General features: G+C 34.2%; 2 protein-coding genes across 2 annotated transcripts; one reads left to right on the top strand and one right to left on the bottom strand.

The window, feature by feature from the left end:
- The first annotated feature begins 38,861 nt into the window (after positions 1 to 38,861).
- LOC131624188 (elongator complex protein 6-like) lies at positions 38,862 to 43,099 on the top strand. Its single transcript, XM_058895153.1, has 5 exons — positions 38,862 to 39,250; positions 39,343 to 39,415; positions 42,020 to 42,219; positions 42,303 to 42,449; positions 42,781 to 43,099. Exons 1-5 carry the CDS (start codon positions 39,023 to 39,025, stop codon positions 42,889 to 42,891), a joined length of 759 nt encoding a protein of 252 aa, XP_058751136.1. The 5' UTR covers positions 38,862 to 39,022; the 3' UTR covers positions 42,892 to 43,099.
- Positions 43,100 to 45,986: 2,887 nt separating this feature from the next.
- Positions 45,987 to 49,708, bottom strand: LOC131624187 (acetylornithine aminotransferase, mitochondrial-like). Its single transcript, XM_058895152.1, has 3 exons — positions 49,181 to 49,708; positions 46,939 to 47,373; positions 45,987 to 46,703 (listed from the first exon to the last, which is right to left on the bottom strand). Exons 1-3 carry the CDS (start codon positions 49,604 to 49,606, stop codon positions 46,164 to 46,166), a joined length of 1,401 nt encoding a protein of 466 aa, XP_058751135.1. The 5' UTR covers positions 49,607 to 49,708; the 3' UTR covers positions 45,987 to 46,163.
- Between the last annotated feature and the right edge of the window lie 22,381 nt (positions 49,709 to 72,089).

The following is a 72,089-nucleotide window of genomic DNA, read 5'->3' as shown; positions in this document are numbered from 1 at the left end:
GTTTGTCGAGTCACATTTCATATGCATACTCTGTGACGACCTGGATTGGCAAACTAGTGACGAAGGCTTATGCCTTGTGCCTCTGAATTGGGCAATTGGTAACGGGGGCTGAAGCTCTGATTGGTACCACATGCATATGCACAGTTGAGTCGCATTTGAGTCGTTGTCCGTTGTTGTTGGTTAAAGTTGTTGATTATGCATTGCGATGCTTATATGATGATATAGATGCTTATATGTTGACTTGTTGAAAATGCTTGTATATTGATAATGACGCTTATATGTTGACTTGTTAAAGATGCTTATATGTTGACTTGTTGAAGATGTCTATGTGTTGACTTGTTGACGATGCTTATATGATGACTTGTTGAATATGTTTATATGTGGATATCATGACTATTCATTGATGATGTTCTTTGTGCTGTTTATGTTGATGTTGTGTGAGGCGATGATTCATTTATATTCTTTACCTAATATATGATTTATCATGATCCTATTTATATAGTTTGATATCTCACCCTTGCTGCTGATGTTTCCCCTACCATGGGAAATGGGCAGGTACTCAAGTATAGCTGTGGAAGTTTGTTGCTTCATCGAGTCCAGTTAGTGTGTCGCTCTAATACGTAGCACTCGGGGGGTTGCTTATATCATTATTTCTAGGTTGTTGATGTTTTAGTTGTTGTTATTATAACCGTTGATTCAAAGTTGAATAATATATGAAGTACTTATTATACCTCAAAGTAGTTTGAGTTGAGATAAGCTGATAGTTGACCGTTAATTCGAATGTTATGTATCATTGTTGAATGAAATACAAGTTGAAGTTTTAAGTTGATATGTGATACTCCAATGTGTTGTTTGAAGTTTTTAAATACTCTGATATTTTCCGCATTATTATTTTCGGGTAGAATTTGGGGTGTTACAGTACTCCTATTTATACTACTTCGACCCTAACGGTCTCTACATAGATCTTTGCCACGTTCAATATTTCAAACACTCACTTTGTTTCAGATGTTCCCACGCGTCCGCTAAGCAAAACCGTTCCATTTGAAATTCAAATCTTCCCGCTTTGGCATTTCGATCATGTTAGCGCTTTCGTCGAAGGACACTTGTAAATATGACGAAAACTACTCTTGGTCGAATAATACTTCTTCCAAGGAGAAAAATCCTTAACTAGCTCTATGAGAACTATTTCTTCATCATAACCCAACACTTCAAGGTATCACGATCTGCTAGTCAAAATCTTCAACTAACAAATTGCCCCCAATAAATGATTATTTCGAATTCATGCAGAAATAGGCATTTCTTGTAACTCTAGATTTCAATTGCTCTTCAGTTCCACAGTAGTAACTGTCAATCAATCGTGGTTTACTTTTTGAAAACGTCTCATCGAGACGTGCGTGCAGTTATTATTCATCATAACTTCCCACTCACGAGAAATTTAAACAGTAAGTTCACAGCTGTCTTTTAAAACGGCTGGCACGTGACCCAAGACTTCTGACAAATGTAACCTACTCTTCGTAAGCTGACTCTATAAAGACCCATCATTACCTCAAATTTCTCTTTTCCATGCAACTCTATCTTCAACCTTCCCTCTTTCTCACAATCTCTGTAACTCTTTTCCAGAAACCCACTTTTCATATCAAAACCTAAAAATCACAATGCCTTCTGATAAGCAATCAAAGAAATTAAAGCAAACCACAAACATTGGATCTTCCAAGAGTTCCGGCCTTCACACTACTCGAACAAGCAAGATCGTAACTACTGGAAATCGGGAAAACATCACACCCCTAAAACTTATGAAAGAGCAAAGAATTATCATGGCTTCTCAGGTAATGATTCCATCTCTTCTCTCTGAAAGTACATTAGGGTTCTTTGAACCGTTAGCCCCAGAAGGTCATTTGGAAAAATGCGTAAAATTTTTCCCAAGTCATTCTGACACAAAACCCATAGTGAACAAAACCATTCCTTCTAAGAAAAAGGGTTCAACTCAGCAATCTGCTGATTCCACCAAGGAAACGATAGAAGCTTTCCAACTGGATTATATCACAAATAACTTTAGGCCATTTCGCTCTTGTCCATCCTTAGACAAATCGTGTTTATCTTGGCTAGATAAAGTTGAAACCCAAAAAGCTTCGCTTTAGAAAGAATTAGGTATCTTCGACCTTATTCAAATGTCAAGATTAGGATTTAGTTATTGCTAACCTCTGTTGTTATCTAGTGAGTACAATTGGGATATCACATATAATACTTTCCACCTCCCATGTGGAATGATAACTCCCACACTTTTCGACATAGCTGCTATTTCTGGACTTCCCCCAACAGGAGAAACTTTCGACCCTTATCAAGATAGCGAAAACTTAATCGGATTTACTGTCAAGAATGTTGCTTTCAGTTCCTACATCAGTCTATACCATACTCAAGAAGAAATTGTCTCTAATACAGAACATATAGCATTCTTAGGTCTATGGTTATCTAAGTTCATCGTTTATTGTAAATCCTTGCAAGTTGCAAAGAGGTTTCCGACACTTTCTAATCAATTGCATGTTGGTCGAAAAATATGTTTAAGTGAACTTCTCTTATCAGGCTTATATGAGAGTTTAGGGTCTGCGAGTGATAAATTACAAAACTATAAACCTGGCATCAACTTGCTTCTATCTGGACCTTACTGGCTTCTTCAACTGTGGCTTAATGCTACTTTCGAACTTTCTTTGTCAACACATAGACAAGTTAATGAAAACAGCCCAGATATAAAAAATAGAACAATCGAAGGTACCAGACTCCTTCGGTTAACTCCTGCCGACGAGGATACAAATTTGCAAGCCTCTCTCACCCAATACACCTTAATGTTTTCGTCGTGTCACACCTTTACTCCTTCGATGGCTCCATTCTCCAATCGAATTCATGGTCCATCTTAGCTTACTGCTTCGCTTGAAGATGTCGTCGAAGAAATTGACACCACAATTGAAAATATATGGTGTGCATTCTTGTTTCCTCGATTGCTGGTCTTTAGAATCCTGCCAGTAAAAAGCCATGTATGCTTATTAGCCTATCAACCTAACTTCGTCTCCAAACAATTTGGGCTATGCCAACTTATCCCTGTTTCCCTTTTTCAAAGAAAATGTGATTTATGTGTTGCGAGCACTATTTGGGCAGCTCGAGACATTGCAGCACACCAACAACGTTATGCAGATTTTGTTGACTTCCAATTGATAGCGTGCCAGCCAGCATTCTATTCCACAATAGGGTTCGACCAATGATGGACGAACTTCTATTTTCGGAATATGTTCACCACAGAAGAAATTGAAGCCAATCTAACGAAAGCTTTTTCATCTTTGCAGGACCAATCTTGCAAAGGTAAAATCACACATTGCGAAGAAATCCAAGCATTCCAGAAGTACTTTGAAACCATCTAGCCAGTAGTGGTATACAACACATAAGAGTTCCTCGTTTTTTTATAGTACGAGTGTGTAAAGAATGTAGTATGTCTCCCAGCAAAGTAGGTACCGGATTGCGGGTTAAGAAAATGTTGATAACGTGTACACTTATGAACTGGTCAGGATTAGGGAATAAAACCAACCCATAGAGCCACAACTTCTTCAAAATCTAGGTAACTTCTGTTTTTTAGTAGCAATCGAGCTTTTTCCATTAAGAACTTAGCGAGCAAACCCTTGACTCCATTCTTTGTTTCCCAATTAGACTCGATTTTTGACTTTCGTAAATGTAAGGCAGCAGCAATGATTTCAGGTTTTGGAATCTTTTCTAAACCAGTGAAAGGTAATTGATCTCGAACAGGTAACCCAATCAGCTCAGAGAACTCTTCCAAAGTGGGTACTAGCTGGTAATCAGGAAATGTAAAACAATGATGTTCGGGATCAAAGAATTGGAGCAGGACCCGTATCATGTCTTCTTCAAATTTTGAGGTAACCAAATGGAGTAGGTGACCGTGATTTTTGGTGAATTGAGCATTTCTGGGAAATTCTGATATTAAGTCCTTAAGTTCAGATGGTACTGTTGAGATGTTAATCCGGATATAATCTCTGGTAGCGGGAGCCATTACCTGTAACAACAAAACAAAGGTAAACTCTTTGATCCTTGAAATGATTAGTGAGAAAATGATATGTTTATGATGCTTATGATGTCATGATGTCAAACATGTGGCACACACAAACAAATCAAACAATAGCCTTAGGTTTAAAAGCTAGTCACTTAATACGGCACTCGGACGGCCGATCAGCACATTCCTCGAGGATAACTAACTTCGATCAATTTCAAAGCTAGTCACTTAATAGGCCACAAGTCAAGTTCAACTAAAGGTTCTAAGACAAATTAGTGTTTAATGACATTTCGGAATCCTAACATACTCCTTGATCGTTTTCAAGGGATATCAGTATAAACCAAAGTGTCGCACTAACGGTGACTACCAGATCAACCATATCGGTACATGTCGTACAGTTTCCTTGGTCTATTGTCACATACTTAAGGTATCTCGAGATTCGGGTTAGAATCTTTCACACAAGTAAATACCCAAACAAACCTTTGAAAAATAGAACAATCAAGACAAGCAATTGAAAACATCGAAGTGATCTAAACTCTAAGGTAACCCCTTTTGAAAACATTTTGTTTTTGAATTCCCCAGCAGAGTCGCCAGTTCTGTCGCCCTCGGTTTTTTATATCTCGTGAGATACGAACTGACTCTTCTTTTATTTTTGAGTTTTGAAAATCAGAGAGTCGCCACCGACTTTTATTTTATCCAATTAAGGAAAGGTTTATAAAAGAAACAGAAAAAGACCTTTAAGAGATTTTGGGTTCGGGGGTAGGTTATACAAAGGGAAGGTATTAGCACCCCTTTGTATCCATGGTTATCCATGGGCTCTTAATTGCTTAGCTCACTTTGTTTGAATCATTTGTCTTGCCTTGAAATGCTTGTATGTGGTTTTAAAATACCTTCGTAAATTAACTTTGTAATGATCCTTGTGCGGGTGTATACAAAGTATTTTATCTTTCGAAAGATGTTTAAAAAAAATCTTTAACTTCGTAATGATCCTTGTTTGGATATATACCAAGTGTTGTCTTTTTTGAAAGTTTTGTTTTGAAAAGCAATGAATATGTGAGACATTTGTTGTTTTGATTTGAGCAAGCAATTTAGGAGATCTACCCTAAGTTTATAAGGTCCTTTCCTATTTCTTTTAGAAAATTCTCCTTTGACCGGATGTAAACAAAAGTTTGGATTTGCATTTGAAACAGTAGAATTTGATTTTTTGAAAAAAAGTAACAGAGGGATTACCCTAAGAGGTGCAAGTGTGATTGTGTTATAATCTTCAGGTATTTTTGTCTTTTGAATTTAGTGATCTAACGCTTCAGTTATTATCTTTGACATACACGCAGTTTTATATGTACAGAATTTAAAGTGCGGGAATGTAAAATGCGGAAAGTAAATCTACGCTATTACATCGATTGTGCGAGAAATGTAAACTACGCTATTTACATGATTTTTGACAACCTATACACTTATCTAGGAATTTAAATTGCAATAAGATAAAGGAAATATTTTTGGATTTTTTAGATGGTTGATTTTAATTAGAATTAATGCATAATTAATTTAATTAAAATGAGAAAAAGGTAGAAATAAAATTTAAACCTAAAAAATTAAGTCTAAAATATGTTCATATTGCTTGTTAATTAATTTTAAAATAAAACTAATTTTTTTGGATTTTTGAAGTTGTTTTGGAAGTTATTAAGCTAATTAACATATAATTATAGAACAATATAATAAAATGCGGAATTTAAAGTTAATTGTTAGTATGTTAGCACGTGAATCATCTTGAAGCTAGTCAAGTATATTCACGATGTTAGTGAAGATCGATGGTGAGTGAATGATGATCTCGGATTTAAAATTAATGAAAATTTATCAGAAGCTTGATAGAATCATAGCGACTACACGATAAATTTCCAAAAGTCTTAAAACAACTGCATACAATCTCTGCCATATTTGATCTTTTATTCTGATTCGGGACAAAGGAAAAAGATAAGAAACAATATCAAATAATATACAAAAATAAATATAAAACAAATTAAACTTAATTCATTCTTTTTGTGATTTTTTTGGAATTGATTTTAAGTTAATTAACAAGCTAATTAAACAAATAATTATACAAATAATTAAACTTAACAAGAAAAATATTATTTTATATGTCAAAAATTAGATTATAAAAAATATAAACCTAAATCTAAAAGGAAAATATTTTTGGAGTTTTTTGATTGGTTAAAAATAATTAAAAAGCAATATTTACATAATTACTAATTAATTAAGCAATATAAATTAATTATGAAAAGAAATAAAATATTTTTATGGTAAAAATTAAATAAACATTTTATCAACTTAAAATTAAAATTAAAACATTTTTTTTGAGAAATTGAAAATATGCATAAATATGGAGTTTTTAATTCATGAACTCCTAACACTACTACATATTAAAAATTACATTGTACTTACTCTATGATGTTCCAAGAGTGGAAAAGAGTGATTGAAATTGATTGAAAGTGGCTATTTGAATGAGCCTTGATTTTTACAAGTTTATTGAAACTTTTGGAAAATATAAAACTTATGCTATGGCTTTGGTGTTTGTTGTTGTGCTCTCCTCTTGTTTCTCCCTTTTTTTCCTCCCCTTGAATGAAGAAAATGAAGTTCTATTTATAGGCAAAGAGTTTGATCTTGGAAGCCTTGCAAGTGGAAATTGTCATGATTGATTTTGTGGAAAAAATATGATAATGGAATATTTTCAATGAGTGTATTTCTTAACCATGGTTAAAACACTCAAGTATTATTCTCTTCAATCTTGCAATAATATATTTAAGCATCTTGAATTGGTCTTGATTGGCAACCATAAGCATCTTTGATAATATCTTTGAATTATCTCACTTTAATTAAACTTTAAATGAATAAAATTTAATTAAAATGAAATAAAAATGTCATGAATCATGGATGGGTCGTGGATGCCCTTTAAACATATGAGAATCAAAATTGAATCACAAAAGAATTGGCCTTTTTGGAAAAAAAATCAAATTTTGGTCATTACTTGTTTCATGCATTTTTCCAAAAAAGGTCAACTTCATCAAGGCATATCTCCCTCAATTTTGATCCTATGAAAGTGTTCTTTAAATTTTTGGAAAGCCCAAGATGTCCTCTACAAGCCACTTTGGAAGCGTTTTTGCATTTGGAGAAGTTATCTTGATGATATGGGCTTTGACAAAAAACTGCTTTTTGTTGACTTTGAAAATGACCTGTAATGTTTTGGCTTATATCTCTTAGGCGGAAGCATTTCTTGACCTTGGTCCCAACATCAAAGTTGTAGAGAATTGAATTTCCTTGAGAATGAGCTTTGGTTGGAATTTTTCTGATAAATTATGAGAGAGTTATGGTCGGTCAAAGTTCAGTTGACTTTTAGCTAAAAAACTCTAATTTTGCAATTTTGAGTTTTGTCGATTTCTGAACTTTTCTTGATGAATTATGATCAACCATTGATCACATGATGAATCTTTTGACAAAATATGGATGTTGACCAAAAATTGCATTTTTTACTGTCTGTTGACTTTTTGGTCAAACTGGTCGTCTGTTGACTGTTTGAGCTGTTGACTGTGCGTCCGAGCGAATCGAAGTTTGAAAATTTTCCTGGTGGTGCTTTGAGATATATGGAGATCCATGAAATCCATTTGAGGTCTCAAAAACTCATTCTCCTGAAAAAGAAACAAAAACCCTAGTTAGGGACTGTTTGTGTAGGAGACAGTTAGGCGTACCTGATTTTTATGCAGTGTTGAGTCTCTGTTGATCACGTGATTATCAGAAGACTTCTAGAACAAAAATCTTGGAAATTTGAAGTGCGAAAAATTGATTTGACTGATGGTACAAACACGAAGAATTGCGCTGATAGCGGGTTTGACTGTAACTGGCTGTCCGGGTATTAATGTAACAGTTAAAGTGAAAATTCAACAGTTAAAGTTAATTTTTTTCTTTTTGTTTTTTTTTTGTGTTAATGGTGAAAAATTTATTTACCTCAGCTGTTAGAAAAACACAAACATAATAAATAAATAAAATATACTGTACGCGAACGAAAATACCGATAATAACCTTGAAAAAAATATTTAATGCACAGAAAAATAAATATTTAACACACATAATATTATCTTGATAATTAAACTACGGTACAACAGATAGTACAACATTTAATACTAACAGTACAAATATTACATAATATAATGAACAGTACGACAAATAAAATAAACGATACACTATTTGAAAGCGACAAATACAACAAACTTTAAAAATGACGATTAATAATCCATGCTATGAACAACAGAAAATAGATGATCGGAAGTGTAACCATCGCAGGTCCGCATTTTTCAGGACTATGCAGACAGAAGAAGGACATGATCACCGTAAAAATAGTGATGACTATAAGAAAAAGTGTATCCATCCACTTTGCCATTTTTGCCGAGGAAGAAGAGAAAATAATTATGAGATAGAAGTTTGAGAAATTTGGGAGATGAGTGAAATTTGATGTGAGAGTTTATGGAAAAAATGAGGAGTATTTGTAGAGTGAAAAGAGAGAGATAGAGACGTTGGGAGTGGAGTGTACCGTTTGAATAGTAGTAGGATTTGAAAAAAAAAGTATGGTAGGTTTTGAAAAGAAAAAGGGTATAGAATAAAGCTAGGATTTGATTTTGAAAAAAAAGATTTGAAAAGAAAGAAAGAGATTTTAAAAAAAAAATAATATAGTATAAAAATAAAAATTAGTGGGAAATAAAACCAAGAATAATTTAATTGTTACCAGTATAATCTGAAACCCGGACTCCGCGCCTGCAAATTTTAATTCTGCACGAACTGCGTCAGCATTATTTATCTGAAAATAAATCTCAAATAAACAGTGTATGAAGTGATAAACAGTATTTGGCGTTTATGAAAGGATAAATTTAACAGCGAACCAAAATACTGTATAAAAAAAATTCTAAAAATTGAGTATTCATAAAATCAGGATATTTATGAAATAAAAATCCAAGATTGTATAAAAATCCAAATTTTTAGACAGAAGTCTGTTGACTTCTTTTTTTGAAAAAAGAACGAGGGCGAATTTTGGGGTATAACAATAATGATCATAACACTTAGAAAATGATGGGATCTCAGAGGTCAAAAATTGGGGTGCAACAGATGCCCCTATTTAAGTTTCTTCTATCCGGAGACACGATGATTGTAAATCTTCGTTTTAACGTGATGGAAGAGACTTAAATATATAAAAAAACACAATTTTTGAACCTGAGATGCAATGTAATGCTTATGATTATGAATTCACATGATTTCTACGAGATGGAAACAGGACACCAATGGGGAGAAGTAAACAGACTCCGCTAGGGAAAAGGTATACGTCATCTAGGAATAGAATCAGACTTCACACAAGAAAGAAACAGTTGACAAAAGCTTTCAAGATAAAACATGATTGAACTTTGAGAAGAGAATATCTGAGGCATACATGAATGTGGCTACATAAAATGAATATCAAGGTAAAACATGATTGGACAACATCAAATGACAATCAAGGTAAAACATGATTGGGCAACATCGAATGACAATCAAGGTAAAACATGATTGGGTAATCATCAACGGACAATCAAGGTAAAACATGATTGGGCAACATCGAATGACAATCAAGGTAAAACATGATTGGGTAATCATCAACGGACAATCAAGGTAAAACATGATCACAGGTCCATCAAGGTAAAACATGATTGGATGTCATTAAGGATAATCAAGGTAAAACATGATTGGATAATCATCAACGGACAATCAAGGTAAAACATGATTAGATAATCGTCACAGATCCATCAAGGTAAAACATGATTGGATGTCATTAAGGGATAATCAAGGTAAAACATGATTGGATAACATCAAATGACAATCAAGGTAAAACATGATTGAAAAATACCAAATGACAATCAAGGTAAAACATGATTAGAGAACACCAAGGTCAATCAAGGTAAAACATGATTTGAACTTTAAGAAGAAAATATCAAAAGCGTTTTAAGATAAACCATGAATGAAGCAGCATCAAATGACAATCAAGATAAAACATGATTGAACTCAGAGATATTCAAGAGTGACTTTGAATGAGGTAATAACACTTTACTGGGAATTGGGACATCCATAGAAGCTTTGAATAAAAGGTGACAAAGTTCTGAAAAATTGTCAGAACAAACAAGACATATCATGAAGAATATCAGATAGATACAGACAAAACGAATCAAAAGGATAAATTTGTTTTGGTAGGTGCCAATAAGTTGGACTTTGATCTCAAGGTAAGATGTTGACAACAACAGGACCTTGGAAGAATGTTAATGAGCATGATTTTGTTTCTATGCATGATGTTAAAGTTTTCTATGCATGATGAATGCTCAATGCAATGTAGTTATTCATGACGACTGGGATTGACTCTTTTGTGAGGCAAGATTGGAGCTTTGATTCCTCAACACAGGAACTCTGAAAACTCTGCTTGGAAAGAAGATGCTTGAACAAACTTCTTGCAACACTGATAACTGTATCAAGCAAATGATCCTTTGAGAATAACTGATAAACTAGGCTTGAGTATTGCTGAAGAAGATTGCCCCTGATTGAATAATTGTTGCAAGTTAACTGATCATGGCTTCATTTGAACTATGTTGGGGATAAACTGATCACGGATTCAACTCTTGAAATGAATGTTGGGAAGACTTGCCATAGTATACATCTTGAAGAGGATATTCTTATTAACAAATCTTGATTAAACATCTGAACAACAGGATCTTGAAGTAATGGCCCCTGACAGGATCACTGATCAAGTTTCTCGACTGTTTGAACTTCCTAAAAGATGAGTGTTTACTTGCAAATAAAATGTTCATTCAAGAATGGTAATTTTAATGCAATGCTCAAAACATATTTTTGAAATCAAAGTCACTTTGTAAAGAAAATGGAATCACTGGTCAAAACATAAAGGTTAAGAAAATCAACGTGAAAGATAAAGCAAAGATATGGTATCAACATAAATGATTGGTAAATCTCTTGGGAGTCAGCTTACGCAACCTTGTTGTAGTATGCTTTCAAAATAAACCTTGCTTCAATTAGGGCTTTTGAAGGTTGTAACGTGATCAGGTTCACGGTTTAAAAAACAAAAGGTATAAGGCTCAAATTTTTTGTAACCCACCCCATCTTCGTGATGATCTTCAGTCCTAAACTCAGTTAATTCAAAATATGCATTCAGGTTCCAAGAGACTTCTGGAATTTTACCTGTTGTAATGATGAAAGTTCACAAGCCAAGAAAACTTAGAGATGGCAGTCACTTTCTCCTTTTGATAGTCACAACATTTTGTGGTTCAAAAAATTTATTGACTTATCTCTTCTTTTTTTCTTCTTTTGATATCCCTAACTTTTGCCCGAACTGTTTATTTTGAACTTACAGTCAGCGGGATGCCTTAATTTTTGCCTAAGTAATTTTTTGATTTTGACTTAGCAGGCTTTTCTTTGATCTTCTTTTTCGATACTTTTTTTGAAAGATAGTGACTATCCTGCTTAATGATTATAATGAACCATTATCAGCTTTTGATTGGCATCTCCAGCACTTCTTTGATGTACGCGGAGGAAAGCTTGTGATTAAAACACTTGTTGAAAGGTGTATTGAATGATTCTCTTAAAATAGAATGCACAAACAAATTAACTAGGAACTACCCTGCCCCAGGTTAAAATGTGGGTTATTTCGTACAGAAAGAAACACCAACTTCCAGGCTCAAAGAGGTGAACGAGGGATTATCATCCTTATATCTCCAGTGTTTGGGAATTGAAACAATGCCTGTACATCGTCAGCAAAGTTTTATTTGAAAGCATACAATTCAACAACCTGGGTATTTCGTTGTCATCATCCTCCATCCAATCTTTGCATAAAACATAAGTTTGATAGAGAAAGCAAAATAGGAGAAAGGTTTTGTAAAAGAAGAATGAACATAGACATAGTAGATGAAAATTAATTCAAACATACGATGCTCATTTCATTAAAATTAACATTCAGGAATGAAAAAAAAGTTTAAAAGCAAACAATACAATTGAGGAAATGCAAACAGTAGGGAAACATCTTTCTAAATCATGGTCTGCTGCCCCTTGATGGAAAGGACAATGAAAATCAGACCTAAAACCTTCTGGAAGGGGATTCCGAGGTGGAAGAATCAGCTCGATGGTAGACAGACAACTTCGAAGACGGAGATATACAAGGATAAGTTTCATGGATAAGCTGGATGTATGTATGCAAATGATGCATTTGTTGACGGAACCACACATATATCAAGAATAGCATGAAATAACAAGTATGTACAAAATAACCAAGTATAAACAAATATTAAAGAGATCTAGAACTCTAAGGTAACCCCTCTTTAAAAAAGATTTTTCAAATCCCCAGCAGAGTCGCCAGTTCTGTAAACTCGGTTTTTTTTTTTTGCGAACTGACTCCTTGCTCTTTTTTTTCTTTTATTATTTTTTTTATTTTTTTTGCAAGAGTCGCCACCGACTTTTATTTTATCCAACATTTAGGAAAGGCATAAAAGAACAGGAAAGACCTTTTGACAGATTTTGGGTTCGGGGGGTTGGTTATACAAAGGGAAGGTTTTAAGCACCCTTTGTATCCATGGTTATCCATGGGCTCTTAGTTTTGCTTAGATCACTTTTTCTCTTGTTTGATTTTTTAAAATAAGCTCGGCAAGACATTAAGCCTTGTGCCTACATACCTCCTCGGTGCAATGGAGAAGTCAGAGCTAATGTAGTTCCGCTTTTAAAAAACGTTTGAAAAAAAACATAAACACGTTTACCATCGTCGGAGCGAATACTCAGCCATTGATCTTGATCATGAGAACAAATAGATTCTTTGCATCACAAATGAAAGAAGGGCTCCAACTCGGATGAAAATCAACGAGTATGACACTATCTCTTTCACGTGGAAAAGATTCCATTATATCAATCAATCTCAAAATCGTGGGGTATCTCAACTCACTACAACACTTAACCGTGTCTAAACTTTGAAAGAAAAGCCACTAAGGGCAAAAGGTATTTTATAAGAAAAGATTTTTAAAAGAGGTTTTACAAACATAAGAAGATTTTGGAAAAAGGGAGAAGATTTTGAAAATTTAAGAAGTGGGAGGAGATGAAGAGGCTATCCTAGTGCTTAAAATAAAAGTTTAAGGAGAGAATGATCTAACCAAAATAAGAAACCAACAGTTGGCCGACGCATTACCACTTGGGGATCCAGATGAACTTATTATCTTTAGCACCACTTTGCATTAAGCACATTAAAATTCTGATGAAAATCGGGCAGAGTAACGGCTGTTTTCGGGTAAAATTCTTATCTCAATGCCTTGGAATTAACCATCAAGGACTTTCAAGGAAATACCTGCATACACAAACAGACAACAATCCAATGCCAGACAGACAGAACAACCATAGAGTAATAACAGAATAGGGGTCCAGAGGCACTAAGTCCATAAGTCCAAATCTCCAAAATGCTAGGGATAGTAACCAGTAGTCCAAGAGAGAACCTTAAGCGTTTTTTAGATTTTTGTTGTTTATTAGTGTTTTAGCATAAAAGTAAAGTATGGTCCAAGTGGACAAAAAGAAAATAACGGAAACATAAACATAGCGTCCAAATGGACAAAGAGAAAATAGCGGAATATAAACGTCCAAATGGACAAAGAGAAAATAGCGGAATATAAACGTCCAAATGGACAAAGAGAAAATAGCGGAATATAAACGTCCAAATGGACAAAGAAAAAATAGCAGAAATATAAATAATATGTCCAAATGGACAAAGAAAAAATAGCAGAAATATAAATAATATGTCCAAATGAACAAAGAAAAAATAACAGAAACATAAATAATATGTCCAAATGGACAAAGAAAAAATAACAGAAACATAAATAATATGTCCAAATGGACAAAGAGAAAATAACATAAACATAAATATGATGAATGATAAAATAAAGTATAAAGCAAGAAATATAAAGAACAATATAATAAAATGCGGAATTTAAAGTTAATTGTTAGTATGTTAGCACGTGAATCATCTTGAAGCTAGTCAAGTATATTCACGATGTTAGTGAAGATCGATGGTGAGTGAATGATGATCTCGGATTTAAAATTAATGAAAATTTATCAGAAGCTTGATAGAATCATAGCGACTACACGATAAATTTCCAAAAGTCTTAAAACAACTGCATACAATCTCTGCCATATTTGATCTTTTATTCTGATTCGGGACAAAGGAAAAAGATAAGAAACAATATCAAATAATATACAAAAATAAATATAAAACAAATTAAACTTAATTCATTCTTTTTGTGATTTTTTTGGAATTGATTTTAAGTTAATTAACAAGCTAATTAAACAAATAATTATACAAATAATTAAACTTAACAAGAAAAATATTATTTTATATGTCAAAAATTAGATTATAAAAAATATAAACCTAAATCTAAAAGGAAAATATTTTTGGAGTTTTTTGATTGGTTAAAAATAATTAAAAAGCAATATTTACATAATTACTAATTAATTAAGCAATATAAATTAATTATGAAAAGAAATAAAATATTTTTATGGTAAAAATTAAATAAACATTTTATCAACTTAAAATTAAAATTAAAACATTTTTTTTGAGAAATTGAAAATATGCATAAATATGGAGTTTTTAATTCATGAACTCCTAACACTACTACATATTAAAAATTACATTGTACTTACTCTATGATGTTCCAAGAGTGGAAAAGAGTGATTGAAATTGATTGAAAGTGGCTATTTGAATGAGCCTTGATTTTTACAAGTTTATTGAAACTTTTGGAAAATATAAAACTTATGCTATGGCTTTGGTGTTTGTTGTTGTGCTCTCCTCTTGTTTCTCCCTTTTTTTCCTCCCCTTGAATGAAGAAAATGAAGTTCTATTTATAGGCAAAGAGTTTGATCTTGGAAGCCTTGCAAGTGGAAATTGTCATGATTGATTTTGTGGAAAAAATATGATAATGGAATATTTTCAATGAGTGTATTTCTTAACCATGGTTAAAACACTCAAGTATTATTCTCTTCAATCTTGCAATAATATATTTAAGCATCTTGAATTGGTCTTGATTGGCAACCATAAGCATCTTTGATAATATCTTTGAATTATCTCACTTTAATTAAACTTTAAATGAATAAAATTTAATTAAAATGAAATAAAAATGTCATGAATCATGGATGGGTCGTGGATGCCCTTTAAACATATGAGAATCAAAATTGAATCACAAAAGAATTGGCCTTTTTGGAAAAAAAATCAAATTTTGGTCATTACTTGTTTCATGCATTTTTCCAAAAAAGGTCAACTTCATCAAGGCATATCTCCCTCAATTTTGATCCTATGAAAGTGTTCTTTAAATTTTTGGAAAGCCCAAGATGTCCTCTACAAGCCACTTTGGAAGCGTTTTTGCATTTGGAGAAGTTATCTTGATGATATGGGCTTTGACAAAAAACTGCTTTTTGTTGACTTTGAAAATGACCTGTAATGTTTTGGCTTATATCTCTTAGGCGGAAGCATTTCTTGACCTTGGTCCCAACATCAAAGTTGTAGAGAATTGAATTTCCTTGAGAATGAGCTTTGGTTGGAATTTTTCTGATAAATTATGAGAGAGTTATGGTCGGTCAAAGTTCAGTTGACTTTTAGCTAAAAAACTCTAATTTTGCAATTTTGAGTTTTGTCGATTTCTGAACTTTTCTTGATGAATTATGATCAACCATTGATCACATGATGAATCTTTTGACAAAATATGGATGTTGACCAAAAATTGCATTTTTTACTGTCTGTTGACTTTTTGGTCAAACTGGTCGTCTGTTGACTGTTTGAGCTGTTGACTGTGCGTCCGAGCGAATCGAAGTTTGAAAATTTTCCTGGTGGTGCTTTGAGATATATGGAGATCCATGAAATCCATTTGAGGTCTCAAAAACTCATTCTCCTGAAAAAGAAACAAAAACCCTAGTTAGGGACTGTTTGTGTAGGAGACAGTTAGGCGTACCTGATTTTTATGCAGTGTTGAGTCTCTGTTGATCACGTGATTATCAGAAGACTTCTAGAACAAAAATCTTGGAAATTTGAAGTGCGAAAAATTGATTTGACTGATGGTACAAACACGAAGAATTGCGCTGATAGCGGGTTTGACTGTAACTGGCTGTCCGGGTATTAATGTAACAGTTAAAGTGAAAATTCAACAGTTAAAGTTAATTTTTTTCTTTTTGTTTTTTTTTTGTGTTAATGGTGAAAAATTTATTTACCTGAGCTGTTAGAAAAACACAAACATAATAAATAAATAAAATATACTGTACGCGAACGAAAATACCGATAATAACCTTGAAAAAAATATTTAATGCACAGAAAAATAAATATTTAACACACATAATATTATCTTGATAATTAAACTACGGTACAACAGATAGTACAACATTTAATACTAACAGTACAAATATTACATAATATAATGAACAGTACGACAAATAAAATAAACGATACACTATTTGAAAGCGACAAATACAACAAACTTTAAAAATGACGATTAATAATCCATGCTATGAACAACAGAAAATAGATGATCGGAAGTGTAACCATCGCAGGTCCGCATTTTTCAGGACTATGCAGACAGAAGAAGGACATGATCACCGTAAAAATAGTGATGACTATAAGAAAAAGTGTATCCATCCACTTTGCCATTTTTGCCGAGGAAGAAGAGAAAATAATTATGAGATAGAAGTTTGAGAAATTTGGGAGATGAGTGAAATTTGATGTGAGAGTTTATGGAAAAAATGAGGAGTATTTGTAGAGTGAAAAGAGAGAGATAGAGACGTTGGGAGTGGAGTGTACCGTTTGAATAGTAGTAGGATTTGAAAAAAAAAGTATGGTAGGTTTTGAAAAGAAAAAGGGTATAGAATAAAGCTAGGATTTGATTTTGAAAAAAAAGATTTGAAAAGAAAGAAAGAGATTTTAAAAAAAAAATAATATAGTATAAAAATAAAAATTAGTGGGAAATAAAACCAAGAATAATTTAATTGTTACCAGTATAATCTGAAACCCGGACTCCGCGCCTGCAAATTTTAATTCTGCACGAACTGCGTCAGCATTATTTATCTGAAAATAAATCTCAAATAAACAGTGTATGAAGTGATAAACAGTATTTGGCGTTTATGAAAGGATAAATTTAACAGCGAACCAAAATACTGTATAAAAAAAATTCTAAAAATTGAGTATTCATAAAATCAGGATATTTATGAAATAAAAATCCAAGATTGTATAAAAATCCAAATTTTTAGACAGAAGTCTGTTGACTTCTTTTTTTGAAAAAAGAACGAGGGCGAATTTTGGGGTATAACAATAATGATCATAACACTTAGAAAATGATGGGATCTCAGAGGTCAAAAATTGGGGTGCAACAGATGCCCCTATTTAAGTTTCTTCTATCCGGAGACACGATGATTGTAAATCTTCGTTTTAACGTGATGGAAGAGACTTAAATATATAAAAAAACACAATTTTTGAACCTGAGATGCAATGTAATGCTTATGATTATGAATTCACATGATTTCTACGAGATGGAAACAGGACACCAATGGGGAGAAGTAAACAGACTCCGCTAGGGAAAAGGTATACGTCATCTAGGAATAGAATCAGACTTCACACAAGAAAGAAACAGTTGACAAAAGCTTTCAAGATAAAACATGATTGAACTTTGAGAAGAGAATATCTGAGGCATACATGAATGTGGCTACATAAAATGAATATCAAGGTAAAACATGATTGGACAACATCAAATGACAATCAAGGTAAAACATGATTGGGCAACATCGAATGACAATCAAGGTAAAACATGATTGGGTAATCATCAACGGACAATCAAGGTAAAACATGATTGGGCAACATCGAATGACAATCAAGGTAAAACATGATTGGGTAATCATCAACGGACAATCAAGGTAAAACATGATCACAGGTCCATCAAGGTAAAACATGATTGGATGTCATTAAGGATAATCAAGGTAAAACATGATTGGATAATCATCAACGGACAATCAAGGTAAAACATGATTAGATAATCGTCACAGATCCATCAAGGTAAAACATGATTGGATGTCATTAAGGGATAATCAAGGTAAAACATGATTGGATAACATCAAATGACAATCAAGGTAAAACATGATTGAAAAATACCAAATGACAATCAAGGTAAAACATGATTAGAGAACACCAAGGTCAATCAAGGTAAAACATGATTTGAACTTTAAGAAGAAAATATCAAAAGCGTTTTAAGATAAACCATGAATGAAGCAGCATCAAATGACAATCAAGATAAAACATGATTGAACTCAGAGATATTCAAGAGTGACTTTGAATGAGGTAATAACACTTTACTGGGAATTGGGACATCCATAGAAGCTTTGAATAAAAGGTGACAAAGTTCTGAAAAATTGTCAGAACAAACAAGACATATCATGAAGAATATCAGATAGATACAGACAAAACGAATCAAAAGGATAAATTTGTTTTGGTAGGTGCCAATAAGTTGGACTTTGATCTCAAGGTAAGATGTTGACAACAACAGGACCTTGGAAGAATGTTAATGAGCATGATTTTGTTTCTATGCATGATGTTAAAGTTTTCTATGCATGATGAATGCTCAATGCAATGTAGTTATTCATGACGACTGGGATTGACTCTTTTGTGAGGCAAGATTGGAGCTTTGATTCCTCAACACAGGAACTCTGAAAACTCTGCTTGGAAAGAAGATGCTTGAACAAACTTCTTGCAACACTGATAACTGTATCAAGCAAATGATCCTTTGAGAATAACTGATAAACTAGGCTTGAGTATTGCTGAAGAAGATTGCCCCTGATTGAATAATTGTTGCAAGTTAACTGATCATGGCTTCATTTGAACTATGTTGGGGATAAACTGATCACGGATTCAACTCTTGAAATGAATGTTGGGAAGACTTGCCATAGTATACATCTTGAAGAGGATATTCTTATTAACAAATCTTGATTAAACATCTGAACAACAGGATCTTGAAGTAATGGCCCCTGACAGGATCACTGATCAAGTTTCTCGACTGTTTGAACTTCCTAAAAGATGAGTGTTTACTTGCAAATAAAATGTTCATTCAAGAATGGTAATTTTAATGCAATGCTCAAAACATATTTTTGAAATCAAAGTCACTTTGTAAAGAAAATGGAATCACTGGTCAAAACATAAAGGTTAAGAAAATCAACGTGAAAGATAAAGCAAAGATATGGTATCAACATAAATGATTGGTAAATCTCTTGGGAGTCAGCTTACGCAACCTTGTTGTAGTATGCTTTCAAAATAAACCTTGCTTCAATTAGGGCTTTTGAAGGTTGTAACGTGATCAGGTTCACGGTTTAAAAAACAAAAGGTATAAGGCTCAAATTTTTTGTAACCCACCCCATCTTCGTGATGATCTTCAGTCCTAAACTCAGTTAATTCAAAATATGCATTCAGGTTCCAAGAGACTTCTGGAATTTTACCTGTTGTAATGATGAAAGTTCACAAGCCAAGAAAACTTAGAGATGGCAGTCACTTTCTCCTTTTGATAGTCACAACATTTTGTGGTTCAAAAAATTTATTGACTTATCTCTTCTTTTTTTCTTCTTTTGATATCCCTAACTTTTGCCCGAACTGTTTATTTTGAACTTACAGTCAGCGGGATGCCTTAATTTTTGCCTAAGTAATTTTTTGATTTTGACTTAGCAGGCTTTTCTTTGATCTTCTTTTTCGATACTTTTTTTGAAAGATAGTGACTATCCTGCTTAATGATTATAATGAACCATTATCAGCTTTTGATTGGCATCTCCAGCACTTCTTTGATGTACGCGGAGGAAAGCTTGTGATTAAAACACTTGTTGAAAGGTGTATTGAATGATTCTCTTAAAATAGAATGCACAAACAAATTAACTAGGAACTACCCTGCCCCAGGTTAAAATGTGGGTTATTTCGTACAGAAAGAAACACCAACTTCCAGGCTCAAAGAGGTGAACGAGGGATTATCATCCTTATATCTCCAGTGTTTGGGAATTGAAACAATGCCTGTACATCGTCAGCAAAGTTTTATTTGAAAGCATACAATTCAACAACCTGGGTATTTCGTTGTCATCATCCTCCATCCAATCTTTGCATAAAACATAAGTTTGATAGAGAAAGCAAAATAGGAGAAAGGTTTTGTAAAAGAAGAATGAACATAGACATAGTAGATGAAAATTAATTCAAACATACGATGCTCATTTCATTAAAATTAACATTCAGGAATGAAAAAAAAGTTTAAAAGCAAACAATACAATTGAGGAAATGCAAACAGTAGGGAAACATCTTTCTAAATCATGGTCTGCTGCCCCTTGATGGAAAGGACAATGAAAATCAGACCTAAAACCTTCTGGAAGGGGATTCCGAGGTGGAAGAATCAGCTCGATGGTAGACAGACAACTTCGAAGACGGAGATATACAAGGATAAGTTTCATGGATAAGCTGGATGTATGTATGCAAATGATGCATTTGTTGACGGAACCACACATATATCAAGAATAGCATGAAATAACAAGTATGTACAAAATAACCAAGTATAAACAAATATTAAAGAGATCTAGAACTCTAAGGTAACCCCTCTTTAAAAAAGATTTTTCAAATCCCCAGCAGAGTCGCCAGTTCTGTAAACTCGGTTTTTTTTTTTTGCGAACTGACTCCTTGCTCTTTTTTTTCTTTTATTATTTTTTTTATTTTTTTTGCAAGAGTCGCCACCGACTTTTATTTTATCCAACATTTAGGAAAGGCATAAAAGAACAGGAAAGACCTTTTGACAGATTTTGGGTTCGGGGGGTTGGTTATACAAAGGGAAGGTTTTAAGCACCCTTTGTATCCATGGTTATCCATGGGCTCTTAGTTTTGCTTAGATCACTTTTTCTCTTGTTTGATTTTTTAAAATAAGCTCGGCAAGACATTAAGCCTTGTGCCTACATACCTCCTCGGTGCAATGGAGAAGTCAGAGCTAATGTAGTTCCGCTTTTAAAAAACGTTTGAAAAAAAACATAAACACGTTTACCATCGTCGGAGCGAATACTCAGCCATTGATCTTGATCATGAGAACAAATAGATTCTTTGCATCACAAATGAAAGAAGGGCTCCAACTCGGATGAAAATCAACGAGTATGACACTATCTCTTTCACGTGGAAAAGATTCCATTATATCAATCAATCTCAAAATCGTGGGGTATCTCAACTCACTACAACACTTAACCGTGTCTAAACTTTGAAAGAAAAGCCACTAAGGGCAAAAGGTATTTTATAAGAAAAGATTTTTAAAAGAGGTTTTACAAACATAAGAAGATTTTGGAAAAAGGGAGAAGATTTTGAAAATTTAAGAAGTGGGAGGAGATGAAGAGGCTATCCTAGTGCTTAAAATAAAAGTTTAAGGAGAGAATGATCTAACCAAAATAAGAAACCAACAGTTGGCCGACGCATTACCACTTGGGGATCCAGATGAACTTATTATCTTTAGCACCACTTTGCATTAAGCACATTAAAATTCTGATGAAAATCGGGCAGAGTAACGGCTGTTTTCGGGTAAAATTCTTATCTCAATGCCTTGGAATTAACCATCAAGGACTTTCAAGGAAATACCTGCATACACAAACAGACAACAATCCAATGCCAGACAGACAGAACAACCATAGAGTAATAACAGAATAGGGGTCCAGAGGCACTAAGTCCATAAGTCCAAATCTCCAAAATGCTAGGGATAGTAACCAGTAGTCCAAGAGAGAACCTTAAGCGTTTTTTAGATTTTTGTTGTTTATTAGTGTTTTAGCATAAAAGTAAAGTATGGTCCAAGTGGACAAAAAGAAAATAACGGAAACATAAACATAGCGTCCAAATGGACAAAGAGAAAATAGCGGAATATAAACGTCCAAATGGACAAAGAGAAAATAGCGGAATATAAACGTCCAAATGGACAAAGAGAAAATAGCGGAATATAAACGTCCAAATGGACAAAGAAAAAATAGCAGAAATATAAATAATATGTCCAAATGGACAAAGAAAAAATAGCAGAAATATAAATAATATGTCCAAATGAACAAAGAAAAAATAACAGAAACATAAATAATATGTCCAAATGGACAAAGAAAAAATAACAGAAACATAAATAATATGTCCAAATGGACAAAGAGAAAATAACATAAACATAAATATGATGAATGATAAAATAAAGTATAAAGCAAGAAATATAAAGAACAATATAATAAAATGCGGAATTTAAAGTTAATTGTTAGTATGTTAGCACGTGAATCATCTTGAAGCTAGTCAAGTATATTCACGATGTTAGTGAAGATCGATGGTGAGTGAATGATGATCTCGGATTTAAAATTAATGAAAATTTATCAGAAGCTTGATAGAATCATAGCGACTACACGATAAATTTCCAAAAGTCTTAAAACAACTGCATACAATCTCTGCCATATTTGATCTTTTATTCTGATTCGGGACAAAGGAAAAAGATAAGAAACAATATCAAATAATATACAAAAATAAATATAAAACAAATTAAACTTAATTCATTCTTTTTGTGATTTTTTTGGAATTGATTTTAAGTTAATTAACAAGCTAATTAAACAAATAATTATACAAATAATTAAACTTAACAAGAAAAATATTATTTTATATGTCAAAAATTAGATTATAAAAAATATAAACCTAAATCTAAAAGGAAAATATTTTTGGAGTTTTTTGATTGGTTAAAAATAATTAAAAAGCAATATTTACATAATTACTAATTAATTAAGCAATATAAATTAATTATGAAAAGAAATAAAATATTTTTATGGTAAAAATTAAATAAACATTTTATCAACTTAAAATTAAAATTAAAACATTTTTTTTGAGAAATTGAAAATATGCATAAATATGGAGTTTTTAATTCATGAACTCCTAACACTACTACATATTAAAAATTACATTGTACTTACTCTATGATGTTCCAAGAGTGGAAAAGAGTGATTGAAATTGATTGAAAGTGGCTATTTGAATGAGCCTTGATTTTTACAAGTTTATTGAAACTTTTGGAAAATATAAAACTTATGCTATGGCTTTGGTGTTTGTTGTTGTGCTCTCCTCTTGTTTCTCCCTTTTTTTCCTCCCCTTGAATGAAGAAAATGAAGTTCTATTTATAGGCAAAGAGTTTGATCTTGGAAGCCTTGCAAGTGGAAATTGTCATGATTGATTTTGTGGAAAAAATATGATAATGGAATATTTTCAATGAGTGTATTTCTTAACCATGGTTAAAACACTCAAGTATTATTCTCTTCAATCTTGCAATAATATATTTAAGCATCTTGAATTGGTCTTGATTGGCAACCATAAGCATCTTTGATAATATCTTTGAATTATCTCACTTTAATTAAACTTTAAATGAATAAAATTTAATTAAAATGAAATAAAAATGTCATGAATCATGGATGGGTCGTGGATGCCCTTTAAACATATGAGAATCAAAATTGAATCACAAAAGAATTGGCCTTTTTGGAAAAAAAATCAAATTTTGGTCATTACTTGTTTCATGCATTTTTCCAAAAAAGGTCAACTTCATCAAGGCATATCTCCCTCAATTTTGATCCTATGAAAGTGTTCTTTAAATTTTTGGAAAGCCCAAGATGTCCTCTACAAGCCACTTTGGAAGCGTTTTTGCATTTGGAGAAGTTATCTTGATGATATGGGCTTTGACAAAAAACTGCTTTTTGTTGACTTTGAAAATGACCTGTAATGTTTTGGCTTATATCTCTTAGGCGGAAGCATTTCTTGACCTTGGTCCCAACATCAAAGTTGTAGAGAATTGAATTTCCTTGAGAATGAGCTTTGGTTGGAATTTTTCTGATAAATTATGAGAGAGTTATGGTCGGTCAAAGTTCAGTTGACTTTTAGCTAAAAAACTCTAATTTTGCAATTTTGAGTTTTGTCGATTTCTGAACTTTTCTTGATGAATTATGATCAACCATTGATCACATGATGAATCTTTTGACAAAATATGGATGTTGACCAAAAATTGCATTTTTTACTGTCTGTTGACTTTTTGGTCAAACTGGTCGTCTGTTGACTGTTTGAGCTGTTGACTGTGCGTCCGAGCGAATCGAAGTTTGAAAATTTTCCTGGTGGTGCTTTGAGATATATGGAGATCCATGAAATCCATTTGAGGTCTCAAAAACTCATTCTCCTGAAAAAGAAACAAAAACCCTAGTTAGGGACTGTTTGTGTAGGAGACAGTTAGGCGTACCTGATTTTTATGCAGTGTTGAGTCTCTGTTGATCACGTGATTATCAGAAGACTTCTAGAACAAAAATCTTGGAAATTTGAAGTGCGAAAAATTGATTTGACTGATGGTACAAACACGAAGAATTGCGCTGATAGCGGGTTTGACTGTAACTGGCTGTCCGGGTATTAATGTAACAGTTAAAGTGAAAATTCAACAGTTAAAGTTAATTTTTTTCTTTTTGTTTTTTTTTTGTGTTAATGGTGAAAAATTTATTTACCTGAGCTGTTAGAAAAACACAAACATAATAAATAAATAAAATATACTGTACGCGAACGAAAATACCGATAATAACCTTGAAAAAAATATTTAATGCACAGAAAAATAAATATTTAACACACATAATATTATCTTGATAATTAAACTACGGTACAACAGATAGTACAACATTTAATACTAACAGTACAAATATTACATAATATAATGAACAGTACGACAAATAAAATAAACGGTACACTATTTGAAAGCGACAAATACAACAAACTTTAAAAATGACGATTAATAATCCATGCTATGAACAACAGAAAATAGATGATCGGAAGTGTAACCATCGCAGGTCCGCATTTTTCAGGACTATGCAGACAGAAGAAGGACATGATCACCGTAAAAATAGTGATGACTATAAGAAAAAGTGTATCCATCCACTTTGCCATTTTTGCCGAGGAAGAAGAGAAAATAATTATGAGATAGAAGTTTGAGAAATTTGGGAGATGAGTGAAATTTGATGTGAGAATTTATGGAAAAAATGAGGAGTATTTGTAGAGTGAAAAGAGAGAGATAGAGACGTTGGGAGTGGAGTGTACCGTTTGAATAGTAGTAGGATTTGAAAAAAAAAGTATGGTAGGTTTTGAAAAGAAAAAGGGTATAGAATAAAGCTAGGATTTGATTTTGAAAAAAAAGATTTGAAAAGAAAGAAAGAGATTTTAAAAAAAAAAATAATATAGTATAAAAATAAAAATTAGTGGGAAATAAAACCAAGAATAATTTAATTGTTACCAGTATAATCTGAAACCCGGACTCCGCGCCTGCAAATTTTAATTCTGCACGAACTGCGTCAGCATTATTTATCTGAAAATAAATCTCAAATAAACAGTGTATGAAGTGATAAACAGTATTTGGCGTTTATGAAAGGATAAATTTAACAGCGAACCAAAATACTGTATAAAAAAAATTCTAAAAATTGAGTATTCATAAAATCAGGATATTTATGAAATAAAAATCCAAGATTGTATAAAAATCCAAATTTTTAGACAGAAGTCTGTTGACTTCTTTTTTTGAAAAAAGAACGAGGGCGAATTTTGGGGTATAACAATAATGATCATAACACTTAGAAAATGATGGGATCTCAGAGGTCAAAAATTGGGGTGCAACAGTGCTCTGGTTGTATGTTGTGTGTTTGTTTTTTCTGCTGCAAAGAATCTCTGAAAATGTGGTGACAGATTGTTTTAGTAAAAAATTTGCCAAAGGGGGAGATTGTAGATGCGTTTAAATTGACTGCATTTTATGGTAAAACATTCATGTGTGTGTGTGATATCTTGACTAATGTCATGTTACACTGTGTGTGGAATTGTGCAGGATTGTATGGTTGAGCTAATATAGGTTTTCGTTGGATGTCATGCTCGATGTCATGACATCAGTGTCTGACAGCAGTAGCTGTTACTTTTTAGTTGTTATGTTTCCTTATTTATCTCAGGCTACTATTTAGGAAACTATATATTTTTTGATGTATGATTTGTGCTAAAATATCTCATACTACAGCATATGTAAACACCCTGATGATGTGGACATTAGGTTAACTTGGTTAACCCTAATTTATGTTTGGAAGGCCCAAGTCCTTTTGCCTGCTGCCTATAAGAAGATTGCAAGTCCTACTTTCAGAGGCAGAGTTTTTGAGCGTGAAGATTATTGTACTCTCTGTGTTTCCATCGGGTGTTCGTGTTTTAGTGTTACTTGTGATCCAAGCAATTATTACATTGATGATTGTATTGGATTAAGGTGTTTTTGAGTTGTTTGTTTTGTCACTCTAAACTTTTAAGCATGAGTGTTGTGTCCCTTGATTGAAGCTTGTAAGCAAGATCAAGATTTGTTTGAAGTGTGTCTTCATCTCCTTTTTATTCTTATTGTTGTTATCACTACTGTGATTGAGGGAGAGTGAGTGGGAACTCAGGTCTAGCACTAGATTGAAATTACATTGGGTAGGTCTTAAGTGAAGAGTTGTAAATGGGGGAGTTTAGCTCTGAATTAATACTGCTTATAGTGGATTTCCTCCTTGGCTTGGTAGCCCCCAGAGTAGGTGTTGTTGTACACCGAACTGGGTAAACAGTCATCTGTGTTCTTTACTATTTCATGCTTTTCTGTCTTAAAGTATTATTCTGTGTTATTGAGGATGTCATAACATTCAGTGAGATATTGACCGTGTGTTACTAGAATTTTCACACATTTTTTATGATTTCAGAATCCGTTTGGTATGACAAATATCATCCATTTATGTGGACTAACAAAACCTCTTCGATTATGCATGTGTTTCTTCAAGAGCTGGAATTGCTTCTATTTTATTCTTTAATCATCAACACTGCAAGTTGGGATTGTTTTTGCATGGTTCCCTTGCTAGTGATATATTATTTTTTTTAATTTTTAATTTATTTCCCGATGGTTCTACGGTTTTTATATACATAGTTATTTTATGTAGGAGATGGCCATTTTCTATAACATGGTTATCTCCTGTTGAAGTGGGTATTTGTGTTTGTTAGAGTTTGTTTGAAGTCCCACATTGCTTAGGTTCTCGGAGTGTTGGGTGTATAAATATGTGAGGGCAACCTCACCTCTTGAGCTAGCTTTTGGGGTTGAGATCCAAGTATATTTTACATGGTATCAGAACTAGGTTAAGGACTACAATGTGGGCATTTGACCCAGGCCTACACGGTAGGCGTGAGGGTGGGTGTTGAAGTTGATATTTGTTTTTGTTAGAGTTTGTTTGAAGTCCCACATTTCTTAGGCTCCCGGACTGTTGGGTGTATAAATATGTGAGAGCAACCTCAAATCTTGAGCTAGCTTTTGGGGTTGCGATCCAAGCATATTTAACATGTTGAGAGTCCTACATCGGACAATATATGACCTGAACATGTGCTTATAAGTGGGGGCAATCCTCACCCTACAAGCCAGAGTTGTAGGGATGAGTTACGCCCAACCACATTTCTTATCATGGTATCAGAGCTTCGTTTAAGATTCGGTGGGCCACCTAGTATGGTTTCCGCTATCGGGCCACCCACCATTTATTTCCATGCTCCAGTTGTCTAGTCCTGGACATGAGGGAGTGTGTTAAGAGTCCTATATCGGACAATATATAGCCTGAACATGTGCTTATAAGTGGGGGCAATCCTCACCCTACAAGCCGGTTTTGTAGGGATGAGTTAGGCCCAACCATATTTCTTAACATCTTCTATATTGATATTAAAATTTGAGCTTTCTTCAAATTTGTTAACTATTATATTAATAAATATGATAGAAAATATCTAATGTCAACTTAGAACTCGTGATATATGTCATATGTTGAAACTCTTCCTGCTACTCACACTCATTATTGTGGTAAAATATTTAGAAAGGTATAAACATTTTTATGTAATTTCAATTTTTTATGTATCCATTTGCTATTATGGTATGCATATTGTTGGTTTTTAACGGTTTTAATATAACCCTTCCAATTTTTTATCATTAAAGTCTTGGTACTTATTATGATTTGAACTTTATATGTTATTGCATCGACCTTCCCTTTATTTAGACATGTTATTTGTCCAAATGAAAAGAAGTTTGCTTTACTATTTTAAATTAAGGCAAAATACTCTTTTTCATCCTTTATCTTGTACTTGGGGTCCAAGTTGGTCCCTTAATTTTTAAAAAGACCACTTTGATCCCTTAATTTTTCAGAACGTATCAAGTTAATCCTTTTCCGTCCAGATGGTAGTAACAACGTTAATGTCTGCTTAGGTGGCAAATGACGTGTAACATAGACATTTAGTGTCATTTTAGCAACGGAAAAACGGCCACTGTAACAGCCCGATTTTATTAGATATTTTATTTATTATCTTATTTGTGTGTTTTATTAATTATTTGTTTATTTAATTACTATGTGGGATTACTAATTAATTGAAATATCTAATTATATGCATAGTTGTGTTTTATGGTTTAATTATGTTATTAGTAATATACTGTGTATTGGGCCTAATTAATAATTGGATGGGTGGGTAATAACATAACTAAGCTCATTAAGAGAAATATAGTAAGAAGAGGAAAACTAGGGTTTTAGAGATAACACAATTTGGGGAAAAGAAGAGAAGAGAAGAGAGGAGAAAGAACAAGAGAAGAGGAATTGTAGATTTCCTGAAGTTAGAAGGAGAAATTCAAGAGGTAAGGGTTTGAATCCAAGTTCTTATAGGTTTATATGATTGGGTAATATTGTGTATGCTTTCTATTCTTCCATTTCATGAATTTAGAAAATGATAGGGTTTATGTGAAACCAATTGGATTTTGTGATTTGTTCATGTTCAATGTATTGTATGGATGACCCATGGTTAGGAACATGTTTAGGAACATTATATGTGTGCTAAATTTGCTTTCAAATGATGTATGGATTGTGTATGGGTTAATGGGTGCTGTATGAGGGGATTAGGGAAGAAAAATGGTGAAATCTGAGTTTTCACGCAGCCTGGGTCGACCTATGCAGAATCTGGGTCAACCTAAACAGTCCAGAATGTCAAAAATCTATTTTTCCTTCTGTTAGGTCGACCTAGAGGAGTTTTGAGTCGACCTAACTGAGTTTGGGTCGACCTAGAGGTTCAATTTTGAGCAGATTTTGTAAAGACCATAACTTTTGATACGTAACTCCGTTTTATGCGCCGTTCGAAGAGTTAGGAAGCTAATGAGATTTTCTACATGATAGAGTAGGGTTGATTGGCATTTGTTTAATTTAATTATGATGTTAATTGAAAATAACATGTAGTTATATGTTTATGTTATGGATGAATCTTGTATGACTAATGTTCATGGATGCCTTATGAGATGTTAATGTCATGAACTATGTGATTGATTGATAAATGCTAATTGATGTGTGATATTGGATTGAAAGTCATGTTGTGTAATATTGTGCAAAGTTGTAAAGATGTGATTGTGTAGTTTAAGAGATAGAGAGATCGTCTTAAATGCATGAGTCTTGTTTTGTTGCACACGTACACAAGCATGAGTCTTTGAAAGTGGCAATGTCGGGTAATCTTGCGAAGATTATTTGCTTGTCCCAAACCTAACGAGTATGGGGTTTGAAAGCTTAACGAGTATGGGGCTTTGAGGTGGTTATCTTGTCCGTAGAGAGTGGCAATCGGCGTGACCGAAAATGATAACGGAGGGATCCACATGCATATCGCATTGAGTCACACTTGAGTCGCACGTGTCGGTGTGAAATGTTGTTGTTGGTGTGATTTATGTGATATGAATTGTGTGGAATGATGTTGGTGGATATGCATATATGTGGATTTGTGATTCATTTGATATGAATTAGTTGTTGTGTTATGAATGTGATATATGTGATTGAAACATATGTGATGTAGATGTGAATTTATATGTACTAATGATATATGTATATATGTGTGGATATGTGAATCATGTTTGATTGAGGATGATACATGTGTAAGAGAGGTGGTTACATGTATACTTGTAGTATTAATGACACGATTCCAATGATGTAAATATATTCTATGATGTTTTGTGAAATGGGATAGAGATAAATATGCGCATTTGGTGATATATGTTCATACTTGCGATATATCGGTGAATCTTATACATGACTATATATTTGGAAAAACATGTATATGTGATTATGTGATGATAACTTATATATTTAGAATATGGTTATGTTTGAATTTAATTGTTACTTCGTGAATGTTGTCGAAAATGATATGTACTTAGAATCCACATGTTGGTGAAACATGATTATGTACATTGTTTAGAAATCATGTTTGATTATGTGGAATTGAATGAGCTAAGTAGTATAACATGAATATGTGAATCTTGATTAATTGCATATGATGCATGTTTATGTGAAGAGTGATGAATTCTTGAAATGTATTCTTGTTGTGTCTTACATTTCCCATATAATGTTTATCTATAAGAAGTTGAATTCTCACCCTTCTGTTTGAATGTTATCCTTTGTTGGTAACGTGCAGGTTTCGTGGATATTGATGCTTCGAAGGAGGCTTAGCTTAGAGATTTAGATCTTTGTAAGGTGTCGTGACTAAGTAGTCACTTGTGCTCTGGTCATATGTAACACATGGGGTTGGGTTTATATTTTATGACTCGTTGTTATAAGATATTTGTTTACTTGTACTGTATTTCGTATTTGAATACATTATTTTGTTGATGAATGGCCTTGAGCCAAGATGTTGAGATATGGTGGATGATGTATGGGAATCATTCGACTTTACCATTTATTTGATGAGATGATTATTCCGCTGTGATTTGCATGTTGTTTTAAATCCCGTGTTATTTGGAAATGACCATTGCATGTTTAAAGATAAAATGTTTGTTTTATTTTGAAATATGTGTAACGCCCTCGTGAGATGCATGCTTCTTTACTCTGATTTACGCAAATGTATGCCTTATTTGTTTAGTATAGAGTTGGGGGTGTTACATAGTGGTATCAGAGCATGGTCGGTCAGTTGGCCAGGTCATTTATGTTTTCGTATCCCTTTTTGTATTGGATTTGTGTATCTGACACGATCAATACTGTTTGTTTGTCGGTTGTTGGATGTCTTAGGACAATGGCTGCAGGAAGGAATAGTGACATTAATGTTGAGGCGGTAATGAGGAGGACTGGTGCGATTGGACAAGTGCCGCAAGTGAATGCCGGTTATGGAGGGAAGGATGAGTTATGTGCTTTTGGAGAATTCATAAGGTGCAATCAACCGAATTTTGAAGGAAAGTATGGACCGGACAAAGCACATGCATGGATGAGAGAAATGGAAAAGATTTTTCAAATCATGATTTGTACGGATGTACAGAAGGTGCAGTTGGGTACTCACATGCTGACGAAAGGAGCTGACGATTGATGGAGTAATATTGTGCGGAGATTTGAACGATAAGGTATTGAAGTCGCTTGGACTCTTTTTCGTGATACATTTTTGGAAAACTATTTTCCAGAAGATGTGCGTGGGAAGAAAGAAGTGGAGTTTCTAAAGTTGAAACGAGAAAGAGGACAATCTAGTGGGAGACCGTATGATATCAAGAGGAAACAATCTGGTTTTGGCAAGAAGCTAAGTGGGGGAGGGACTCCTACTCCACTTAAGTGTTTCAAATGTGGTGTTGAAGGTCATCGTGCTGCTAAGTGTAAGAAAGAGGTTGCTACTTATTCTAAGTGTGGCAGGCCAAGCCACATAGCTGCTAATTGTAGAGCGGGTTCGAGGGTGACTTGCTACAACTGTGGAGAGAAAGGTCACATTAGTACCAAGTGTGACAAGCCAAAGAAGGAACAAGCGAAAGGGAAAGTGTTTGCATTGTCTGGTGCGGAGGCTTCTACCGATGATAGGCTAATCCAAGGTACGTGCTTTATTAATGGTACACCTTTGATTGCTATTATTGATACCGATGCAACGTATTCATTTATTTCTTTGGATTGTGCTAAGAGGTTGAATTTTGTGTTATCTGATATGCGTAGAAGTATGGTTATTGATACACCTGCTATGGGTTTTGTTTCTACTTCTTATGTGTGTTTGAATTGTCTGTTGAGTATCTTTGGTAGAGATTTTGAGAATTGATTTAGTTTATTTTGTTAGAGCAAGTTGATGAGAATTTTGGTATAAATTGTTTGGAGTTGAAGCAAGTAACTGTAATCTTCAGAGGGATTTTGGATCTTGGTGTTTTAAGCAATTTCGAGTGCGAGTTCTGAAGGAACACTATTATGGTTTAGTAGCGATGGTTTATGTTTCATTATGATTGTCGACTGTCTATTGACAAATTGAGGACTTGATCACCCTTAATCTATTGTTGATAGAAGACGAGATCGTATTGGACAAGATAAACTTCTCTTACTAAATTGGTATTGTGTAAAGCGATTAAGGAGAAGTTGAAGAGTCGAATTGAGGAGTTGTTGGGAAGAGGTTCATTTGTCTAAGTGTATAGTCGTAGAGTTGCACTTGTTTTGTCGAGTAAGAAGGAGGAATGTCCTAATGAGGCAATGTTTTAAGGATGTTTTGATTCTAAGAGTGATGATGAACATACTGAACATTAAGGATTGTGTAATGGATGTTGAAAGAGAATAAGTTTGTGCGGAGCCTTCTGAATGCGAGTTTTGGTTAGAAGATGTGAATTTTCTGGGATCTGAGATTCGAGATGAGGTGAGTTAATGCAGATATCGACAAATGGTAGCTTATACTTCAAGGTAATTTTAAGTTCATGAGAAGAATTATTCGATGTATACATTGGAGTTGTTTGTCAATGTGTATGTTTTGGAACATAAGAAGCATTATTGTTTGGATCGAGAATTGAGGCGCGTAGTGACTACAAGAGTTGATAATGAAGTAAAGAAGATGGTTAGATTCTTGAGAGATTAGGATTTTGGTTTAAATTACCATCTTGGAAAAAAGAACATTGTAGCCGATGCATTGAGTAGGAAATCATTGCATATTTCTATGTTGAGGATCCAAGAGTTGGAAATCGTTGGAACAATCTAGAGAGTTGAGTTTGGTTGTGAGGCGACGTCTCCTTGCATTAAGCTTAGTATGTTGAACCCTATGTTTGGTGTTCTTAACGAGATTAGAGAGAGTCAGAAATTGGATTGCAATTGGTTGACGAGATGACATTGATTAATCAAGGTAAAGGTAATCACTTTTGGATTGACGAGATTAGAGTCATGAAAGGTCATGATCGAGTTTATATTTCGAATGTTATGGATTTAAGAAAGAGAATTCTTGAGGAAGGGCATAGAAGTGGTTTGAGTATTCATCCCGGTGCTACTAAGATGTATCGAGACTTGAGAAAGTTATTTTAGTGGCGAAGTATGAAGAGGGATATAGCGGAATTGTGTATTTGAGTTGGACTTGTCAGAAACTGTTTAGTTGGTACAACAGTTATCTATTCTCGAGTGGAAGTGGGATCGTATTTCTACGGATTTTGTTTCGAGTTTGCCGAGAACGTCGAGTAAATGTGAAGCGATTTCGATTATTATGGATAGACGGACAAGTGTGTTCATTTTATTCTGATAAGGATGGATTAATTGATGGAAAGACTTGCTAAGTTGTACACCGAGAGGATTGTGTGTTTGTATGGTATTCCGTCAAGTATTGTTTTGGATAAAACTCCAAAGTTTTCTTTTGGATTTTGAAGAAGTTCGCGGAGTGATTTGAGATTAGAAGAGAAGGTACTTGAAGGTTGAATGAAGGATTTGTACTTGGGGTTAGTTGCTTGAAGAGAATTTTCGAGGACGGAAATCTTTTAAGTGGGGGAGAGTTGTAACAGCCCGATTTTATTAGATATTTTATTTATTAGCTTATTTGTGTGTTTTATTAATTATTTGTTTATTTAATTATTATGTGGGATTACTAATTAATTGAAATATCTAATTATATGCATAGTTGTGTTTTATAGTTTAATTAGGTTATTAGTAGTATACTATGTATTGGGCCTAATTAATAATTGGATGGGTGGGTAATAACATAACTAAGCCCATTAAGAGAAATATAGTAAGAAGAGGAAAACTAGGGTTTTAGAGATAACACAATTTGGGGAAAAGAAGAGAAGAGAAGAGAGGAGAAAGAACAAGAGAAGAGGAATTGTAGATTTCTTGAAGTTAGAAGGAGAAATTCAAGAGGTAAGGGTTTGAATCCAAGTTCTTATAGGTTTATATGATTGGGTAATGTTGTGTATGCTTTCTATTCTTCCATTTCATGAATTTAGAAGATGATAGGGTTTATGTGAAACCAATTGGATTTTGTGATTTGTTCATGTTTAATGTACTGTATGGATGACCCATGGTTAGGAACATGTTTAGGAACCTTATATGTGTGCTAAATTTGCTGTCAAATGATGTATGGATTGTGTATGGGTTAATGGGTGTTGTATGAGGGGATTAGGGAAGAAAAATGGTGAAATCTGAGTTTTCATGCAGCCTGGGTCGACCTATGCAGAATCTGAGTCGACCTAAATAGTCCAGAATGTCAAAAATCTATTTTTCCTTCTGTTAGGTCGACCTAGAGGAGTTTTGAGTCGACTTAACTGAGTTCGTGTCGACCTAGAGGTTCAATTTTGAGCAGATTTTGTAAAGACCATAAATTTTGATCCGTAACTCCGTTTTATGCGCCTTTCGAAGCGTTAGGAAGCTAATGAGATTTTCTACATGATAGAGTAGGGTTGATTGGCATTTGTTTAATTTAATTATGATGTTAATTGAAAATAACATGTAGTTATATGTGTATGCTATGGATGAATCTTGTATGACTAATGTTCATGGATGCCTTATGAGATGTTAATGTCATGAACTATGTGATTGATTTATAAATGCTAATTGATGTGTGATATTGGATTGAAAGTCATGTTGTGTAATGTTGTGCAAAGTTGTAAAGATGTGATTGTGTAGTTTAAGAGATAGAGAGATCGTCTTAAATGCATGAGTCTTGTTTTGTTGCACACGTACACAAGCATGAGTCTTTGAAAGTGGCAATGTCGGGTAATCTTGCGAAGATTATTTGCTTGTCCCAAACCTAACGAGTATGGGGTTTGAAAGCTTAACGAGTATGGGGCTTTGAGGTGGTTATCTTGTCCGTAGAGAGTGGCAATCGGCGTGACCGAAAATGATAACGGAGGGATCCACATGCATATCGCATTGAGTCACACTTGAGTCGCACGTGTCGGTGTGAAATGTTGTTGTTGGTGTGATTTATGTGATATGAATTGTGTGGAATGATGTTGGTGGATATGCATATATGTGGATTTGTGATTCATTTGATATGAATTAGTTGTTGTGTTATGAATGTGATATATGTGATTGAAACATATGTGATGTAGATGTGAATTTATATGTACTAATGATATATGTATATATGTGTGGATATGTGAATCATGTTTGATTGAGGATGATACATGAGTAAGAGAGGTGGTTACATGTATACTTATAGTATTAATGATACGATTCCAATGATGTAAATATATTCTATGACGTTTTGTGAAATGGGATAGAGATAAATATGCGCATTTGGTGATATATGTTCATACTTGCGATATATCGGTGAATCTTATACATGACTATATATTTGGAAAAACATGTATATGTGATTATGTGATGATAACTTATATATTTAGAATATGGTTATGTTTGAATTCAATTGTTACTTCGTGAATGTTGTCGAAAATGATATGTACTTAGAATCCACATGTTGGTGAAACATGATTATGTACATTGTTTAGAAATCATGTTTGATTATGTGGAATTGAATGAGCTAAGTAGTATAACATGAATATGTGAATCTTGATTAATTGCATATGATGCATGTTTATGTGAAGAGTGATGAATTCTTGAAATGTATTCTTGTTGTGTCTTACATTTCCCATATTATGTTTATCTATAAGAAGTTGAATTCTCACCCTTCTGTTTGAATGTTATCCTTTATTGGTAACGTGCAGGTTTCGTGGATAGTGATGCTTCAAAGGAGGCTTAGCTTAGAGATTTAGATCTTTGTAAGGTGTCGTGACTAAGTAGTCACTTGTGCTCTGGTCATATGTAACACATGGGGTTGGGTTTATATTTTATGACTCGTTGTTATAAGATATTTGTTTACTTGTACTGTATTTCGTATTTGAATACATTATTTTGTTGATGAATGGCCTTGAGCCGAGATGTTGAGATATGGTGGATGATGTATGGGAATCATTCGACTTTACCATTTATTTGATGAGATGATCATTCCGCTGTGATTTGCATGTTGTTTTAAATCCTGTGTTATTTGGAAATGACAATTGCATGTTTAAAGATAAAATGTTTGTTTTATTTTGAAATATGTGTAACGCCCTCGTGAGATGCATGCTTCTTTACTCTGATTTACGCAAATGTATGCCTTATTTATTTAGTATAGAGCTGGGGGTGTTACAGTCACTAATAATGATTTTCTGGGTTTGGAATACTCTTCTCCTTCTTTCCTCAATTGCAAGTTCATCTTCATCAACTTGTCTCGCAAAAACAACTAAAATTGATGAAGAACAATAATATATCCAGAAATCTTTAATATAACTTGTAAAGCTTTAAACTTTAATTTTAAAACTTTAAACTTTAACCGATAACAATATCATTTGAGATGAAGAACATGAAAAAGAGGGAAACAAAGAGGGATCCGGAAAACGGTGACATGAAAATGAATGGGTCTGCAAAATGAAGGTGGATCCTTTGGTGTCGTCGTTGAAGCTTTGGATGTAGATCTGAAAGTAAAGGTTGAAACTTTATATGTAAATCTGAAATACAACTTCAAATGCAATTACAAATCACCATAACTTTTCAGAATGCATAATCTTTTACCAAGAAAAAATGGTCATGCAACCATGGTTGTAGTTTGAACAAATACGATTAATAAAAAACATGAATTTCAGGATGGCTTCAAGAACAAATATGAGGTTTTGCTTTTTCTTATTTTGTTCTCAAGAATAGATCTGAATTTTTACTTTTTCTTATTTTGTTCTCAAGAACAGATATGAATTTTTATCTTTTCTAATTGAGTTCCCAAGAACACATGTGAATTTTTATTTTTTCTTATTGAGTAATTAATGTAGTAGTTTTTCCTATTCATTGGATCGTTTATATGGAAAAGTTGTGATAGGGAGATTGATAGAATAGTTTATCATTAGTTTTATTAGTATTTTGATGTGTTAGATGTTATTATATTTTCTAGAATATTCTTAAGATATTTTGGGCTTTTAATAGCTTTTGGGCTTTTAGTTATTTATTCATGAGGAACATTATATATGTAGTGTCTTTGACACATTTGGGAAATCAATCAAAGAAATCAAGTTTATCTTTTATCCTTTATTTTAATGCTCTTAGTTTTTAGTATTCTTCCCCTTTTCTATTACAAACCCTAGATTATAGTTTTGATAGGAATAACTTCCTATCAATTGGTGCTTTCATTCATGTACTCAAATCCTCCTATGGATTATTCTTATCATACACCTTCATTTCCATACCACTCCACCATAGACACCATTCCTACCACACTATCCTTTCCATCTTTTCCATGGGAACTTTTTACACCTTGTTACACTCATGTTGGTTCATCATCACCAAAGTTGTATCTAAATCATGGGTATTCACCACATACACCTAATCTTAACCCATATTCATGCTATTCAACATCCTATCCAAATTATTATGACAGTATTCATGAATCACACCCATACCACACAGCAGAACAACTTTATCCATCTCATTCACATGTTTCTCCAAATTATTATAACAATATTGATGAAACAAACACGCACCACGTTACACTTAAATCCCAACAATATCGATAAATGTAAATATAAACTCTTATAAAAATTAAAGACTTGATTGCAACTTTAGTCCCTCAATTTTGTATTTTTCTTGATTTTGATCTCTCTAGTTTAAAAATCACTATTTTAGTCCCTTTTAGATTTTTCTTTTCAATTTTTGTCCCCCTATTTTTCCTTTTTATTTTTGTAAAATTAGTCCCTATTTTTGTCCCTTTTTCAACAGAAAACTCAAAAGGAGATCAAAATCGTAGTTTTAGAAATAGGGAGACCAAAATCGTAAAAAAGACAAAATAAAATGACCAAAGTTGTAATTAAGCTAAAATTAAATTTTACTTGAACAATTAGATTAGTTAAAATATGAAGTTTTCAATTTATTTAATAAATCAACTAGATTGTACAAACAAAACTTTATAATTTAGTATTTTGGTAGATTTAGTGTATGGTTGGTTTAATTTTTGGAGTTTAATGATAGTGTACCGTTCATATAAAGAAGTATTATATACTCATTCAATTAGAATTTTTAAAGTGTTAAATTATATAAGTAATTTAATATTTAATACATGGTTGTCATTGGTTGACGTCAGTGTACCATCTTTTTTCTTTGATTTTTGAAAGAGTCAAAATCAATTTTAAATGGGTAGAATTTGATTTAGAAATGTTTGATTTTTTTAAAGTAGAATCAATTCTAGAGAAAAAGGAATATGCATAGACAAAGTAAAATATTTGTACACTATCAATCAATAAGAGACATGTATTCAATTAAAATTTAAAATATATTTTTAATTTTAAAATACTGATATGACATGATAGCTTACAAATTTTGATTGATTATAAATGTAAAATTAATGTCCACTTTTTTTCCACTAACTTTAAACTCTTAATTCTGTTATGCTACAGTGCGTTTGGAAGTGATTTTCCACCTAAAGGTGCGGTATTACCGTGACTTTTAAAAATTTCCAAACACAGGTCTTTAACAATTCGGTCATACCCGATCCGCCGGATCCATTTGTGATAATTAGCATAGCGCCATTGAAGTCTTCGTTGCAGAAGAATTAGAAGCAAAAACCACAAACCAAAAACGATGGAACACAAAGAACTGAACCTTCTGAACGAATCCTTAGATCTTCACAGCAACAACAACAACCTCTGCGGTCGCTTCGTCCTTGTAGAAGACACTGTCGACACCAGCGCCGCTTTCGTTCTTCACCATATCCTCAAGCGCACCTTCTCTTCTCACCCTTCTTCGTCTGTTATCTTCCTCGCCCTCTCCAACCCTTTCTCCCACTACGATCGCATTCTCAGAAAAATTGTAACTTCCGAACTTCCTCTTTCTCTCTCTGAATTTCCATTTCGTATTTTATCACAATAATTTTGTTTTTTTTTTTTATGGTTTTGTTTTAGGGTTGCAATTTGGCTGCTCAAAGAGACAATAATAGATTCTTTTTCATTGATTTGCTTATGTTGCAGTTTCCAGGTGAGAAATTCAGGTATTTTTCATTTCTTTCCTGGTTTATCCTTATCATTTGCTTCACAATTAATACATGCATGTTGCAACTAAGAATTGCAAATTGTTTGCTTCCAAGTATAAATCTACTATTGTATCTACAAAATAATTATTTAGATGTGTATGAAACTCTTGTTAGTGTCGGTGTCCGAAACTGACGCATGATTACTTTTAATGCATTCAATTTTCAAAATTATTATGGATATCAATGTGTCAGTGTTAGTGTCGTGTATTTGTTGTATGTGCTTCATAGATGTTAAATCGACTGTCAATTAGATTCAAAAGATTTTTCAAACTTTGTGAATCAAGCTCATTATATTTGCATGTAGGTTGAACATTTTATCTTTATTTGGTTTTAATGCCAGTCACCTTTAAAAAATATTTGTTTTCAAGGAAAATAGTATTCTATTTGCAATACTCTGTTATTTAGGATTGGTTGAAGTTATTTGATTGGTTTATCTAAAGATCTGTTAACTTGTCCATGAAATTTTATCTGCTTTGGATTTTTGAAAGAAAAAACTTATCGAATAAAAGAAGCCTTTGATCCAAAGATATTATGATTAGGAACGAACCATGTTCTTATTTAAGATAATACTGAAACTCTCTAATTATGAGGGTACAAATTAGTCTACAACAAGAAAACAAAATTTAGAATACCAGGACTATTTGGTCTGAAAACCTCCTAACCCAAAAATCAACAAACCAACAAATTCCGTGACTGTGATAGGGACTTCGGTATCATGGGGTGCCCAAGTCCCACAATAAAGGGTGCTTTGTGGGAGTGTTTAAGTGGTTTGGTTCTTCCCCCTTGACAGATAGCTTTTAATGCAGGGTTCTTCAAGTGCTTGGTACATATCATTTAGTATGTATTAGTGCCTCATTATGAGTGGCTCAGTAAGGTTTATTTATCTATGGAGGGGTTGATCGGAAAGGCTGAAAAAAACGTCGTAGACTGCAGCCGTTATGATGTTGTTATGATGCTGGCTCTCAGGGACAGTGTTGTGATAGGGACATTTGTATTATAGGATACGCTCAAGTCCCACGCTGAGTAGTATGGATGCTAGGTGGAGTATTTAAGTGGCTTTCTTCTTCGCCCTTGATAGTTAGATTTTAAGGGATAGTTCTCCAAGTGCTTGGATATTTATCAAACTAGATGGCCGTTTCCATACATTTCCCTCACTTTTATCTTTGATACTATATGTTCCCTTGCCATTCAGAAAAAGGTTGTTACAACCTAAATCCATTCTTTGCTCCTAAATGGTTATAGAATAGGAGTCCCTAACAACCCCTCACCAAAAACAAAAACCATTGGGGCAAGCGACAAATGAGTTATATCTCAAACTTCATGACAATCAAAAAGCTTACTATGGTGCTGAAATGATCATATCATATTCATTTAGGCTCTGGTCTGTTAGAATCTGGTTTGCTAGGTCAATGGCTGCCATGAAAAGAACCTATCACTTAGTTATACTCTATCCGTCCCACAATGAGCAACCAATTTTAACATTTCACAGAAATTAAGAAAATTGCACTAATGAAAGAGAGAAAAATGCTTTTATTAAAATATCCTTATCTAGTATTGGCGGATTTACAATTACCATAAATGCAAAGTGAAATATATTGAATTGGGAATGATGCAAGTAGTATTAATTAGAGGGTACAATTGAAAAAAGTAATTAATATTGTATGAAAAATTGAAAAAGGACATTCATTTTGGGACAATTTTTTAATACAAAATCGGTCACTCATTGATGGATGGAGGGAGTAATATTTAGGGGAAAATTCTCTTCGTCACAACTTTGAGGGACTGCGACTATGTGCCTTCATATGTCCAAAAGGCCCCACCACTTTCTCAAATTCTCTTCTCTAATCCCATTATCTTATTTAAACGCATATTGATAGGAACCCAAATAGAAAATAGAAAATTTGTATATTAATGGAATCGAGGGCAGTATCAAATTGATAACAGACCCTGAATATAAAGAAAGAAGATAATATAGACTTAGGCAGATAAAGAGAGCCTAATCTCTCCCAACCTATTCCAGCATCCCTCCTGTAATTATTACACCCGTCTTCAGAATCACAACCAATACTTCCCTACGTCTCTAAATTATGATTCTTTTTGTTAAGAGTCTCACATCGGACAATATATGGCCTGAACATGTCCTTATAAGTGGGGGCAATCCTCACCCTACTAGCCGGTTTTGTAGGGTTGAGTTAGGCCTAACCACATTTCTTAACACTTTTCATCACACCTCTTATTTCTCATCACATCAACACTTCTCTCCTCGGAACTTCCCTTGTCCTCAAAGTGAGAGTGTAAAGACAACAACCGGAAACAGAAAATCTTCTCCCCTAAGAGCTATTAGAAATGACTAACTTTTAGAGCAAGCCCTAATAAATAGTGAAAAGCTTTAATTCCATGCATAACTGCTGTAAAAAATGGATAGCTACCATATTAATATTTTATGATTTTAGTTGGTGGTAGTTTACCAAAAAAAAATGTTGACATTTCATTTGTGTATGATGGATTGTGTACTTGACTGAGTAATATCGTTGTTTATACATGAGTAGATGAAGGAAAATCCAATCACAATGGTTTTGCTGCTGTATTTGAGAAAATTGAAAGAGTGATCAAGGCATTACCTCAAGACAACATGAAATCTGTCACTATCATGATAGATGATATCTCTTTTCTTGAAGTTGCTGCTAATGGCTCTTCAAATGATGTTTTAGACTTCCTGCATTATTGCTATACACTAACATCAGAATATGTAAGATAAATATCATTGACTTGACTGTTTTTCAAATAAATTTCAATATTTTTTTGTTCTTCACTTATCTGTTCCCATCACAGGGTTGTGCATTCGTTGCACTTGACCATAGGGATATTTATTTGAATGAAGAGAAGCCAGACATTATCATAGAGATGGAGCACCTTGCTGACATTTTGGTCAAGGCTGAACCGTTGGCTACTGGCTTGGCAAAAGATGTGCATGGACAGGTATATTTCTATCATTCTACATAATAAGTTCATACTTAAGCTGAATATATGATTCTAATTTTTTTAAACCGCTGATGTTGCTTGACATCTGCCATCGCGACGATGCTAATAAGATGTCACCATGGATGACCACTTGCTTGATCCATCACCCATTTACGCCAGATATCCTACGTGCAGAGTTTTTTCAATGTGTTTCATTTCATGTAGCAAACTATTTTCAATGTGTTTCATTTCATGTAGCAAACTAACTACCATTGTCTGCCATGTATTATCGATTAAATTGGATTGCATAAACTCACTCTGATTCTGTTTTGTTTGTCATCTTATGCAGTTGATGGTGTTACATAAGCAACATGGAATTTCACCTGTTAAGATTCATAATTTTCACTTCAAGATCAAGGAAAATAGCATTGAGTGTTTTTATCCTGGCACAAAAATTTAGTGCTGTCAAAATTCTAGTACAAACAGTTGTGTAATCTAGAAAGGAAGGAATGATGGCACATCTTTGTTGATGGTTCATGCATTTTAAAGAATGTTCTTTATTTTCAATTAGAAACATATTTATTTTAGCGCAAAATTTTCAGATTCATTCTTTAACATTTTTACACATTCAGTTTTCTCTCATCTCCATATTTTAATCTAGTTGTTTTGGTAATGACTATTTTTATTCAAATTTTTATTTCAAGTCTTATACTTAAAAATAATTAAGTTACAATATGATTTGTTCAAAATATTTTGAACATGTAAATAATATACTAAAATAATAAATTTAATAGTATAAATATTTACGAGAATTATTTGCAGACTACTCATTTAGACAGCCTTTTTTAATTATGAAAGTTTTAGAAAACGAAAAGTTTACCAAATCTAAAAGAATGAGCCATTCTTGCTTGTTGAAATCCTTCATTTTCCAAATAGAGGTTTAGCCATGTATGCAAGTAATAAAAAAAGGATAAAGCTAACATGTTAAGAAACCTAAATATAGTAAATTTGTATTGGAAAACGTAATAAACACATTAATTATAAAAAATTTATGAAAACAATGCACAATTTCTAAGTAAAAATTTCTACATTTAGCTCTTAAGGGCACATGTTAGCATGACCCATAAAAAAATTCACTACTTTCTTTCCCTTTTTCTTTTTCTCTTCCCTCTCTCTAACATAATACATAGTATTAGGGCAACACAAAAAGTTCAACAAATATCACTTTAAGTAATCAACTTAAGCCTGACATTCAAATATTTAAAAGAAAAGATTCCAGAACAGTTTAAGCATGACATTTCTCATGGTATTCAAACATAAAACAAAAGATAACACAAGTCTAGCACCTAACATAAATAATCAACTTCAAATTTTTTATCATAATACATTCCTTGCCATGAGGCTAAATTACAAATAAAACTAGAATTCATTCAACACAATAACATCAAATTTTCAAAAACCACAAGGAAAATAATTGATGATTTCTCTTTGCTTTCTTTATCCCTGAGTAGTAGCTTCATCATTTTGTTGAGAAGATTCTGCATAAAAAGGAAGAATGTATTTTCTTAGTAATTTGAGAAAGAGATCAATAAGATAGAAATGAAAATTAAACATCAATTAGTCTTACTTGCAGATGTTGAACAATTTACGTTCACTTCATCCGTCTTTCTAAAAATGTGAACTTGAAAAATCATATTAGTTTTTAGGAATGAGCTCAAAGTTGCAAATGTCACCAACTTTCAAGTTATTGTCCTTTGAGAATTTCTTCCAACCACCTGTGACTTCAAACTTTATTCTTCTTGAGGCCATCCTGGTTGTGTACCGTGCAGACCAAACTCTTTCGTCATCCAACACTCGAAAATAAATGTCTCCTTTCTTCTTGGCTAAATCAAAGTTTCTTACACAGAATTCAGAAGGTATAGTCTGCCAAGCAAAATAAAAGGCAAATGTTAATGTATAGAAACTTAACTAACTTCTCTTACAATTATAAACTACTCTAATTATACTTTACAATGTTTCTTTGCTACTTACCAAAAGAAAACGGGTTCCAACATACGACACACCCATGACAAGAACAAAAGATGTTTCAAGAGTTGCATTCACTTGTTTTCCTGCAAAAACGGAACATTATAAGGCACATAGTTCATTATCATTTTTCATGTTAATACAAATGTATGTCACTTCCTCATGTTTTTACTAGACTTAGCAAACATGAATTGAAGAGAACAAAAGCTAATAACTTATGTTATCATGTAAAAAGAATCTTAATAATACCTTTGCTCGTTTTGTGAGTATGATGCTTAGCACAACCAGTGCTTCCAAATTCAAAGGAAGAGTTAGCTTTCGCTTCTTACTTGTTCTACAATCTTCTTCATTTTCAGAAACCTTCTCCGCTTCAACTCTTATGGGAGGGTAATCTATCTCTCTAGCGTAGACTTATTAACAAAGATGTCTACATGAAATTCGGAATGTCTTTGATATTTAAAAACCAGAAAATGGCCATGACCTAGAGAATAATACTGTGCAAATTCCTTCCAACCTTTTCCAAACCATATTTTGCCATGATTGATCACCAAATTTATTTTCCAACTTTCCCCATTGGAAGTCTTTAGACAAATAACTTTTGCTAAACCTTGTCCATATTTCTTCACAAACTTTATTCGTAACATCTGTCAAATAATTAAAACAGATATGCATGATGAGCTTATAACAAACAACTGATGTTAAAAGATAATGAAAGAACCTAAATGAAATGCTTACACAAGGTTTTACAAGCTTTCAATGTGAAGGATTTTCAGTAACTATGACCCTGAAAAACTGGATTGGCTTGTTCGCCTTAGGATATTCAGTAGCCATGAGCTTGGTTGATGAAGTGCTGAACAAAACAAGTACCTCAATTCTATGTTTCAACAGCCGTTCTAAGAGATGCAGGCAACGGTGCAGTCGGAGGTTGTGAATAAGGGTTGTGGTTCAAACAAAGGTAGGATGGATTGTAGAGACAACCTCTCCTCCTCTATTTATGCTATAAAAGAATTAGGGTTGAAGTGTGGGGGAAACGCCAAATATTGCAAGGCTGATGATGGAAGCAATGTTGCAGTGTTCATTGTTGAATTTACAAGAGTGTTGAAACTTGTTACACAAGTATGTAATTTGAAACATTAAAATGGAAAGAAAGAAAAAGAAAAATGAGACTGTTGATAATTAGTTAACACCAAAGAAGGAGATTCTTTAGACTAATGGTTATAAAAAATGGAATTCGTTTTACTATATGTCATGATAGATGCTGGTATTATAAAATGTTGAAATAAGGTATGGTTTTGTTGAAGCAAAATACAAAGTAAGATGATGTGATCAAACATAAAGTATATGAAGAAAGAAACTAAGTGAAGGAGTTACAAGCTTTCCTTAATGAAGTAAGTAGTATGGCTTTTTGAAGGAGGGAGAATCAAACAAAGGTTATATCAAAAAAGATGTTTGTGTGTTCTTCTTCATAAATCAGAATCCCAACTTTTTCCCATAAATGATATAGATAAGTGACAACATGGAGAAGAGAAATGATAAATAAAAAACCAGTTCATTATTCAAATGGCAAAATAGCTACACACCCTTCTGACATACAATGAAAGCATCAATGCAAAATCGTCTCATCTGCCACTTATTTATTATACAATATACAAAAACAACACAACATCTTCATGATAACTTCCAGCAAGAAAATAAAGCCTCTTTCTCTTACTTTGAATTATTGGCATCCAAAATATGGATAGTTTGGGAGAGAATATCAGTTGCTTGCTCAATCTCCTGTTCTGTTATAATCAATGGTGGAACAAGCCTAACAACATTACCTTTTCCAGCTGTCAATATTAAAAGGCCAGCGTTTCGGCAAGCATCTACCAGCGGTGACGCGGGCACGTCTAAATCAATTCCTATAATTAGCCCGACGCCACGAATCTCTTTCACATGGGGATTTCCTCCCAATTTCTGTTTTAGTAGTTCTTTGAAGTATAGTCCTTTCTTTGATACATCAGAGAGGAAATTAGGATTTGATATTTTATTCAAAACTGCAAGAGCAGCATTGCATATAAGAGGACCTCCAGCAAAAGTACTTCCGTGTTCACCGTATTTTATAGAAGAGGCAACTCGTTCGGTTACGAGGACGGCTCCAATAGGTAGGCCTCCAGCAAGAGGCTTGGCAAGTGTCATAATGTCGGGGAAGACTCCGTATGCCTCATGAGCCCAAAGAAATCCTGTTCTACCTAAACCGCATTGAACCTACAAATCATAGAAACGGTATATTGCTGTTAAAATAAAAATAGCCAAATGAAACAATTGTAAATATAAAAAGTTATCAACACACTACAAATTCCATTGTTGCATGTTTGCATTGGTTACATATGTGAGTTTCTAGTTATTATTTTTCCCTTACACTTATCAAAAACAAAATGATGCACGCTCATTAACTGCCATACGAATACAACCAGATGCCAAGATTAGATAGTGTACATACCTCATCAAACACAAGAAGTGTCCCAGTTTCATCACAAGCATTTCGCAGAGACTGTAGAAATTCTTTTGTAGCACTGTATATTCCCCCTTCTCCTTGGATAGGCTCGACAAAAACAGCAGCAGTTTTGCCCTGCCGAATTAACTCTACAGCGGCTGGTGCATTTCCATACTCTATAAAGGTCACTCCAGGCATAACAGGTTCAAAAGGTGTTCTGTACTGCACTTTACTTGTCAAAGCAACTGAGCCCATGGTTCTTCCATGGAAGCAATTGCTAAAAGCTATGAACTCAGTAGCTGGCTCTTTCCCTTCAGTAGAATTGTGTTTCTGATATTTTCTTGAAAATTTAATAGCTGCTTCATTTGCTTCAGTTCCAGAGTTTGAGAAAAATACACGATCAGCAAAAGAAGAAGCTACTAAACTCTTTGCAAGTTCTACCTGCATTGGTTTAAAAAAATTACAACAGATACAGATAAAAACTAAAAAGCATTATTGCAACAATGTGCAAACATAAAGTTACAAGATATGAAATCATAGAGATTAATGAACCAGCCATAAATAATATTCAAATGAAATCTGCATAGAACCAGAGATTCTTAATAGGCCTTTTTCACAGTATTCTAGTTTTCCTTCTGTTAAAGGAAATACAAAGAGTGAAGTAGGGATACAGAACCTAAAGTGTGACACTACTGGAAAAATAATGTCCACCTAAAATTTCTAAATGAAAAATAAGCACAAAACAACTCTCCCTTATGAAAACCTATTTGACCCTTCAATTTCTTTATGCCTCAATAATTTACGGCGGCAACTATTTTTTGAATTTCCCTGCCACCTTAACATCCTTACTCAACAAGTTCAGCTTTATCAGTATGAACAGACACTGCTGAAACTTCCAGCATTTCAATTTAGGGAATTGAGTTCTATAGTCATATAGGGATTCACATACTTTCTTAACAAAAACATAAAATCAGGCAAATAAATGTCTCAGATTAAGTTGAGCTACACGTTTAAAATTTGGAAAAGGTTGGCAATCGCCAAAATTAACGATCAGGCATAAGAACCCCATAGTTACATTCACTGGTTGTTTTGAATTGTCATTTAAAATCTTGCTTGACAAAAGATTGCTTCATAATTAAACCCTGACTGTCTTTAACACCATCATACGTGATTAACAAGTTACTTGTTTAACGTTAAAGTATGGACAATGCAAATTACACTATATTTGGGATTTCTTTTCTACACCAGGTCTAGTGGTCTACCCATAGAATTACAACATCTTGTAAGAACTTCATAATCTTTAAGATTTACTAAAGTCTGATAATGATAATCAATCGACAAGTTTCGCTATAGAGCATGCAGTTTACCATTAAATCACTGTAGACCAAGAGTCAGAACCATGTTCAATCACTCCAGTCTAAAATTGTTTTCCTTTCCTACTACATCTCCATCACATTTCTCACCTTCTCACTTTCTCACTTCCTTTACTTTTCCCTTTGCATCTTTCTTTCCTACATCACTCCCATCTAGAGCTATGAAAGATTTCATTATTTAGGCAAAAAGGCTTGCAACTTCCAATTTATTTACTATAAGCAACTATTTTAAAAAAAGAACATCTTAATATGTTTTAAAGAACAACTATTACCTTCATTCAAACAAATCATCACAAACACAACAGAACATCACGATATGTAACCTTCTATGAAACCCAAACACCACAACACAAATTATAAATATCGAACACATTTTCTATTTTCTTTTTTCCTCTATTCTAAGTAGCAGTTCAGTTCACACTTCAGATTTAAAAAGTTGTGAACTATGTCCGACATATATCAGTGTCCAACACCGACATGACACTAGCACATGCATATACACATTATATTCCATCACTTCCATTTTTTCAAATTGTCACTAGTATCTACATGTCAGTGTAAGTGTCTGCATGTAGGTGATTCATAGTCTGTTTCTGTCTATGTCTTAAAAACTGACCCGAATAGTTCAACGATTTTTAAAACATTGTTTTCTACTATTAAAGACTGCACTCTCTCATGTCACTATTATAAGCAACAACAAAAAAGAAACTTTAAATCATGATCATTATTATAAGCAAAAGCAAAAGCAAAAGTCAAAAACTTTTTAACTAATTAATACTTAACTTTCAGTGTGAAATTAGTACCCAAAATAAATCCCAAATAATCCTAAATAAAACAGAAGAAGAACGATACAGCATGATGCAAGTTGGCAATACCTGAGGAACAGTGAGATAAATATTGCTAGTATGAGTCAACACACCAGCTTGCTCAACAACCGCTTTCAACCAATCATCATCCCCATGCCCAAGCGCATTCACAGCAATTCCCCCACTCAAATCCAAATACTCATTCCCCTCAACATCATACAACCTACACCCTTTCCCTCTCTCAAGCACAACCGGCACCCTCGCATAAGTACCCACTAAAAACTTGGCTTCATCCTCAATCACCTCTCTGGTTTTCTTCCCCATCTCCACCCTTGCGTTGGGTGCTGCAACTTTAAGGGATGCGCTTGGCGGTGTAAGGGATCTACGGTAAAGAAGATTTGGGGGAAAATGCTGGTTGTTGAATTGGGTGGGTTTGAGTTTATAGGTGAATGAGGATTGGAAACATGAGTTGCTTGAACAAGTGTGTGGAGCCATTGTTGGGGGTGTTGCGGTGGTGTTTGTTTGCTGTGTTTGAGTGTGAATTAGGGTTTATGTATGATTTGATTTTGTTTTATCAATCATTGTGAACACACGTGCCAAATGTAACATTCAATCTAATTGGGGGTTCGGATTCTGTATTTGAAGTTTTGCACTATCGTTATCCTTTTTATTTTATTTGCAAAAAAATACGTATTGAATTTCTTTATTTAGTTAGATTTAAGTAAATGATTTTAATCAATTAAGTTATTTAATAAAAAAAATTCATATTTTCTAAACTTTTCTCTCCTCTAAACTTTTCTCTCTTTTCATTATTCCAACGTAGGGGTGGTTTTTGCCCATTTTTGGCTAGAAATCACCCCTCCCTCAACACCGTTTTCTTTCTCTTTTTATTTAAATAAGTGGTTATCCATATAGATTTGCTTCTTCTTTTGTGTGTTTTTAAGTTTTCATTGTCTTGTGCGGTGTTTGTTAGTTTTCTCGTCTTAGTACGGTGTTTGTTAGTTTTCCCGTCTTAGTACGGTGTTTGTTGGTTTTCCCGTCTTAGTACGGTGTTTGTTGGTTCAGATTGACACATTTACTTCAAATCATTGCAGATTTGAGGAAGACTTGGGCGTCAATGTTGCAGATCCAGAAGTATGAATATTCTGGTGACTTTTATTTTGTCATATTTGAAGGCACTTTCAATTTGCCGTTGTATGCTATTAACCTGGTTGTTGCAAGATTGTTTGCAGATTCACCTTTTTCCATTTTTAGCGATCTTGAATTTATAATGATCGATGTATTTTTCAATTTGAATGAATGAATATCTTTTTAGTCAAAAAAAAAAATAAATGATTTTAATCAAAATTTAAAACTAAGGGTGAAGCAAAATTTGTCTAAACACATCTCTTCGCCTAGATCTAAGTTTTAATTTTATTCCTTTTCAAAACGAATATATATTCATGGAATCCAGGCTAGTTTAGTTAAAGTTTTTGTAAAAGAGTTTAGTTAAAGTTTTAATATGTTAATTTTGACGTTTAGCTTGATTCTTTAATTAAAGAAAAAAGTGTTTAACTCAGAAATCGTAACTCAGAAATTGATAGTTAATTTTGTTATTAATTAGAAAAAAAATTAACATAATACATCTTAAATAAATAGTTAAAAAACTAATATAGAAATAAATTTCAAGATTAACCTACAAGACCAAAAATAATATTTTACCAAATTTTAATAAACCTCTATTTTATCTAAAAAAAATTAAGTCACTTTTAAAATTTCTATAATTTTTTCTCCATTTTAATATATTGTTACGATTTTTGCGTAAATCCAAATTATTAAAGCGATATATATATATATATATATATATATATATATATATATATATATATATATATATATATATATATATATATATATATATATATATTCGAAATTAGGAGGTTACGATTTTTGCAAATCCATCAGCACATTCATTTGCCTCATGAAATATTTGCTTCAGTCCGAAATCATCAAAACTACTAAGGTTTTTCCTTATTCTAAAAATCCAATTCGAGCCTTGTTGCATATTTTTTCGATCTGCGCCAAAAGTTGTTGCACTTCTCGACAATCCGTCTGAATTTCCACGCGTGTATGCCCTTTATCCTTGGCAAGTTGTATACCTTCTCACACTCCCCATAATTCCACAACCAACACTAAACATTTGCCCAGATTTTTCACAAAGCCAACAATCCAAATCCCTAAACTGTTGGGAAACACTCCACCGCAACCAGCATCCCCTGAGTTTAAAACGATACCATCAATATTCAACGCCACCCACTCTTTCTCTGGCGGGTTCCACTTAATCAGCACCAATCTCTTATGGCGAACCATGCTTTTGTTTATCAACCCAGCACAATCATTGTACTGCTTGATCTTTGCAAGAATGAAATTCAACAGGTTTTAGGGCATAACAAAAGAGTCATTATGCATCCTTTGATTGCACCAAAATCGTAAAGTGTGACAAGCAGTCGCCCAGATTGCATCCCAATCCTCATTCGACTAATTTCTTCCCATGCTGGCAGTAACATTCAACTAAAGCCAGTTGAAGGTGAAGGTGAAGGTGAAGGTGAAAAGCTCTTACCTCCTAGCTACAAAAAAGGGACCTGGTAGACCAAGGAAATTGAGAATTAGGGAGACTGGTGAGGAAGGTGCTAGGAGAAGGTTAACTGGTGTCTCTTATAGGTGCACTAAGTATGACAAGATTGGACATAATGTAAAGTCATGCAAGAGCAAGAAACAAGATCCAAATGCCTTGAAAAGAAAGGTATGTGACTAGTATATTATCTGTATATTCATGAATGGTTAATTGTATATTGGGTTTGAATGTAACTAGTATGTTCTTTTGTAAGTTGTTCTATGTTGCAGAAAATTAGATCAGTTGTGCCAAATGTTGCAAATGTTGCAGCTGAGCCCACTGATGCAAATGTTGCAGCTGAGCCCACTGATACAAATGCTGCAGCTGTGCCAACTGAGACAAGTGAAGCAGCTGATCCAACTGTAGCAAATGTTGCAGCTATGCCAACTAAGACAAGTGAAGTCACTGCTGATATGAAGAAGAAGATGATGGAAACAACTTTAAGTGTCAGCTCAACATGTACCATAAACAAGGGCAAGGCTAAGATCAAACATGAAACCAAACCATTGAGAAAGAGGTCAAGTGAGAGAATTAAGGAGAATTGATTTTAAAAACCAAAACCTTTCAAAGGTCCTGGTTCTGACCCAGACCAACCTCTGTGCTTGACTGAAGAAGAAGATGGAAATGCCTCACAAACTACTAAAAAGAAGTCTCCAAAAATTACTCCTAAGAAGGCTCCAAAGAAGAAATCAATTTATGATCTCTAGAAATTACATGTTATGCATCTAAGTGTTGTTTCTAATATGTAAAGGTTTGGTGCTCTTTTGTAATGTTTTCTAATTTGGCAATGAAGTTTGGAACTATTTTGAAACTTATGTAGTTTGCACACTTTTGGTGCTTTTTATGTAATGTCATGAATTATGCACACTTTTGGTGCTTTTTTGTAATCTCATGAATTATGCACAAGTTTGGTGCTTTTATGCAATGTCATGAATTATGCACAAGTTTGGCGCTTTTATGCAGATATGCCCACTTTTGTTGTTCATATGAAATACTTATTTTACAGTAACTAACAAAACATGTTTGAAACAAACACCAATCTTTCCATTGATATAAATAAGTTTCAAATTACATTATACTGCTAAACAGAAAAGTACACCTATTAACCAAACTTAAAATTACATAAAGTTATACAATAGAGCAGTAATCAAACAACACATAACAGTTGCAATCTTGAGCTTCGTAATAATACTTCTCTGAGCTTCAAACTTCATCTTCAACTTCTCCGATTTTCTTTGTTACTGTCACAATTTTCACTTCTAATATCTCACACTTGTTACAAAATGGTTGAACCACACTATTCCCTTTGATATAGTCTCCAATTTCATCATCCCATAAGAATAATTCACAGCTATTCCTAGTCTACAAAATGCAATTTACACATCTGTTAATAGTAATAAAAATCAAAACTTGCTATGAAATATTTCCAATTAATCCACAAACATACTTACCCTAGAATTGCGACATTTCCAAAACTTTCTATTGCGGTTTTGAACTGTGTTTGAGACCCACATCTTCATTGCTCTACCACATCCATATCTGGGTAAACATGGGCCAGAAGTAGCGCTGCTTCCAAAGGAATTGCTTTGGGCCATCAAGAATGGAACGAAAGTGGAACACGAATTCGAAGGAAGGGGATAAATGATGGGAGCTGCCAAGAGAAATTTGAAGGAAGGGGAAGAATGGAACCCTAGCTTCAATCAATATGATTTTGTAAAAAAGTATCCACGTACGCCAAGCTAAAAAGCCACATAGCATTTTATCAAATTACACAGTCAGCAAACCTAATAAAAGGGTATGGTGAAAATGGATTTGTAATTTTATAGGGGGCAGATCACAAAAAAATAACTTCAACTAAACACACTCCAGCTCTAATATCAACCCAATATAAGAGTGGATTACAATTAACAAATTACAAAGGACTCAAAAACCTAAACACCGGTATACATGAAAACACATAATCCTTAATCCACACACCGGCACAATTAGGATTAGCTAGTCTTATAGAGCAGCAGCAGCGTGCAGACATGGGCTTGGGCAAATCTTCAAATAGGGTTTTAAGCTTTCCTTAATTAGCCCCATAAGATCTGGACAAGATTACTCCAAAGTTATTGGACCAGCAGCGTGAAAACTCCTCCTGAGTATACGTAGAAATAACACACAAATAGACACCTTATATAAAATTAACCCTAAAACATAAACTAAAGCACAGTTCAGTTTTACCAAACAATATTAAGACATCTGCTTTGACATCTTTTAAAATTTGCTATGATGTTTTGGTCACATGTCACATCACTCTTCATAACATTTTCTGATAATAATGTTTTACCAAAATTACCGCCAACACAGAAACAACAAACTCTCCCTTTGGCAAATTTTAGCTAAAATATTATTTGGTCATAAACGCAGAGTCATCACTCAGAACAGCAGAAATATACAAGACATCTTCTGGGACATAATCTGCTCCCCCTCAATCATACCATAAGTAGCACTATCAGAAATTAAACAAACTACTAAACTACTTACTGAACTACTAATCTCTCCCCCTTTTTAGCCATAATATGCCAATTATATCAAGCAATCAAAATAGTCAAGGTAGTTTAGAGAGTACAACAAAAAATATCCATGGAGCAAGCATACGCAGATTCCAAAACAACAAGTAACAAAAAACAAAAGATAATCACAAACGAGTGAGAACATCAGCACAGGTTCTAACTGTCTTTTGGACCAGCATACCCAGCAGCTTCATAGTTATCTTCATCATCAGAATTTCCTCCTTCAGGGCCTATTTCCTTGCCAACACTGTCAACCTTCTTCATACTCTTGATCATCTTTTCAAACTTAAGCTTCCTTGCCGAGCTAACCCTGATAACTTCATCAAGTTCTTTGCAAGTCTCCATTAGTTCAGAGATCATCTCAGCCTTGGTTTCGCTCTTGTTATTGTTAGATGCAGATGTCATGGCAATGTCAGGAACATGCTTACCTGTAAATAGTTTAAAATGAAGGGATAGAACAGACTCCCTTTTGGATATTACATCAGTACCAAGTAGAATCCCAAGATGTTGATTAAGGATAATTCCACAAATGAGGGTAGGAAAGGCAATAGGTGTAACGCCCCGTTTTAATTTAGATTATTTTTAATTATTATAATAATTATGTGATGCTGTATTTCGATGTATTTGACGATTAATTATGTGATGTGGTTTTTTCGTATAATTGGATGAACATGTTGTGGTGTTGCTATGCCTTTGATGTGAGGTAGATGCCTTAAAAATTATAGAAGTTAAGGTGTTAAGGGGGTGTTTGACCCAAAAGTGTAGAAACATAAGTGTGTGAAGAGAGGAATAAATTATTAGTATTATTTGACTTATAATATTAGATTTATTATTATAGTATAAAAAATAAATGATTATTATAATTAGAAAGGGTGCGTGACTAAAAATGTAGAGAGATGGGGGTGTAGTGAGAGTATTAATGATGATTATTTTATTATTGTTATAATTAGTATAATGATCGAATAATTATAAAATATTATTGGATTAAATAATTATTTAATTAGAGTGAGGGTATTATGGTAAGAGTGTGTGGACTAATAAGGATATAAAGGGAAAAGACTAGTGAGGTTTATTGGTAAAAGAAGAAAGGGAAGAGAATTGGAATAATTCTAATCGGTCGTGAAAGTTTCGAGAAACAGAGAAAAGAAAAGAGGCAAGGAAAGGCTAGGTCAAGGCTTCTTCCACCATTTTTGAGGCAATCAAGCTTTGGAAACCTAAGGTAAGGGTGGGGTTCTGACTATCTAATATTGGGTATAACTACAGGTAGAGGATGATGGCATGTTAGGTTTTGGGTATAGATGATCTTTAGGATTGAATGTCTATAATTGAATGAAGAATATGTTTTATCTATGTTATCATGAATTTCTTAGGTGATTAGATAATAGTAGGTTGTATTTGGAGTTTTGTTGGATTAATGAACCTATGATGAAGATTGATGAAATTGGTAAAAACCCTTATTTGAATATAGGTATGGATAAATCCTTGATGAATGTATGATTTCAAGAACTCTAAATAGGTGTTTTCGGATGTTATTAATGGTATATAATCATAGGACTTAGAATTCTGAAACTGAGACTTTTTACGGAATCGAATTCGGAGGTTCGAAAGGCCTCCAACGGTGAAAATCGCACTTTTCTAGTTTGTTGTGCTGTCAGATTCGTCGGGTGAAAGAAAGGTCTCGCCGGGCGAATCAGCGGGCGAGAGGGCCAAAAAGTGGCCAAGTTTCTGTGATAGAGCGTCGGGCGAATGAAAGGTCTCTCCAGGCGAATGAACCCAGATTTTGAGAATTTAAAATGATCATAACTTTTGACTCAGGTGTCTGTTTGATGCGCAGTTCGAACCGTTAGAAAGCTTAAAAGATTTTCTATCATATGATCACCATTTATATAACATTATCTTAATTAAGATAAAAAAATCCAATATTCATAATGATGTTGTATGTGTTTTAATACGAAGTATTGTGTTTTTTACAAAGATGATGCGAGAGCAGTGTGGCTGCCTCATATATGTTGTTTTATGATGATATTGATGTTGATAGCCTTGTGTGGCATTGTGTTGGATACCGTTGTTCGGTAGTTGCATGAGGATATCGTTGCATAAAAGTGTCGCATGCATTGTATAAATTATGAAGATTGTTGTTGTGAAGGATCGACATTATAAAGTTAGTTGTTGCCTTAATTTGACATTACAAAGTTAGCCATTATCCACATATGGTATTTGCAAATATTTTGGTACCACATGCATGATATCGTGTCAATAACATTGCATTGCATTTTGAGTTGTTTGATGATAGGTGACGAGGTTGTATTATATAACCAATATGTGTCTATGATGAATGATGATGTTGTGGGTGTTTTTGTAATCAATTATGAAGCATGACTATAGATTGTTGAACTTAGGATCTAACTTGATGCACATATTCAGGAGGAGCCTTCATGAAGATGTGAAATTCATCGTTGCAAGTTTTGCCATCATAAAAAAGGGAGAGTATGTGAATGCACTTGCCCATTAGATGTTTTGAATGATGTCAAAACTAGGAAAACTTTAGCATTTTTGTATATTGAACGGTATCTCTGAGTTATCATATGCACCTTAGCATTAGGGATCTTAGAATGCACCTAGAACATGTTTGGAAAAGGTATCATGCATAAAAAAATGAATTACATAGCATTAAAAATCAGTTGCAAGCTTTAAAAATCACTTTTTGCTCAAAACACAAGTGTATGTGTCAACACATACCTTTTATAGGTCAACACATGTACCACAATAATAAAGCCTGTAACTTCTATTTTAATGTGTCGACACATACATCATTTTAGGTTGACACATATTGAATAAATGACTTCTATGTGTCAACACATACGGTTTTCTGGTCGACACATTGTTACCCTAAGATTTCGACTTGCTAATAATGGCAAGAAATATCTAAAATGTATAAGAATATTAAACATTCTAAGTTGAGGCAGTTTGACTAAGAAGTTCTTGTAGTCGAGACTGTTCGACTATAAAGGCTATAAATGGTCATTCGACTAAAATGTGTAAATACCATGGTCATTCGACTAAAATATGTAAAAACTTAGGCGTTTTGCCAAGTCTAGAGTTGAAGTCGGAAGACACCAGAAGTCAAAGGTGACAGTTTTCAGACAGTTTTCAGCAGTTTCTAAGGGACGCGTGGAACTCTCACGGACGAAGATGCTGCATTTCGTGAACACGTGTTGGCTAGTAATTAGTCGACCGTTAGTAGTAGTTATTCTATTTTTCACTATTTAAGCAAGCTTCAGATGAATAGTTTAGGGTCCGCATTTTCTACAGAACACAAGTAAACTCAAATCTCTGTGCAAAATGAGTAATGAGTGTAACTTTGGAATGTATGTATGCGTACCAGTTTAAGTTTATGCAATCATCGTTTTATGCATTACTTTCAGTACAAATTTACTGCATTTACTACAATTTATAGTCTTTATTTAGTACAATTATTTATTACTTTCAGTGCGTTCATTTACGTTATTTTATCACTGCATTTAATACAAGTTGAATTCATACAAACAACAAAGAAAAGCAATTAGTCCTGGAATATTCTAGTTGATTCCGCAGAAGTAACCTTTAAAAAGGAAACTAGCGATTGTTTACCATTTTCCTGGGTAAACAAATTGGCACACCTGGTGGGACTTGTCAATTGCTATTTGTTTTGTATTTTTGTTGTCAAAGTTATGAATGATATTAAGAAGTGGTAGACAATTAACTAATATGTCTGAAGTTAATGTCAATAATTCTGACTCTTCTAGAAATCAAGGGATTGTTCTGACAGGAACATCGTCACAAAATGCTGCAAATTCATCCCCAATTAGAACAGCGAACATCGGTGGATCGACGACAGCAACCTTGGTGTCATCACCAGCAAATGTACGGCCTCCGTTTAACCCGGTGAGACCGCTGTTTCAAGGAGTAATACCTCCGCCAGGTTTTAACCCTCAATTCGGAATGCCTACATCGATGATGCAGGGCTTATACACTAACCCTTCATTATATTCCGATAGTATGATGGCGACAAGCACATCATCAAACCCAGGGGGTCGACCTATGGGGATAAGTTATATAAACCAAATGTTGCCATCTCTAAGTACTACGTCGATGTTGTCAATCCGACAACAGATGGACGAAAGTAACCATGAAATGGTGAATGCCCTTACACAACAAATGGGGACTGTTTTTACTCCCATGATAAATAATACAAACCAAAGTTATGAGATATTGGCTGAACAAATGGCCAGAATAGCAGATTTCTTCGGGGCACCCCCACAGCCAAACCGTCCGACTTCCCAAGTGTCGAACGTAAGGGTAGTCGAAACCGTGGGAAATGGGGAACAGATCGAACAAAATATCCCTAGAGTAGTAAAAAGGCATCAAGATGCTGAACAGGTCCTTAGAAATGTCCAACAAGATGCTAATGTTGGACACAATAATATTTCAAATATAGTCGAACAAATCTTAGTCCAAAATGGGATAAACGTAGGGTTACATAGACCTAATTTTGTTTCCCCGTTATTAGAATATGTAAGGCAAACATAATTGCCTAGGGGTTGGAAAATCCCAAAATTTACTAAATTTGCTGGTGAGACTGATGAATCGACAGTCGAACATGTTGCAAGGTTTCAGACAGAGGCCGGAGAATTAGCAAACAACGAGAATTTAAAATTGAAATATTTCCCAAGTTCCTTAACAAAAAATGCCTTTACTTGGTTTACGACCTTGCCTCCACAATCTCTGTTTTCGTGGAACCAGTTAGAATGATTGTTTCATGAACAGTTTTATATGGGGCAGTCGAAGATTAGTTTGAAAGAATTAGCCGGAGTGAGGCGAAAGGGTACAGAAGCGATCGATGATTATCTAAATCGTTTTAGGTTGCTGAAAGCTAGGTGTTTCACACAAATCCCTGAGCATGAGTTAGTCGAAATGGCTGCGGGTGGGTTAGATTATTCCATAAGGAAGAAATTAGATACCCAACATTTAAAGGATATGGCACAACTGGCATACAGGGTGCGTCCAGTCGAAATGTTAAAAGCTGAAAAAGCCAGGGTTAGTAAATATCATAAGAAAGAAAAGATAGCTTATGTTAATACCAATGAGTTCGACTCTGATAGTGATAGTGAATACGAGGAAAGTGATGTTAATGTGGCTGAATTAAATCCAAGACCGCCATATATTTGTAAATTACTTAAGCCCTCAAAAGATAAAAATCCGGTCGAAAGTAAGAATGAAAAGTTTGCTAATAAACCATATACGTTTGATATAACAAAATGTGATGAAATATTTGATTTATTAGTAACTGATGGGGAAATCATAGTACCCCTAGGACTTAAAAATCATCCTCTTGAACAAAAGAAAAAGAGAGGATTTTGTAAATTTCATAATTTCTTGGGTCATAGGACTTCTCAATGTGTCCTTTTCAGGGATTTGGTGCAGAAAGCTTTGAAAAAGGAAGGCTGCAGTTTGGTGAGAAACCAAAGTCATCAATGAAAGTCAATGCTGATTGTAACACCCGTATATTTTAATTTTTAATTTAAATGGAAATTTAATTTATAATTAGAACTATTGGTGGTTTGTGGGATTTAATTGGAAGAAAGATGGTTTATAGTGTTGGGCCAAGTGTGGTATTAGTAAAAAGGGGGTGCTATGTTAGTAAAGCCCTTTACTAATTAATATGTTATTTTTCATAAAAATAAGGAAAATTGGGAGAAAAGAAAAAGGAACGTGAAAAGCAGAGCAGAGGAGATGAGGGATTGGAAAGCTGGTACGTGAAGAGGAGCAATGGTGGGAGAGACCAATCAAGAATCTTTGGCTAAGGTAACGGGGGACTCTCCGGTTATCATCTATTATCATATTCTTGGATAATAATATTGATTAGGGATGTTGTTGAGTCAATTGGATTATATGTCGGGTTTAGGGAGGTTATGAATTGATGAAAATTGCATGGATTATTGATTGATTATGTGTTGTTTTGATGTGTGATGATGAATAATGATGAAATTGATGATTAACTGCCTATATATGACGTTTAGAGTCAGTTTTGGACTCAGATTGAGTCAGATCGCAGGATCTGACGCAGACCCGAAAATCTGTGAAATCGCCAGTTCGCGCCGCGTCCCCGTGTTGGCGCCGCGAAGGCGTACTTGTTTTCTCGTATCGCGCCGCGTGCATAGGTTGGCGCCGCGAACGCGTTTGTGTGGTTCAGTTCACGCCGCGAACCTTGGTTGCGCCGCGTGCTGTAGCGTTAGTTGTTTTCTTAGAAGAGTTAAATGATGTGTAACTTTCGAACCGTAGGTCCGTTTTTAGTGCCGTTTGGAGCACGATGAATCTTATGAGGTAACCTACGTGTTTAAATGATGGAATGAGGTGTGAATCCAATTATTTTTAAATATGATTTTATTTCTTGGTGAATGATGTATTGTACATATATGTGATGAGATGTGTTAAATACATGCTACGTTGAAATATTAATCATGTGACGATCTGTTTAATTGGATGATATATTGTTGACATATATGATGAAATGTGACAATATAAGATGTTGTTTTGAAAAACATTATGATGTGATGATTTGTTGAGAGTTGTATGATGATGACTGATTTGTTTTGGAATGATGTGGATACATGTGTGTTCTTATTATTGATGATGATGATTGATGTGGACACATGTATGTTCTTTAATGATGATGATGATAATGATTGATTGTATTTGAATGATGCTAATGTATATAAACATACTTTGATGATGATGATGATGATGATGAAATGGGTATTTGATGATATTACTCATTAGACTTGACGATGGTATAAGTATGTTGTATATGTTGCATTCATTCATATTCATTGATGATACTGTATCCATAAGGGTGTGTTGGATTAGTAAAGGGCATGATTCCCATTGTGTGGAATCTGTGCTGGCAGGGCCGTATCTGGATGATGTTGGATCGGTCAGGGGTTATTCCCATTGGATGATGTTGGTACCACATGCATAGTGTCAGTTCATACATATGCATACTTTTATAACATGATTGGAAGTATTCCAGTGTTATAAATATTGATGACGTGTTGGTTGTGTGTTTTGTTGAATTAATGTTGAGTATGATTGTCTGTTTGAAATATGTGTTTTGTTGACGTTTGTGTAAATGATGGATGTTCCTGATAATCTGAATATGATGAAATTGGGTGAATAATATAACTATGATGTGTTGTTATTTGAGATGCAATAACATTTGTTAACTGTGATGAGACTCACCCTTACTGTTGATATTTTTGGATTGAGGATAGCGGCTTTTGGCTCGGTGAGGATTAGCTCATGAGTCAGTTTGTTTAGTATAGCGTCGGTGTCATGCTCTGATATTGTAACCCTGGGGGAACGCTAGCTTAGATTTGATGATGATACTCTATGTTGTTGTTATTGGAGTAATTTTGTGAGATATTGCATAGATGATGTTATGCTTATCTGTTGATTAATGTTCCGCTGTATAGAAACATGATTTTGTTAAATGGATGGTTTGCCCCTAAGTGAAGCCTGACAATTGATTTATGATAATTTGTTTTAAATTGAATTGTGGCACCCTTGTTTTCATGTTTTACTCTGAATTATTTTATTAATTTCTGCGGGGTTTAGATGGGTGTTACAATAGTGGTATCAGAGCAGGTCGGTCCGTCCGGCCAATTGTCGAGTCAGTTGAGTTGCACGACGGTTGAATACTGTCGGCATATTATCCCTTGGTACGCGACATGTGAGTGAATCACTGTCGGTACTTTGTTGGTTGTTGTAGAAGTTGGTTTGAAACAAGTGGGGGAGAAGCTTGGCTTCTCGGTTATGTTTCAGTTGTAAGAAGATTGATTCAGTAGACTGTTGTTGGCAACAGTGCGAGCGTTGTTGGAGTTTGTTGTTTCCCGAATTGAAGGTGACTTGGAATTAAGACTTCACTGGGAATTGAGTTGGAACATCTTGAGGGAAGATGATTAGAGGTAATTGACAGTTATTGTAAGAGAAGGAAATTGGAAGTTGCGATGTATCAGCTCTACTGGTGTACTGCGAAGATGTCAGTTGAGTAGCCTTACGTCTCGGAAGAGATTCAGCTGCAAGTTTGCAAAGAGGATAGCTGTCGTAATGTTCCAGAAATTGCACTTCGGCGATAGGATGTGTTGCTCAAGTCACAAGAATGTTTGGAAGTGAAGAGATACGATAAGGGGCTGTTTGGAATGTGATAGAGTTGAAGAGAATGAGTTTTGGAGAGAGATTTTCGTAAGCAAAACGCAGGAAAATTGCTGAATAGCTGCGGAACTTCGAAAATTCATAACTGGAGTTCTGGACATCCGAATTGAGTTCCGTTTGAAGCGTCGGAAAGCTAACGAGATGAACTTTGTTATAAAATTAGTTGCAGCAGCTGTAACATATTTAATTGTGACAGGATGACGTTGGAAAGAGGTGGAGTTACGGTTACTCTTGTTCTTATAACTAGAATTGTTTATTGGTACTGCACGGGATGTCAGTGTCAGTGTTGAATGGATCGAAGGGATAATTAGAAGGTTTGTTGAGGAGTAATTTTAAGAATTGAATTTACCAATTGAGAAGTTTTGGATATATCGTATAGAGTGTCGCTGCATGATGTCGGCGTTGCATTTTTCGGGCAATGACTGGAAAATTCATATCATGAGTTCCGAGTGTCGGATTAATGTGCCGTTTGAACCTACGAAGAGGAGAGATTATGTTATACCTTATGGGAGGGTTATAAATACAGTAGGTTGATCCTTTGAGGAAATAGTCTGAAGTCGGTTAAGGAAGCATGAAACTTGTCGAATAAGAATGCCTACTACCGCGATTGTTTGAAACAAAAATCAAGTAGAATATGTTGTCGATGAATAAGTTGACGAGATGTTCGGTGATAAAGATGACTTGAGTACCGATGGATTTTAATGAGAAGTGAATTAATAGTAAAGATGGAATAAACTTTAAAACTCTTGGAATCGTATTTGTGGTGGCAAAGTAACGATAAGTATAAAAGAAGAATTTTAGAGGATTTTTGACACCTATTGAATGTGAGGAAGACTTTGTTGAGATGTCGAGTGGGATGATATTTGGGCACGAAAGATGTCATGGAATTTGGATTAAAAACACGAGTTATGAATGTTGTCTTGGTCGTGCAGGTTAATTGTATGGCTCAAGATTCGAAGTGTTTAGTGATCATAAGAGTTGAAGTACCTCTTTAATCAGAAAGGGCTTAATATGAGGCAGTAGAGATGATTAGAGTATATTTTTTTTTTGGATTAGGATTTTGGTTTGAATTACCATCCTAATGAGGAAAATGTTGTGCTATTGTGTTGCGTAAGAAGTCTTTAAAATGTCGGTGCTAATGATGAATGAGTTGGATTTAATTGGACAATTTAGAGACTTGAGTTAGTATGTGAAGGCACTCCTAATAGTGTTAGATTGAGTATGCTAGAAGATGACTAGTGGTATTCTTGACGAGATTAGAGAAGGTCAGAAAGATGATGTTGAGTTGATCGATAGGTTGACTTTGAATTACCAAAGTAAAGGCGGTGAATTCAGAATCGACGGAAACGATGTAATGAGGTTGAGTGATTGGATTTGTGTAACTGATGTTTTGAGCTTCAGAAGGATATTCTAGAAGGACACCGTAGTGAGTTATTGGACTATGACGATGTTAATGAGTTTGGGTGCAAACTCGGAAAGGGACACTATTATGTAGTAACGACGGTTTATGCTTAAATATGATTTTTAACTATCTATTGACAAATTGAGGACTTGATCACCCTTAATCTCTTGTTGGTAGTAGATGGAATCATATAGAAGAGATAAGCTTGTTTTTCTACGTTAATGGTATAAGATGTGATGAATACTAAGCCGTGAAGAATAATCACTCACTATGTTGTGTGGACTTATGAGGAGGTGAATATGGAAGAGTGCGACATGATGGGCAAATGACTTAAGACGGGTAATCAGAGTCGCGCAGCGAAAATACGATGTGGGGTAGTGTTATGAGTACTACTTATGGGAAGTAAGGAATTAATATGTCGGAAGCCTACATTGAGAATATGTATTGATCTATATGTTGGATTTAGAATCCAGTGGATGTAAGGATGTCGTGTCAAAGAATTATAACTCTTTTGAATAATTTCCGAGATGATGAATATGTCATTACGGTGGTACGTAGTTAACGAGTATGTATTCGGCGAAATTAAAACGAAGGATTGATAATATATGATGCTGTAATAATTTTGTGCTGTTATTGAGGTGATATTGTAAATTCCATATATAATGAGGAATTACACTCTATGAAGGACGGAGTTGATTTGATTCTTAGTAGAGAGCGTGACTTAGTTGAGCTATTTTGTAAGCGATGGTATATTGAGGCTGATGAGTGTGTACTTGTTCTGATGGTTAGGATGTTTAAATAGAGGAAGTAAATCAGGAATTAGTTTCGTTGGATGCGAGTAAGGATTGCTAAATGGTATATTAGTACCATGAATGATGAAGAATGATTCTTGAAACGAATGAGTAAAGAAAGTCGGAATCGGGTAAAACTCAGAAATCTATTTGGTATAGATGATTGTGATGAGTAGTCAGAGTAGTGCGGAAAAAGTGGAATGTAACGTGTTGGATAATTACTAGTGTGACTTAAGAGGAGTCAGATAATTGGAATCCAATGGTATAGGAATATGAGTATTGAGTTTCTTGAAGGAAGCGGTTGGTGAAAAGTGTAAGTATTATTTTATCGCTCAGATGGAAGAGTATGTCTAAGGTTGGTATGTTTGGTAGATGGTATGAATTACTGCAGTGTTGATCAGTGTGATCATACTATAGATTGCGTAATTGTATTACTCGGCTGTTGAGCGTATTGTATAGGTTGTACCTCAATGTTCTGTTGTTGTTAACTTTTTGGAGCTATAGCGAGTGGTATACTTTTGGATAGTCAAATGCGACGTAAGAACTGGGATTTGAATGTATGAAACATGTTTCCTGTTGGTTATGTCAGATGGATTTTGAGGATTGACCGATGGTAATGTTAATTGGGAGCTGGAGAGTCAGGTGGAGGACTCTTATACGAGCTGGTTACTTGAGGTATGTTTTCGAGGACGAAAACTCTTTTAGTGGGGGAGAGTTGTAACACCCGTATATTTTAATTTTTAATTTAAATGGAAATTTAATTTATAATTAGAATTATTGGTGGTTTGTGGGATTTAATTGGAAGAAAGATGGTTTATAGTGTACGGCCAAGTGTGGTATTAGTAAAAAGGGGGTGCTATGTTAGTAAAGCCCTTTACTAATTAATATATGTTATTTTTCATAAAAATAAGGAAAATTGGGAGAAAAGAAAAAGGAACGTGAAAAGCAGAGCAGAGGAGATGAGGGATTGGAAAGCTGGTACGTGAAGAGGAGCAATGGAGGGAGAGACCAATCAAGAATCTTTGGCTAAGGTAAGGGGGGACTCTCCGGTTATCATCTATTATCATATTCTTGGATAATAATATTGATTAGGGATGTTGTTGAGTCAATTGGATTATATGTCGGGTTTAGGGAGGTTATGAATTGATGAAAATTGCATGGATTATTGATTGATTATGTGTTGTTTTGATGTGTGATGATGAATAATGATGCAATTGATGATTAACTGCCTGTATATGACGTTTAGAGTCAGTTTTGGACTCAGATTGAGTCAGATCGCAGGATCTGACGCAGACCCGAAAATCTATGAAATCGCCAGTTCGCGCCGCGTCCCCGTGTTGGCGCCGCGAAGGCGTACTTGTTTTCTCGTATCGCGCTGCGTGCATAGGTTGGCGCCGCGAGCGCGTTTGTGTTGTTCAGGTCGCGCCGCGAACCTTGGTTGCGCCGCGTGCTGTAGCGTTAGTTGTTTTCTTAGAAGAGTTAAATGATGTGTAACTTTCGAACCGTAGGTCCGTTTTTAGTGTCGTTTCGAGCACGGTGAATCTTATGAGGTAACCTACGTGTTTAAATGATGGAATGAGGTGTGAATCCAATTATTTTTAAATATGATTTTATTTCTTGGTGAATGATGTATTGTACATATATGTGATGAGATGTGTTAAATACATGCTACGTTGAAATATTAATCATGTGACGATCTGTTTAATTGGATGATATATTGTTGACATATATGATGAAATGTGACAATATAAGATGTTGTTTTGAAAAACATTATGATGTGATGATTTGTTGAGAGTTGTATGATGATGACTGATTTGTTTTGGAATGATGTGGATACATGTGTGTTCTTATTATTGATGATGATGATTGATGTGGACACATGTATGTTCTTTAATGATGATGATGATAATGATTGATTGTATTTGAATGATGCTAATGTATATAAACATACTTTGATGATGATGATGATGATGAAATGGGTATTTGATGATATTACTCATTAGACTTGACGATGGTATAAGTATGTTGTATATGTTGCATTCATTCATATTCATTGATGATACTGTATCCATAAGGGTGTGTTGGATTAGTAAAGGGCATGATTCCCATTGTGTGGAATCTGTGCTGGCAGGGCCGTATCTGGATGATGTTGGATCGGTCAGGGGTTATTCCCATTGGATGATGTTGGTACCACATGCATAGTGTCAGTTCATACATATGCATACTTTTATAACATGATTGGAAGTATTCCAGTGTTATAAATATTGATGACGTGTTGGTTGTGTGTTTTGTTGAATTAATGTTGAGTATGATTGTCTGTTTGAAAGATGTGTTTTGTTGACGTTTGTGTAAATGATGGATGTTCCTGATAATCTGAATATGATGAAATTGGGTGAATAATATAACTATGATGTGTTGTTATTTGAGATGCAATAACATTTGTTAACTGTGATGAGACTCACCCTTACTGTTGATATTTTCAGATTGAGGATAGCGGCTTTTGGCTCGGTGAGGATTAGCTCATGAGTCAGTTTGTTTAGTATAGCATCGGTGTCATGCTCTGATATTGTAACCCTGGGGGAACGCTAGCTTAGATTTGATGATGATACTCTATGTTGTTGTTATTGGAGTAATTTTGTGAGATATTGCATAGATGATGTTATGCTTATCTGTTGATTAATGTTCCGCTGTATAGAAACATGATTTTGTTAAATGGATGGTTTGCCCCTAAGTGAAGCATGACAATTGATTTATGATAATTTGTTTTAAATTGAATTGTGGCACCCTTGTTTTCATGTTTTACTCTGAATTATTTTATTAATTTCCGCGGGGCTTAGAAGGGTGTTACACTGATCCCTTGCTGGTCGGAGAAGCCCACTATACTGAGCTTGCAGATGTGATGATGGTCGATACTACTGATGGTTTCTGCGAAAAGAAAGATGTTGCTACTGATGGCAAAGTCTTGAGCATGGTTTATCCTGAACCAAAAGAGAGCCTTTTGAAATTCCTTGAGAGATGTCATAATAACAATTCTCAAGTTGGGTTATGTCCAAGGTGTGATGATGTCTTTAATGTTGATGCTGCAAACAAAGTGAGATTCGACCCTCGTCGAGGAAAAAATCGTCAGTTCATGTATGCAGGAGAAGGCAGTGGTCGAAGGAATGAGAATTACAGGAAGCTGTTCGAGAAGCCAAAGACTTTTCAACCTAAGACGGATGTACCTGAAGAGAAGTGGGTGAAACCTATTAACTTCCGAGGAGGCAAACGTCCAGAATGGTAGATCCAAGGTGTTAGAGCGAAGGCTGAAGGCTCCTGGACTGATAGTGGGTCGAAGAGGAAAGATTATATATCCCCGAACTATAAGGGCAAAAGCCCCATGACTAGAACTCAGTGGAGACATTATCAGAGAAGTCATAAGAATGGGCAAGAAGGTTCGAAGATGATGCAGGCAGGTTTTTCTCATTACCAGCCTAAGCCTTTTCATAGAAAATTGACTGAAGAACAGGCCAAAGTGGCGAATGAGAGACTTGCTGCAGGAATGATCTTGGGAAAGAAACTCATCAAAGAGTTGGTCGATAACGATACTCCGAGTCCCAGTACGGGGAAGGAAGCTGAGTATTCCCCATTGTCGGATGAAGAGGACGATGATAATTTTGATGTGGAGTCAGATGAGTTGTTAATTGATTGTGGAATTGTGTCAGTACTCCCAGCAGAGTTCGACAGAATATCTGAAGTGTCAGAGAATGAAGATGATTTTCTTCAATATGAAAATGTGGAAGAAACACCTCTTTGCTATTATGTAATGGGAAAAGGAGTGGTGGAAGATCAAAGGGCTGTGTTTGAGAAGCCAGGTCGAGGAATGATGTATCATTTGAAACCTTTATTCATAAGGGCAAAGATAAATGCCTTATTCCTCACTTCAGAAAGTAGGGAAATCTGACAAAGATTTAAGGCCCCATAATATGGTGTTGTCTAATTATGAAGGAAAAACTAGTGGAATACTTGGAGTAATTCAAGTGAAATTGGTTATAGGTTCGACTATTAGGCCAACCATCTTTATGGTGATTGCATCCCAAGCCAATTTTAAGTTATTACTGGTTCGAGAATGGATACATGGCATAGGAGCAGTCCCTTCTACTTTGCATCAGCGTGTGGCTATTTGGAGGCCAGATGGTATAGTTGAAAATGTTGAAGCTGATCAGAGTTATTATAAAACTGATAATGGTCGAAAGCATTTCGACCAGTGTGGACCTCCGATTTTTTTTAATATCGGGCCATACCTCTGATCTGTAGAGATACGTGAACTGACTCTTTTTTGTCGCTTAATGCTTTCGCATTTTTTGAAAATTCACAGAGTCGCCACCGACCTTTTATTTTATCCAATTAAGGAAAGGTTTATAAAAGAAACAGAAAAAAGACCTTTAAGAAATTCTGGGTAAGGGGGTAGGTTATACAAAGGGAAGGTGTTAGCACCCTTTGTATCCATGGTTATCCATGGGCTCTTAAGTTTGCTTAGCTCACTTGTTTTTCGATCACTTTTCAATTGCTCTGAAATTGCTCATATGTGGTTTCAAATACTTTTGTAAATTGAATTTTGTAATGATCCGTGTGTGGATGTATACAAAATGCTTGTTTATCTTTCGAAAGATGTTTTGGAAAGAACGTTAACTTTGTAATAACCCGTGTTTGGATGTATACAAAGTATTGTCTTTTTTGAAAGTTTTGAAAAATCAACATTGTATGAGAATTTTGTTTGTTTTGATTTGAGCAAGCAAACTAGGAGGTCTACCTTGAGTTGTAAGGTCTTTATCCTATTTCCTTTAAAAATCTATCCTTTCACCGGATATAAAAGCAAGGTTCGATTTTGTACTCAAAACAGTAGAATTTGACTTTGATTTTGAAAGAATGAAAAAGGATTACCTGAAGAGGTGCAAGTGTGATTGTGATTGGATTCAGATATTTATCTTTGAAGTTAGTGATCTAACGGTTCAATTTTATCTTTGACATACACGCAGTTTATATGTGCTGGAAATTAAAATGCGGAAATGTAAAGTGCGGAAAGTAAATCTACGCTATTACATCGATTGTGCAGGAAACGTAAACTAGCCTATTTACATGAATTTGACATCCTATACATTTATCTAGGAATTTTAAATTGCAAGAAAAATAAAAGGCATATTTTTGGATTTTTTATGATTTGTTTTAATTATAATTAATGCATGATTAATTAAATTAAAATGAAGAAAAAAAGATGAAAATAGATTTAAACCTAGAAATTAAGTTTAAAATATGTACAAAATATTTGTTAATTAATTTTAAGACAAAACTAATTTTTTTGGGATTTTTGGAATTGATTTGAAATTGATTTAAGTTAATTAAAACATAATTATACAAATAATTAAAACTTAAAAAGAAAATTATTCAAAATATGTACAAAATTAGTTTATAATATATAAACAATATTTAACACAAAGAACAATTTTTTTTATGATTTTTTGATTGGTTAGAATAATTAAAAAGCCAATATATAAATATATACTAATTAATTATGCAAAATATTGAAATTATGAAGAAAAATAAAATATTTTTATTTCAGAAAATAATATATTATTTTAGAAGTATAAAAATATTTTTTGTGTATTTTTTGGATTTTTAAAACTATTTTTAATTAATTTAACAAAGAAATTAAAATAAAATAGAAAATAAAATAGAAATAAAAAGGATACTGATCCTGTGTGGTTTGATTGAGGGAGCATGGTGTGCACGCATGATCTGAAGCGTTAGATGATTCATTAAATGAAATCAAGTGGTCCAGAAATTGAGGCACATGGCTTATGACGCGCCTGCAAAACACAGAATTAGTGGGAAATTTAAAACCTGCGCGCGCGTGCCATCCAATAGGAGGAAGACACGTCTTCGTCTTCAACCTTCAGCCAGGGCTTTCAACAGCGCTTTTGTAAAAAAGCGCTATAATAAGTGAACCCTAAATCTGCAAAATAACGAATAGGGGTAAACAAGCAAATAAATTTGGCGCAATGGTACCATTCGATTCGTCTTGTTCCGCTGAGTTTAACCATGTCCTTAATTTTGCTTAATTTTGGCCCTAATGAAGAACCCTAATTTTGAACTAAGCAAACCCTAAAATGGTATATGCTACAAACAGCCATTAAAGTCCAATTGAAGCTCCAGAAACGACCAGAGCTTCAAACCAAACACAATTATGCATCTACATCTTGTTAAATGTGCGTGAATTATGAGATATAAGTTGGTTTTAGTTTGAACAAACCGTGGCTTTATATAGCTCGATTCAGTGAAGTTTATGACTTGGAAATGATTGGAATTGTTTCAGTGTAGCTCAGAGATGATGTTTGAATGTTTATTTTATATTGAAATGGACTGAAACTTAAAATTCGAATTTCAAGTTTCTTTGAAAATTACAAGTGGTTACAAGTATGCTATATGCTTATGGATGCTTCTGAACTCGTCTCTCCTTTGTTACTGAACTATGATAGCTTATTTATAAGCTATGTGTGCTTAGAATTGAAGCTAATATGTGCCTTAGTTGCCTTTGTTGAAATCTTGCATTCTTTAATATTAAAAAAGCTTGAATTCTTGACCAAGTCACCTTGCCTTCAATGCACCTGCCTTGCCCTTTACTTCTCTGCAGAAAGATGAAGATTCTTTGGGGTGAGTCATGCTTGATTTGTAAGCTACCATTTATCCATGCATTTTCCTTTTAATTTTAATCTTAAAGTAAGATAAAATCATGCAAAAATGGATAAAAAAAAGGTATGGGCTTAGTCTTGGTCGTGGGAGGCCCATAGTAACATGGAAATGATGTTTGAATGCTGAAAACTTGGCCCCATTTGGAAAAAATGCCATTTTGAACAATGTTGATTTCATGCATTTTCCCAAAATTTAGCCAACTTCAACAAGGTGTAAATCCTTCAATTTTTGTCATATGAAGGAGATCTTGCACTTTTTGGAAACCTCAAAGAGTCCTCTAACCAATGCCTTTGGTCTCATGTCAAAATGATTTTTGAAGCTCCTTGTGTGTCCTTTTGAAAAAAGTGTCTTTTTGTTGACTTTGAAAATGACCTGTAATGTCTTTGATCATATTTTTCAAATGGTGAATCCAATGACCATGGGATCAATGGCATTTGAAAGATAATTGAATTTCCTTCAAAACAAGCTTTGGTTTGAATTTTTTGGATGAAGGATGAGAGAGTTATGATCAGTCAAAGTTGAGTTGACTTTTCAGGCAAAAACCCTAATTTTGAATCTTAGGGTTTTGTTGATTTTTGATCTTTCCTTGATGAATTATGAT

This window comes from Vicia villosa, unplaced genomic scaffold (assembly GCF_029867415.1).
Source record: "Vicia villosa cultivar HV-30 ecotype Madison, WI unplaced genomic scaffold, Vvil1.0 ctg.000107F_1_1, whole genome shotgun sequence".
Taxonomy (NCBI): Eukaryota; Viridiplantae; Streptophyta; class Magnoliopsida; order Fabales; family Fabaceae; genus Vicia; species Vicia villosa.
The sequence above is the reverse complement of the archived record's forward strand: the minus strand, read 5'-3'. Positions and strand labels throughout refer to the sequence as shown.

Bases quoted from the DNA above. Each gene is read 5' to 3' on its own strand.
- LOC131624188 (XM_058895153.1), top strand. From the start codon at position 39,023: ATGGAACACAAAGAACTGAACCTTCTGAACGAATCCTTAGATCTTCAC. The intron at 39,251-39,342 runs GTAACTTCCGAA...GTTTTGTTTTAG, and splicing joins ATCGCATTCTCAGAAAAATT to GGTTGCAATTTGGCTGCTCA. The intron at 42,450-42,780 runs GTATATTTCTAT...CATCTTATGCAG, and splicing joins CAAAAGATGTGCATGGACAG to TTGATGGTGTTACATAAGCA.
- LOC131624187 (XM_058895152.1), bottom strand. From the start codon at position 49,606: ATGGCTCCACACACTTGTTCAAGCAACTCATGTTTCCAATCCTCATTC. The intron at 47,374-49,180 runs GTATTGCCAACT...AAACCAATGCAG, and splicing joins TTTATCTCACTGTTCCTCAG to GTAGAACTTGCAAAGAGTTT. The intron at 46,704-46,938 runs GTATGTACACTA...TATGATTTGTAG, and splicing joins CACTTCTTGTGTTTGATGAG to GTTCAATGCGGTTTAGGTAG.